The sequence below is a fragment of the Platichthys flesus genome, chromosome 11 (assembly GCF_949316205.1).
Source record: "Platichthys flesus chromosome 11, fPlaFle2.1, whole genome shotgun sequence".
Classification (NCBI taxonomy): domain Eukaryota; kingdom Metazoa; phylum Chordata; class Actinopteri; order Pleuronectiformes; family Pleuronectidae; genus Platichthys; species Platichthys flesus.
The window spans coordinates 9,056,880-9,117,827 of record NC_084955.1 but is presented as its reverse complement, the minus strand read 5'-3'; the positions used below and the strand labels follow the sequence as shown (position 1 = coordinate 9,117,827).

Genomic DNA, 60,948 nt, shown 5'->3' with positions numbered 1-60,948 from the left:
TGGAAATGATTGCACTTTAAAGGGAATGGGACTGAATGTAATTTGCTTCCAAAGTAGCTGTAACAGACATCAGTGGTGGTTGCGATTACAATGAGAGTTTATGTGCACAATCACTTACACAAATCAAACTTTGAATTCAGTGCAGAGCTGGAATCCTCTGGAACCCAAGGGAAACAGAATAATTTGGTGCCTGGGTTTGTTCAGGGCTCTGAATTGCAGTGGAGCGGCTGTGTGGATACAAGGGAAGGATTTATGCTGCCAGTAGCCGTAGATCAGACCACAGCACAGGAAGTGTCTCTGACTCCGTCTATATTTGACACATTTTCCCTCCTCTTCCTGCACGTCTCCAGGACTTAATATCACCCTCTCACTCCGGTTCGTTTATGTCTGTTTGTCTTACCGTCTTAACGCCTTCATCTCAAAATCTCTCTCACCAAACATTCCATTTCTCTTACAGACAAAGAATTTCACACTAGGTTCTTCCCCTCTTGGTGCAACAATACATGTTTCTCGAAGGACTCTACGATTCCTCAAATATAGGATGTGTTTGATGCTAAATAATAATAATAATAATAATAATAATAATAATAATAATAATAATAATAATAATAATAATAATAATAATAATAATAATAATAATAATAATAGATAAATCAAAAAAAGATTCAATTATCAGGTGCACAATTCAGAAAGCACTGCAAAGTAGAGGAGGAGAAGAAAGAACAATATAGAGGTAAGAATCAGCCCGATTGTGGACATCATTAATGTTTATTTTTGTTGACATGACATGATATGCTATCAGTACAGAACTCTTTTTATATTTTTTATTATATATTTTAATTGTTTTTTATAGCTTACAAATTTGTCTGCCTGTGTCTGCATCTGTTTACAGTCCAAAAGTTCTTGGGGATGCATGACAGTTTGCGTGTGTATGTTAGGGGGCGCCAATTTGAAATCTCGCCTGAGCAAAGTCTTTCATTCTCACTTCCCACCTTAAAACTATGATATGAACTGAACTATCAACTAGTTCAGAATTAAAATGGTGAACTGTGAACGTGAACTAGTTCATGAGAGGTGTGTACTTGCACAACATTGGTTACTGGACACTGAGTGAGGTGAAATCATAGGCTGTGGGTCAAACGAGAGAACTGCCGTGTGGCGCCCTCTTGTGGAGAAGTTGAAAAACAACATCCTGCCTTGTCTCCAAAGAGCTCTAGTTTCGAGGGGGACGCATTACCTTGTAACACCGCACCTCCGGTGATCTCCATTCTTATGAAGGTTAGTTCCGGCATAAGTTCCGGCGTATTGTTGACACATGTTTTGTAATCGTTACTTTAGTGATATTTCATGTTTTATGAAGCTCCTTCGTGTTCAGTAAAAGTTAGTTCACGAGATTTCAGGTCCGGAACAACTGGAATTATTCAAACGTTGACGCTACAAACACCTGGAGACATGATGTTGGATGTGTAGGGTTACAGTAAATATCACACTGGGCCTGCACTGTGAAGGAGGATCTGTGGTAAGCGAGAGCACTTCCGGTTTACTTCTCTGCCTTCACCTCACTGGGTCACATAACATATCAGACTGACCTCCTCAGACATGAACGACTGATCACAGCAGCATATTGCAGGGATATTGTACTGTAGGTTAATGTGAATGTAACTGTGAGGTACAATAAATCATTTGTTCAGTGTAGATTGATGTTTTCTCTAATGTGGCAGTCATAGCTGCTCTCACCCACTTTATTTATTTACTGTGGCCTCTCTAAATGTTCTCCTTCATTAGCGGTCAAGCTTCTTATTTATTTGTTCATCATGAGTTGAAGCACCAAACACCCACACTGCTGTTCTTAATAACTGTAACTGATATCGTCAGATCCCTGTCCTACTATGAGTATATCTGTCCCCGGCCCCATGAAGGTCATGTGATTCGTAACCTTGCTCCTTGTTGTCAAACTTCTTTTCCCCTTGTATGCACATATACCCACCGCCCTTTTTTAATGAAGGGATATGTCTGAGGCAATTTCTCTCATGTTTTTCCACATGCTCCCCACGCAGCAGCAGGATGACTCTCTGGGCTCTGAGGCAACAACTTCTGAGAAGCAGCTGTAGCTGTGCAGCCTGGGGCAGGTAAATAAGTTAATGAAGTAATAAATACAGGAACACCAAGTGCACAGAGTGAAAAACTAATGAACAACGTGTTCTTATCGTGCAGTGCTGACACTTTTAACATGTTGATCAATAGAATGAATTACTAGTTTGAATCTGTTTCATAATACAGTTCGGTTGGAATCAGGATTAACTCATTGTAATGTGTTCGTGCAAATGGCTTCTATCACAACAGCTTCAGGCTAATGTGTTTACTTCAGAGGTAATGGAGTTAATAAAAAGCAGCATCCTCTTGTTTGTGAGTGTTAAGGCATATACCATTTCTTTACACCACAGTTATACACAGGCCTTGAAGTCAACGTCTGATCATATAAATAACAACTTTTTCTTATTGAGCAGCAGCGCCCCCTGCAGCCCCACATTGTTATTATGTCTGTTGGGCTCAGTTTCCAAGCCATTAAGTTATTTTTATATTAAGAAAAAAAGAAAATCTGTCAATGTGTTGACCAGGGCTCTGACTGCATCGTCCCCCTCACTCAACTCAAACCCAACTGAATGGTGGATATTCTGATCCCTGGCTTCCTGAACCAGCTGCTGTAACAAATACACCAAACTTCTTGATATGTAACGTTTCCTCGATGAGTATTGTAGAGAAATGCTGGTTATTTAAAGTCTTTAAAAAAAATCTACAACTCAGCAATGCTTTTGAACTTGCTGGCCTGAACCAGGCAGTTACACACTGCTTCCACAAATTTTAAAGCTATTTCTTTAAGATGCTTTCCATGATGATAGACATAACATTCATACGATGTATACACGGTTATTCCTTAAGGTTACTGCAGAGGCAGAGCAGTGGCTTGGTTTACTCCAACATCCATGGCTACGACCAGCAGGAGGTCAGGGAGAAGCTCCAGGCTTTCCCTGGCGGCTCCATCGATCTGCTCAAGCAGGAGTCTGGTGTAGCCGTTCTGACCATCAACCACCCGACCCGCATGAACGCCCTGTCTGGTGAGGAGTTTGAGACTCTGGTAAATTACAGTGCATCCCCGGTTTGTTGCCTTGCTTACACAAAGCTCTGTCTTCCTCCTCTCAGGCAGTATGATGGTGCAGTTGGAGGAACATGTGAGCCAGCTGGAGAACTGGACAGAAGGGAAAGGCCTCATTGTCCAGGGTGCTGCAGGAACTTTCTGCTCTGGATCCGACCTCAGTGCCGTCAGGGCCATTTCTAACCCACAGGTAGGAAAGTGCAAGACATACCTCACAGCATCTCTCTTCCTGCCTGAATTTATACTACAGTTATTCATATATTAAAATCAGATCTTAAATTGATGAGGATCACAGTCTATATTGCATTGTGTATCGTCATGGGACTCTGTTCATTTAAAGCAACTTCTTTTGTGCTTTTAATATCTTTTTTTTTTCAAAAGAAATGTTGTTTCAGTATGCATAGCCTGTGATGTCTCTTCGGGCTGTAGATGTTCCTCAATGATAAAGATATCAGCACACGAACAAAATTACAGGGAAAGAATACACGGACCCACTTTCTGAGAGATAACATGACGTTTCTCTGGTTTTCTTGAACTATGGCAAAGTACAAGTAAGACATAGGTCTTAAATTGTATTCATTATGGCCTTAAAAATGTCAAATTTTACTTTTTATAACCTGCAGAAAGTAACCCTGATATTTAATTTTAGATTCTGTTTCTGCTCATATTTATTTCTACTTCTTCATCTCTGCTTGTGCTCCTTTCTTTTGTGCTGCTGTGTTAAATTGAATTTAAGGTACATCGTATCTTATCTCTTCTCTTCTTTCTCATTTTGTATTATAATTTACTATGGAGGATCATTAATGGTCCATCTTATCTATTCTTATCTCATGTCAGCTCATGTGTCCCTGCCTGAAGTTATCTACAGTACATAACAGTATTCAGTCATAGTACCACCTATTGGCAAAAAGAAGTAGGCCTCATTTCCGGGTCATGCCATTTACTTGAAATGTTCCTGGTCTTGTCTACATGTTATACATGGCAACAAGTCGATGGTTGGTGCATGCTCTTACTCATCTTTGCAGTGTTTGCTGGTAGTTTCAGCTCACAGCTCTGTCAACCTGCATCCAACCTGCTCCCCCAACATGCAGGGGGGTGGCATGGGCCCGTTCTGATCTTATCTTCTGTCTTGTAGGATGGGATGAAGATGTGTATGTTCATGCAGAATGCTCTTACAAGGCTGCTCAGGTAAATGCTCTTGTTTTCTTCTGTTGTGTACTGGTCTAATTAATTCATTCATTCTTCAATTAATTAACAAAAGCAGCAGCTTCCAGTGTGGAGTATGTCTGTTATGTGATCTGCTGCTCAGCCTGGTGACAGAAAAGTTTTCTCAGTGCAGGCTGCCTCTGATGTCTGTTGCTCTGGTGGAGGGGAGAGCTCTGGGAGGAGGCGCAGAGTTCACCACTGCCTGTGATTTCAGGTAATGATCTCCACCTCAAGTGAATACAAAACACTTTTAAATGTGTTTAAATCTTAACTTTCAATCCAAAGATTGCAAATGATTCAAATAAATTTATCTTTAATCACTCAAGATTAATGGCATCTGGAAGCATCATCCAGTTTGTCCATAAACACATGGGACTGGTTCCGGGCTGGGGCGGCGCCGCTCGACTGGTCCACATTGTTGGAAGCCAGAATGCACTAAAGCTGCTTGGTGGAGCCATGAAAGTGGACCCAGAACTTGGACTGCAGATCAGACTGGCAGATGGACTCCTGGAGGACCCCCGGGCCGAGGAGGGGGCAGGGACTCCTCTCCAGCAGGCCGAGAGGTGGCTCAGTAGTTATGTAAAAGGACCTGCTGCTGTGATTCAGGCTGTGAAGAAGGTGGTGCTGTCGGGGAGAGAGCTCCCTCTGTCCGAGGCTCTGAGGGCTGAGAAGGACGTATTTGGGACAGTGTGGGGGGGCCCGGCAAACCTGCAGGCACTGGCCAGCAAATCCAAACACAAATGAATTGGCCAAAGTGTTTCCTCTGTATATTTACAGAATCTCAGAAGAGCAGATCAAACAGAGACATTGTTAAAGAACTGGACCTGCCTCTCTGGAGAGAGACTGCATTGACCTGACTGATCCGAGTGTGCTATGTGAAGGTAGAAACAGATAATAATGATTTGTCTTAGTTGGCCAGTGGAAAAAGAAAATAAACTATTTAAAATTAAATTACATTCATAACTGCCTCTGTTGTCGATGGGACTGCTTATTATGACAAATGACAAGTGCAGGCGCTGAGACACGAGTGTTTGATCAGTGACACTTACTTAGCTCCTCAGAAGATCACATTTCCTGGGTTGTGAAGTCGTTGTTTTTGACTTCAATGTGTTCATGTGTTATAAACATGGAAAAATAATGGACACTGTAAACTAAATGTGTTGTATTTACGTGTGTCGAGCATTCAAACAACACCCTGACACCTCTTTCCACATGAACATGATATGAAGAGCAAAGAAAAGGGATCAGGTGTGGCAGATATATACATCATTTATATATGCCTGTTAATCGTAAAAACATTGGTGTTGGATAAAAAAGTCTGGTGTTCTGTGCTTGTGGGAGAGGCGGTGGTCTAGTAGCAGAAACTTGGACTTTGGGTAGAGAAGGTTTCTGGTTCGTATCTGGTTCGACTCCACGGAGAGACAACAAAAGACAAACCTGGATTGATCTATCCAAAAATCCAAGCGTCTCCCTACCCTGTCTAGTGCCCCTGAGCAAGGCACCTTACTCGCCCAGAGCGGCGTACATGGTCGCTCACTGCTCTGTGTGTCCTGCACCAGATGGGTCAAAAGCAGAGATAAAATTTCCCTACCTGCATGAGTGTGCCTGTGCATGTCTGTGCAAGTGTTTGGGACTAATAAATGCATCTTTATCTTAATCTTAATCTTGTGAGTGATGGAAGAACAGTTTGCAAATGATAAAAGTAACACAGACGCAGACTTCTCCTAATTGTCGTTCCGACTGGAGATGGCATTAATGTGAAAGTCGGAAACAGATTTTTCAGATAATTCCGACACCACCTGAACGCACAATCAAAATGTTCCTTGTTTTATCAAAGTAAGATAAGATAGACTTTATTGTCCCAGTGAAAATGTTGCCTTGGACAACAGTATCAAAATTACTAGTACATTCATCCCTCACACATCTACATGGATCAACTGCATAAAGTGGTATATAAAACCACGGTGTTTAAAACTGTTTACAATACCGCAGGTTTCAATAAATTGTATGTATGAATAAAATCTTGTTTCTTTGATTCTGCATAGACTGATACTATATGAGGACTTATTTTGTTTAGATTTGACCCCTAAATTAACTTATGTCTAACAACAATATGCCGACTCCTCCCATGGCTGTAATCTTCTGTAGAGCGTTGTGATGCATGAAAAGAAGGACCTGCAGTGAAGGACAGTCCCCATCTTCTAAATCCTCTCTGTCCCTGACAGTCGAGCTGTCTCACCTCCAGCCCCACTGAGAAATATGATCCTGGCAATGATTAGATCATGCCAGGCTGAGCCGCACTGAAGCAGACGGAGAGCAGTGGCAGCAGATAGATGCTGTAGATACTGATGAGGCAAAACAAGCATCAGGCAGCAGCTTCGTTCTGCAGGATGAAGAGTAAAACTGCTGCACTTATGTCTACTTTATACTTTCATAAGTTGAAGGTTGGAGCATTACTCAGATGATTGTCCACACGGTGGCTCTCATCTATTCTTTGACAGTTTCTTAAACATAGGGCATAAATAAAACTTTATTCTTTGCAAGGTGTAGCAATTATGGGTGGATTCTTTTCCATTACAGCAAATGAGGCACTGCAGAAGCACTTACGTGTCCAGACAGAGGTGACACGAACAGGACATCTCCGTAGAGAGCAGCAGGCTTTTACATCCTGTTCCCCCTCCAGAGGTCATGTTTCCTGGCAAGATGTCCAGCTGGAGAGCTAATGGCTGCTGTGGTCTGAATACCAGCCCTAACCCCGTCCAAGGTGAGCGAGGGGGAGGTAACAACTGGCACCATTATGATATAAACACTCAGAAAGTCTCAAACGAACAAAGAAAAGGCTGTGAGGGCTTCTTCCTTGTCACGTTATATTCATGTTTTTATCAGTTCTTAGGGAAAACACAAGATCTTCTTGTCCATGTGTCATGTGCTTTTGTATTTGATGTATGATATATGATGTACTTAGTGTTGAGGATTCACATCTTTATAAAACACCTCACTAGCTTCACACTACAAACCCTATGGGGCTGGGGACAGTAGAGCTCAACAGAGCCGTACAGGTTCTTCTCTGATCCATGCAGCTTCCTTCTACCAAGTTGTGTGGTTATTGGTCCAGTAGTTTATTACATAAACCTGTTGACTGACAAATCAGAGATGAAAACATAACCACCTTAGCAGAGGTAATAAAACCTCCACCCATTTATCAAGGAAATGTCACCAACATAAATAATTATTAGATCTAAATACTTGACGGGTAATTTTCTGTTGGTCAACTTATCAATTCATTTATTAAAAGCTAATTTTCCCCTGCTACTTAGTCTATAGGGTTTTTATATTGCGTTTTATTTACATTGTTTATATTTGTTTATTTTTGTCGTGCACTGATTGCTGGTTGTACATCAAATTGCCCTTGAAGGGATTTTCTTTTATGGACAACTTTAGTTAATCACAAGCTGCACAAACCAAGCTAGAGCAGCAGAGGAACCCTTTCCTTAAAGGGGCAGGCCATACCTGCAACACAACAGCCTTTAAGATTCCGACAGTAAAGGCAAGGAATAATGATGAATACGGTTTTCTTTAACAAGTTAAGTCTTTCATTCTCACTTTCCACCTTAAAACTAAGACATGAACTGAACTATGAACTAGTTCAGAATTTAAATGGTGAACTATGAACGTGAACTATTCATGTTTACTTGTATGAACTGAAATTTGAACTAGTTCATGAGAGGTGTGAACTTGCACAACACTGTGTATATTGCATATTACATTCTATCTGTGCAGGAGAATAGTGCCAGTCTAAATTCCACATACTCCCTTCTCTCTCTAAGCAGTACCAAAGGTCAGGTTATAGATAAAGGACCAACTAAGAGTCCATTGTAGTGTCTACGCTCAGGGACTTTCATATCTAACTCAGGTGTACCAGACAGAGACACCAACTCTAACTCTTTGGCGTATTTAACCAGTGGCAAGACGTCAGGACACAATGTGATTTAGGAATGCATAATTTGACTTAACTGTTACACCTACATGTAACGTAGAGAGTGACAGCAATTCTAGCCATTCATGGATGTGCTGTTAGAATGGGTGACTCAAGTAGAGGGGGATACTGAGATGCTGTGGGAGACATCTTTGGACTTAGGGGTGGCAATTGCTCATGTAACTCCGTAATCGTTTAAAAAAAAAAAATTGAAAATATTACCTTTGACAGTCCTGCCAATGTAGCACCTAAAACATATATTCTTAGATAAAACTAAACTGACATGCTGTCTGTCACACAGAACAAAAAACACAGAGACAAAATCACAGCCATATCTTTTAAGGATGATGAAATGACACAATTTATTCTTAAATTACAAACCAGGTAACAAAAAACAAGTTGCCAAGCAAAGAACTGTTACACAAACTTTATTTCTCAGGGTGAAAAGTCTAATAGCTGATGATGTAAGCATGTAAGAAATATAAAAATAACAACTGGAAATTTCTGCCAGCGGGGAAAAGAACCACAACATGTTTTTGTTCTCCTAATTGCCTCAGATGTCAAACGTAAAAGAATTTACAACCGTAACAGATTTTTTTTCAAAAACATTTACTCAAATTGAACTGAACCCCAAAAATATGAATTTTCAACATCCTGCTGACCAGTAGTGTTTAAATAACTCTCTCTCCAAACATGCACAAAACACAAAACTTTAGAGACACCAATTGAGAAGACTTTTCGTCAGGGACCATGAGAATACTAATGAGGTCCAGAGCTTCTTAAAGAAAAACACTGTTACTTCACATTAAAATGTCAATTATTTAAAGCTGGGGTAAGTTATAATTAATTTGATATGTACACCTATTATGCACCTTCAGTTAAAACAGGGTTCATCATCTCTACAGATTTTAGACTTTCACAAAGCTGCCGATGAATTGACATTAAGGAAGAACCAGGGTGCAGCCAGCCATACATTACCTTTGAGTTACATAACTATGTTGTAAAAACATGGTGTGTGAAATTGAAGTACCCAAGTAGCTTAAGAGCATCATTATGCACTGTACTTCTGTTTCCTTTCTTCACCTTTAACCAACAAACCACAATCTGCTCTGAAATGACAAACTTTGTAAATAGTTGAGAACTTAGAGGAAACAAACCTCATAATCAGTTCAATCTGAAGTAAGGAAGTTATTGAGGCAGAGGTTGGGAATGATTAATTAAGGATTAACTTCTTTCGGAGACTAGTCAGATGACCTTGAACTCCAACCAGCCTGCTTCTGCGTGCTATGTTAGCGGAGAGAGTTAAAAGTGTGGATGATTAAGAATGCAGCCGTTCACGACAATGTAAAATGACACAGCTCCATTTCCATGAGTAACATCCCCCATTTATACCTTCTTTCACTGCACGTCACAGATCAGGGTGCGACTCTCACAGGCCTTCTGGGGGATAGACCATATATTTAAACACAACATTACCTAGGTTGTTGCATTACTCTTATCTTTATATCTCCAATTGTCTGGGATGTAAGATGAACACACCTGATATGCCTACATCCAGATGGTTTAAAGTGAGCAACCTGATGGCAGTTGAACACCGCAGTTCAAAACAACATGCTGTATTCATCTGCATGTTTACCAAGCTGTAGCTCATGTCTCAGTCCAATGATCAGTGTTGGAAAGTGAAACTCAACATGTCTTCTACTGGCTGGGTAAACATGAGATGAGATTTACAAACAACTCATACAGATTGAGTCAGATTATTGTGAGCCAAAATATTTGCCTGTGAAAATTGAGTTGTTTACCTAAAAACATTATCTTGTTTGTTTTTGAAGGTGTACATTTCCTACCCACATCAACCCACATCCAATCTGTGACTGAGTGAAGGATGACATAAAGCCAGGAATAAATTAGTGGAATGGAAAAGTTACAGTGAAGACTTCACACTTCAGTCACTGTACACTGGCCATCAGGCATTCTGGACCTGCCATTGCTACTGGACGAGAGAGAGGAAGACTCTGCGCCTGGAGGGTCTCTGTCCTCTGGATTCAGTCTTTGCCTCTGCGGCCTATCCTCCCGGGGCTCTGCAGGCTCTCCATCTCCCCCTTCCTCTTCTTCATCCTCCTCTTCCTCATCATCGCTCCAGTCTCCGGAGCCAGACTCGTCCACAGATGTGAGAGGATCAGAGGACCTGGAGGGTGAGGCCTCCTCCTCCTCATCTTCCTCTTCTCCTTCCCCAGGTTCAGGCCGCTCGTGAGATAGTGTGGGCCTGGGACTGATTTGCAGCTGGGAGAGAGCATCCTCCACAGAAGGGCTAGTGCTGGTGCCAGGCTGACCTCCAAGGGAGGTAGGAGGTCTGGCTGCGGCTGGAAGGGCAGTTAAAGTAGAGGAGATACCAGTAACTGGCTGTTGTGCACCTGCTACTGTGGTATCAGCTCCATCAGCAGAGTTTTCTCGACCTGCTGCCCCAAGGGCTCCTGTAACACCTTCAGTGTCAAAACGCAGTCCAGCCACACCCTTTTTGGGGATATCCAAAACGTCCCTCTTAATCTTCCGTCTACGACCATGCTCGTTGCGCCTGTACTGCACCATGTTCTCCAAGTCAGCTACATACAAAAAACCAGCAATGAGCATTTCAGCTGTTTTCTTGCCCTTGGAGAAAGCGTCCTCCAGCTCGCGGCTGGTTCGCTCGTCATACTGCCACCAACCGTTACGGCCCTCATAATACCAGGCGTGATCGCTCGCTGTGCCACCTCGACCTCCCGCCGATGCTTTCAGCTCCTCAGGAGAGAGCAGTGTAGGCCGCTCCAGGAAGTCATCAGGTACTTCCTGTCTGCAGAGAGCGCAGCGTTTGCTCTGCCAGGATGCTCCCTTCACACACAGGAAACAGAAGACATGATGGCATGGCAGCTGGACTGGGTGGACGCAGCTCTGCAGACAGATGGCACACTCCGGTACAGGCAGGGCTGGGGATGAGGTGCTGGAGCCAGAGCAAGAGGAATCTGCACTGTTACCGCTTCCACCACCACTGTTGCTGCCTTTCTTACTGGATGGAAGCGAGCTCACAGAGTGGTCTACCTCCCCACAGCTAGCCATCCTTAGCAAGTACTGAAGAAAGGGCACAATGTTACATTATGGATATTGTTGTCATGCTTGAACAATTAGTCCAATGAGCATTATTCATGAAATACTTTTCAAGATTATTATTATTGTGGTGTTAGTTTTGTTATGCCCTCCAAAGAAGCTCTGTGTTAATTCAACACTTATCAAGTTTACGTTTCATTGTTATACTTGAACAGGTAAGATCCTAGCGCATAGTAACACATTATACCTCACTCATCAGGAGTGCCAGGATCTAACATTTTATGCCAGATTATTATACATGACTGCGCGGATCATAGTTTGCAGTCCCTGAATGAATTGCTTGATAAAATAAGGCTGCCTGACACTATAGCTTCTTTTAAGTCTCTGCTGGGCATGTTTTTTTCCCAGGCGACATCTTCCTGCTTTGTTTTTTTCATTTGTTCTTTGCTTAGTACTTTGTGTTTAACCATTTATATTCTGGTTGTGCAGCACTCTGTACTTTGTGTTGAAATTAACTCTATACTAAGGCTATTATCATTATATCTTTATTTTGTTGTTGAAACGAAAGTATTCTTCCGGCTGATGTAATGATCACATTTAACTCACGTGTTATCTGTATGCAATTTGAGACAAACAAAGATGTTGCTACTTTATACTTACTGAAAGTCGCCTTAGTGCTGATGTATCATTAGGAGGGCTACTGTTGAAACTTCAAACTCGACACTGTCAAAAGACAAGAGGAAAATACAGTTGTTTACAGTCCGTCCTTGATTATAGAACATCTGTGAAAGCACACATCAACTTCTCCCTTATGTAAACATTAATGACGAACAACCCGTTCACATCATGTGACAGTTAGCACTCTAAGCCCGATGTTAAAACGGATTAGCTTCATGTTAGCAGCAACTGAAACACAAGGTGGTATTCAAGTGTGTGGAACAAAGGGCTGCTCTGTTTACTGACCACAGCTAACTCTAATACTCTAGTAGGAGCTAACCCATCGGGCCTAATGACAGGGCTAGTGATGGACACCGCTAACGGTGCTGAGGTGAAGTCAACAACTAACGACCATTTCCTCACACCACGGGTGACAGTTACTTGTTTGGCTAAGGTTAGCTAGCTGCTTAAATACACAATACAAGCCGTTTGTCGTTACAAATACAAGCCCCGGTCACAGAGCACAGAGGGGGGATTCTCCACCACAACAATGAGACCTGTTGTAGCTGACGCTAGCTAGGCTAGGGGGTAGCGCTCCCTCCAGCAAATAGACGGAGTTCAAATGACGGCGCTGGCGTATTTGAGGATGGCAGCGAGGGGAAAACATCACAAACTGCGGGCACGTACCGTGAGGTTTCACCGGGCTGCGCTGCTCGACAGCCGCACTCCGTAAGACAAGGGGCTAATCTCCGATGCTAATTCTCCCACTTCCACTGATAGCTGGCTTTTGTTTTCCTCCGCGAGAAAAGAGCTGCGATAGAAAAAAAACGGTGACGACGTGACGCTGCGCGCTGACGCAGGCGTGACGTAAAACTCGTACGACCTTTATGTACTACGCATGACAGTTCACGCGTCTTCCTGTTCGCTCGTGGCTAGAGGACGTTGGTGTCACAGAGGAGAGCGGCTCACAGCACTGATTCCCATTTTTCTTCGTAGTTCGTGAAGCAGCAGCAGCAACAACATGTTCTCCCGCGCAGTGAGGCCCGCCGTCGGCTTGGCCCGGAGCTTGTCCACCTCGTCTCAGAACAACGCCAAGGTGGCGGTGCTAGGAGCGTCCGGCGGAATAGGCCAGCCGCTTTCCCTGCTGCTCAAGAACAGCCCCCTGGTGAGTCAGCTCTCCCTGTTCGATATCGCCCACACACCCGGGGTGGCCGCCGACCTCAGCCACATCGAGACCCGGGCCCAAGTTACCGGCCACATGGGGCCCGACCAGCTGGATGCCGCCCTGCAGGGCTGCGACGTCGTGGTGATCCCCGCCGGTGTGCCGAGGAAACCCGGCATGACCCGCGATGACCTTTTCAACACCAACGCCACCATCGTAGCCACCTTGGCCGACGCCTGCGCCCGCAACTGCCCCGAGGCCATAGTGTGCATTATCGCCAACCCCGTCAACTCCACCATCCCCATTACATCAGAGATCATGAAGAAGTATGGAGTCTACAACCCCAACAAAGTGTTTGGTGTCACCACCCTTGACATTGTCAGAGCCAACGCCTTCGTGGCAGAGCTTAAAGGCCTTGACCCAGCCCGTGTCAATGTACCAGTCATTGGAGGTCACGCAGGAGTGACCATCATCCCCCTGATCTCCCAGTGCACACCCAAGGTAGAGTTCCCCGCTGACCAGCTGGCTGCCCTGACAGCCAGGATCCAGGACGCCGGCACAGAGGTGGTGAAGGCCAAGGCTGGAGCTGGATCTGCCACCCTGTCCATGGCCTACGCAGGTGCCCGCTTCACCTTCTCCGTCCTGGATGCCATGAATGGAAAGGAAGGAGTTGTGGAGTGCGCCTATGTCCGATCCGAGGAGACCGAGTGCAAGTACTTCTCCACGCCTCTCCTCCTGGGGAAGAACGGCATTGAGAAGAACCTTGGGCTGGGCAAGCTGACCGCCTTCGAGGAGAAGCTGGTCGCCGACGCCATGGGCGAGCTGAAGGGTTCAATCAAGAAGGGCGAGGAATTCGTGGCTAACATGAAGTGAACAGGGGGCATTTAGTTAGTCAGGTTTTGTTGAAAACAAACAGCAGCTGTGATCCATAATTTCTGTCTTAACTTAAAAAGGCATCTGGGTATATCTCAAGATCTGTCACAGTGTTTCCTCTTTTTGTTTGTGTATGAGCAGTAGGATCGTCACCTTGGTCCGCATTCATTATACTATGTCCCTTACCTTTTCACACATGACTTTGTTTTAGCAACTGAGGTTTGTGTACATACTGTACTGTGGCTTATCTATATTCAACAAAATTCACTATTTTTTCATGTACAGTCTAAAACAGTGGGGATGTCTCTGCTGAATGAACTATAGGAGGAAATACTGTCACCATGCCTGCTGACGTGAGTAGATGTTACTGAGCAAAAATATGTACTCCAATAAAATGGTTTCGCTTTAAAGAAGAATTAATCCTTTATTTCTTTATTATTTTGTTACACAAAAATATTTCTGCTTTACTGTGTATGTCTGAAACCAAATGTTTCTGACCACTTTATGAAACAGAACAGGTTAATCCAGATTAACGTTATGATCCTTCCTGGATCAAAGCACTGAAATACTTTGCATGTTCAAATGTACAAAACTTTATTAAAGACTTTAAGCATACACACAAATTTTATATTTGAAAATATGTCTTGCTGGGAGGTTTTGACACAGTAAAAATTAAGGGAGAGATTTTATGTCCTTGCAAAAAAAGGGTTTGGATTTGATCTGATAATAAGAACAGGTCACTTCGACTTTTTCACAACAGCATTGTTAATGATTCATAATAGTATATGTGCTGATGAACACATTTTAGGTGTGTGAGTGAAGAAAATAGATTTGCCTTTGGTTCCTCTCAGACAACACTACATCTTAACTTTTTTTTTTATCTTTTTAAGTTGGCAAAAATATTCGTTGAGAGTTCAGTGACACAAGTAATATTTCTACAGTATTTAACTTGACAGCATAACAAGCATAAACAAAATAGTTTACCCTAAACAGTTCCTCATCTAGGTCCTAAAATGTCCTTGTATAACTATAAACAGTATCATGAATAAAATATAGCTCTGTAAATGTGAGGACAAATTGACAGATGCACAAACTAAAGTGTTAGTTTTCTCTTCCTCCACCCTGTCTGGATAACACGAATGTAGTGTTTATATACAATATAAATTGGCTGTATTTAGTGCAATACCTTTCTAAAACACTAGTCATGTTGCTTCACTATGTTTAAATCATAAACGTAACGCATACATGTGTAAATAAGTAGCTACTTTTTGCATTTTTATCTATTTTATTTCAGCTGAGGCACATAATTGCATTGGTTCACAACCTATTAATAACATCGCTTCCCCCACTAATACACAGATAAGCCAAGATGGTAAAACCTGTCAGTGGTTGTGTAATAACATGATAAGTGGTATCAGCAGAACTAAGATAAGCCAATACTTGCAGTAATAGATATTATGTCACAGAGGGAGGATTGAGGAAGAAAAAGGTAAGAGAACACAAAACTAACAATCTAGTTTCTGCATCAGTCAATTGGTCACCACCCTCACAGAGCTTTATTTGATTTATAATAATAAACTGTGTCCAATTATACAAAGACAAACATGTCAACCAGTGGCAATACTTCAAAAGTTGCCCAATTCTGTGGACCTGGCAACCCGGGGCATGGTTTCCTTCTAATCAACAACAAGTAGGTGCTGCTTGAACTCAGTTTTACTGCAAAATGGCGTCACGCATATTCATGTGGACTGGAGAATATGTCTGTCGGATGAGAAAATGGATACCAGACGCAGGTACAAACCCATTATAGTTTTATTTGACATACAGGTGCTTTTAGGTTCCAAGTCAAGGAGCTTTACTGAGAGCTCAGATTCCATATACCCAAAAAGAAAAACCAGTGGTAGATTAGATTCATCACTTATCTGGATAAAACTAGCTTTTGTCCAAAACATACAGAACACATGTTAATGGTTTTCAGTTGTTTTTACTCATCTGTTGTTTGCAGTGATTATGAAGATATCACAAGATGGCAAGAGCATACAAATTCAATGCACCAAATAAAATAGAGTTCTAAGGAACAGGAACAACAATAATAAACAATTGTTCTACATAATGTTGCAAAATCTACATTCAAAAACCAAGACGCGCAGAGTTGTACCAGGGCCCCATTAAATAACCATATCAACAAGCACATAGTGTAACGTCTCTGTCTCTGTCCGTCTGTCTGCCAGTCGTCCACACCATCGCAGACGCTTCTCAGTCCCAGCAGCAGTGTCTCCTGCACTTTCCATTAGAGAGTCCCTCGCAGTGGTGGAAGTGAAGGAGCAGAGGCTACATGGTAAAAAAACAAAAATACCTTTTTTCTAAAGTCCAGAGTGGCCCAAGCCTTGTGGCTGAAAGTGCCCCAGCCCGTTTGTGCACGAACAGTATTTTCAAATCATACAGGTAGCAGCAACACCCCTGCAGAGAGGGGGCGATGTGGGCAAACGGTGGGTGAGGGAGGGGGAGCTTTTGCCAGGATGAAGAATGGGGAGGGGAACAGGAGGAAGGTGGGGAGGCATTAGAGCACTACTGTACAAGGCCTTCTTCGGGGGAGACCGGTGCTGTGTCGTGGCCTCTGCGGTGCCGGTGCTCTGTTTTGTTCCTGTTATCAGAGTCTTCACGTTCACCTGGGTGTCTCTCCCTCTCTCGCTCCCTGTCCCTCTTCCTCTCTCGTCGCCCCTCCTGGTTCTCCTTATCTTTGCGATTGTTGCGATTTCTCCGCTCTCTTCGCTCGTTCTTCTTCCGTGCTCCTGGAAGATGGGAAAATGGCATAATGAATTACCATCACCATCACCATCATACTCATCACCATCATCATCATCATCATAATCATCATCAGCAGCAGCATCATCAGCATCATCAGCATCATTATCATCATCATATACTCATTTGTGTAGCACTGCTCACATGACACACACAAATAAATAACGAGAACAAATATGAAAGAAAATAGAAATATCACCAAACCCATGACAGAAATTTAAGCGTGACCCCCCCCCCCCCCCGCCTCCCCCATTTCACAATAAAAGAACACTGAATGCAGTTTAAAGATTTGATTCAGAGGAAGCTATAATTAAGTATCTTTTTTTAAACATAGGACAAGATGGAGAATATCTCGGCCTGTTTTAAGGTCTTCCACACATATTAAGTTACCAACTATCAGTAGTAAAATAGGGAGGCAGATTAAGCTCTTAATAATTGTCCACTCTTATTTGATATGACAACTGTGAAAGGAAGGTTGTATACATTTTAACCCTTTCTTTTATCCATCTGGCATAACCTTTAGTTTGTCACCGTCTCAATACTGTTTATAAATAATTTCAAAAAAGAATGTGGGAAAACAAGAAATATCTTACTTATAAAGAATATAACAACAGAAAATGTGTATATGTCAAAAACACCAGGAAAAGATTACAGGCTGCAGTACTCCCCTGAAAATGTGACATTGAAAATTGCAATGCTCTGAATTCACCACTAGATGTCAGTCTGTCGTCGCATACAAGTGCCACATTGTCAGACTGTCAGCTGTTGCAGCCCTCTCCCCGTGATGAGCAGACCTTTGTCCAAAATAGCAAACCTTTAAATAAACCCCCTGCTTTATCTGTTCTTGCTACACCATCTCATAAACAAAACCAAGAGTTTTGGAATGCTGAAGTTTTATCTCGAGCTACAGCTATTAATGATAATAACGAGACCCCCCCCCCCCCCAACCCTCTCGCCTAGGGAGGCTGGAGACAGGACCTGCAAGTGAAAGCAGAGGAGGCCCTTTCCTGTTGTTGTACTGCTGCTGTTCATGTGTGAGTGGAGCACGGCCTGCTCGGCTGCTTGGCTGGCCAGTCGGGGATTGTGAAACTGCTGAAGTAGGCAGTAGGCACAGACACAGGGAGAGAGAGAACGAGATATCTCTCTCCCTCTCTCTCTGACTCTGTCTCCCTCTCTCCTGTCGGCTTCATGGTCGGCCCCTATAATCTCATCATCTCCCTCTCTGTGTTCATTAATCAAGTCCAGCCTGTTTGGACCAGGGACCAAGTGTGATCCACACATTCTGAGCTAGCAATATTAAGCTCTAACTGCCCAAGTTTTCATCAGGAAAAAAAGAACTGAAACGATAGTGAAGGCAGCATGGGCTCATGGATGGATGAATGGATTGAAGGAGTAATCTGGTGCACTGACTCATTCAGGGTCTGCCCCGCGTCCTCTATAAACACAGGAAGTCCACTTCGCTCTCATTGTTTTCACTATCCTGACACCATAACTATTTACAAGTTCAGTGGATTAGTCATACTGTAGCCCCCGTGCTTTGTCGAGCCAGAGGAGAAACCTAATCCATGCCAGTGTTGAGATGATTAGCAGAGTGTTTATCTAACCAACCTGCAATTGGTTTATTGGAACAGTTTCTGATGGGCATCTTTTTAAACTGTGCGTTGAATAATGTCATCAAGACTTTGAGACCATGAAGTGATGGAGTAGCTGGCTTTGGGAACAGAACTTGAAAATTCTGTCTAACATTGTGAAATGGAGCTTATGTTCATGGTGTGATGGCTTCGTTTGTAGGTAAAAGTTCGAGAAAGGTTTTCTCTTTTTTCCTAATGAAAAAAATGGAACCGTATTCTCTAAACAACAGCGAGGAAATCATCACTTATTCCTGTTTTGGCAGAGACCAGGATGCAAAAGCTGAATACATTTTTCTTACAATGTTCCAGCTGGTAATTCTGTTGTGAGTGTTTCTGGGAATCTGTCTTTCTAGAACTCACTGTGTCATTTACACATATGTAATGTACTGGCATAATTTAGTAAATACTCATTACAGGACCCTACATTTGTCTAGTTTGCACCAGAGACTGTATACATAGATATACGAGACGTCGGCTCCCCATTAGTAAAGCCAAAGTCTCTTAGTCACCACCTGGTGGCTGGTTGAAGTATAGGTCATAAACGCCACCTCCTCCACGCTAGTAGATGGGACATGAAGCAAACCAAAAAATTCAAAGTAGACGTTAAATAAGTTACTGTCAATTATATTTTCTGTAATTTAAGGTTGTTCCTTACAAACTTTATATTCAAATGTAGATTTTTTAACTAAGTTTGGTTTTAACTAGTTATTTGATGATGATGATGATGATGATTCACCAGGTAAAAAGTCATGATTGAGAGCAGAGGCTGACTCGTGATTGGTCAAACAACTGTATTGACGAAACCTCGCTTCTACAGCTCCATAGCCTGACCACTACTTTGTAGACTATGGCTCCAAATGTACAACAATGCTGCAATCATATCCAGGATAACCAGGATAAAGCCGGGAGGCCCTTAGCTTAAGCTAGCCTGGCTCTACTACTATTAACATAGAGTTAGAGGTTGTTTTTTCAAATGTGTTGTCAAGCAATAGCTCATAATAAATGTGACACAATAACGATGATATAATGTGAGAGAGCAGTTATAAATCTCTAAGGTCCCTTTTTAACCTGTCACTCTGATTATATGATGTACATCCATCTTTTTCCATTGCATGCTTGTATTACATGCTCCATTTGAGGTATTGTTATTTTTACAAAGACGCGGTGAAAGATTTTTTATGAACAATTCAGTACAAATAATGAGAAAGCAGGAACTGTTACTTTTCTCGAGTTATGCAAACACTTTGTGCCCCATTCAGCACGCCAGTTAGTATTTATCCTCGGTACAAGTTAAAAGCATTTCCTATAATCTGTAGTTAATGAGCAGGAATGTATGCAGAAATCGGTTATCCTCTTCATCTTGTGTTATTCCCCATAAATCCTGCCTGCAAACTGTAAACACAGCCACTATAGGGGACTCCCGCTGCATTGCCGCCTGCTGTAATAATGTAACTTCTAGAAATGTGTTACAGCACATTCACAAAGGGCAGGACTCAGTAAACTGTACACACACACACACACACATACACACACACACACACACACACACACACACACACACACAGAGGGGCTTTACTGAATGGGACACTAACATGCAGTCAGTGAAAGAGACGGCGAGACAAAGAGACTAGCAGAGGAGAGAGAGAGAGTGTAAAATGAACACGGTAAGAGGAGGAAACAGAGAGGGATCAAATTAGGGAGCAAAGGGGCACTGAGTGTAAGTGGAGGTGTGTGTGAGTGTGTGTGTGTGTGTGTGTGTGTGTGTGTGTGTGTGTGTGTGTGTGTGTGTGTGTGTGTGTGTGTGTGTGTGTGTGTCTGTGTGTCTGTGTGTCTGTGTGTCTGTGTGTGTGGTTGGTGCCTCACTGGATGTTTTATAGTGGCACATCCTCCATGACAGGCGTTCTGTCGTCCGGGGAGCTTTTGGCGGGAGCCAGGCCGGGATTAAAGGCTATGGGCTGTCCCACAAGTGGAATGCTTGCTGCATGGCCGCCAGGATGTCAAGAGTGGGGTTGTGTATGTAACAATCCCCCATCAATCACTGGTTGGTGCTATAGGATGCTAACTGTAGGCATTTCTCTATGTGCAATCAACTGTGCATGTGTGTGTGTGTGTGTGTGTGTGTGTGTGTGTGTGTGTGTGTGTGTGTGTGTGTGTGTGTTTATGTGTGTGTGGAGGAGTTGAGGGGGCTAAGGTTTGCAGAGGGCACATGCAGAGATAGAGAGGTGAACAGCAGGTCGATCAAAGGACAAATTAGCCAGTGTTAACATTAGAGTGATGGAGGTGGATGAGGATGTGTGTGTAAACACTCACTATCTCTGGCCATTGATAACAGAGGTACAGAGCCAAGTTGTTTTCTGACTCTAAGCCTTAATATGTGAGCACGTGTCCAACTGTATTACCACTTTTCTGACATGATACCTGTAATTCAAAACTAGGCCAGGGCGATATTTCCAAAAATGTTGTCAAAATGAAATGATTCAGTTGTTACTGATACATGTAAAATTATCATTTCTTTTCATTTTAAAGACAGATTTTTTGCTTCAGAGTGAGGGTTGTGATTTTAAGCTTTAATTTAAGAGCACTTGATAAACAGCAAAACATTGTAGAAATCGGAGCTAGAACATTAAAACCAATTAGGTGTTACACCATCAAGTTGTGATTATGCAATTGTTCTGCATAACCGGAGCCTATGAGAGCTGGAGGCTTGAGTCTCCTCTTAAAGGCAGGGTTGGTCATTTGTTTGTGAGACACTTTTTTTAAACCTTAATTGGTGAAATCCCCTTCAATAAAGTTGACTGTAAAAAAAGAAGATAAAAAGCCAGCCAGTCAGAACTTTTGATGCAATGCCTCGCATTCCTGCGTACAATGAGATGAGTTATTAAGATATGTTAATAAGTGAGGTTAAAAGGAGCTGGTGAGTATCTTAACTTGCTGACATGTTAGTGTCAATGCTAAGCTAAGGTCATCATCCAATCTGGCATTAGGTTTAGTGTTCAGACATGACAGTGGAACCAGTCATCTTATTAAACTGTCTGCAAGAAAGGAAAAATCCCCAAAAAAGAGTTCTTCTTAAAGGAGAAGGGGCTGGTGCACACTGAACATCATATGGAGGTACTTAATGAGAAAAAACAAAACATATATAGCTGTCTGAGATTGATTTTTTGATTTTTTTATGCATGCACATAAAATGAATTACTAACATATGGGATGCACTTAATGATTTGTACTTGAAAGTTGCCTTTAAACCTCTTCACACTGACCCTTTTTGCCAGACCCGAGACTTTATGGTGTAATTCTGAAAAGTCAAATCAAAACATGTGTGGAAGAGGGACCCCAAAAAAGCGTCCCCATGTATATTCAAAGGTAGAAAAAGGCTTGTTTAAGATGGAGGCAGAAGGAGAAAGAGAAAAAAAGGATTTTACAGAATTTTGGAGGTAGTTTGGGTTAAAGATGAGGAATTTTAAAACTATTGAATATATCTGAATGAGCGGAGCAGAAACAGGAGACGAATGAGCAGAGACTCTGTAGTGCTCGTGTGGAGGAGTGAAGCGATGTAGCAAGGAGAAGGATGGGGCGAGGGAGAGGCTGCACAGAGGGGGGGAAGAAGCCAGAGGGAGAAAGTGCAAAGGAGGAGGGAAAAGAAGAGGAGCAGGAGGATGTATCAGTGTCTGAAGGCTGCTGGAGGATTACCGGGGGCTCTCTGAGGTCGGACCACTGACCTCGTAGCGTGTGCGTAACGTAAACAGTAAGGAGAGGACGCACCGAGGCAGATCATTAGCTTCTCATTCACCACGGATGCTGCTGGAGTGGGGGGCAACTTGGTTATCACATGTGGGAGGGGGGGGGGGGGGGGGGGGGCAAAGTCAAAAGGCGAGGTCTGTAGAGTATGAGACTGCACCCAACCTTTCTTTCTTTCCCTATTTATCTCTCTCTTTCTTTCTTTCTTTAGCTCTCTTGCTTTTTCATTATCTTTTTCTTCATCTCTTTTTCTTTCTCTCTTTCTTTCCATATCTGTGTAACCCCCCTCTCTTCACCACATTCTGGCTAGATCAACAGAGCCGTCGACTCTGCGCTAAAGTCTCACCCTCGGCCCAACAGACAGACTGGGAGCGCCAACAGGGAGCTTATATGGGGTCTGTGTTTTCTTTGGTTTGGTAGGAAGTGTGTGTGTGTGTGTGTCTGTGTGTGTTTGTGTGTATGTGTATGTGCGTATAAGGAATGATTCAGTAAAAGATACAGATAGAAAGTAAGAGACAAGGGGACAGCCAGCATTTCACAGTCTGCCTTACAAATCAGGTCAACCCAGTTGACTCGTTTCACAAATTACCACCAACACCAACAGTTGTGTAGTTATTTTAGTGAAAGAAAGAGTGTGCGTGTATGTATGTGTGTGTGTTTGTCCTAGTCAGCCCGTGTGTGTGCTTAATTTTGTGTGTGCAAGTGAGTGTGCAAGTGTGAAATTGTGCATTTGTATAACTTTGAAATGGAGCGAGTGTATCTGTATGTGGATTTGTTGCATGTGTTGGTTAGCATTTGTGTGTTTGTGTGTGTGTGTGTGTGTGTGAGTGTGCAAGTTAGTGTGTGTGTTGGCAGCTGTGGGGATAAACCAATACTGATCCCCTGGTCGCCGCGTGCCTCCCAGGGGGAGGATGTTGATGTTGAGCTGGCTGTTTCTGCTGCATCACACACACACACACAGACACACACACACACACACACACACACACACACACACACACACACACACACACACATACACACCGTGTTTGTTCTGTAAGTGTGAGGCCCCAGGGGGCTGGATCTCAGCCTCCTACCCTGTCTGCGATCTGTCATTTAACACTACAGAACCCAGGCTAAAAACAACCAGCCGTACCCGCCAACCATCTCAGTAACCACACACATGCACTGCACACATAACACAAAGTGATCATAAATGCTCCGCAACACTGGCTTCTACAAAGTGACGTCTGAAAGCAGTTTTCAGTTTATTCATTAGAAATGATCACGCTATTCTCTGTTTACTAAGAGCAGAGAAAGTGGTTTGACTGTTTAAAAATCCGAAGAGGTCTCATGGGAGAACACACAACAGACCCATTGCAACATCCCACATGTGTGTTCCCCCCACTGTCCTCACTCTCACCACAATGACAATCCTCTGAGTAAACAGTCATAGTCCTGAGCGGAAGAACGACCAGCTCTGATTGTACAAGCTGAAGCGGCAAGGTCTGGAATTCATAGAGAGTAGATTGTGGCATGTGTCACAAATACAAAGTTGGCAGTGAGCATGATGGGTCAGCAGCAACTAGTGTAAGCAACAGAGAGTGGATGGTATGCTCCCATTTAGAAAATTCTGTTGTGTTTTTTTGACATTTTATCTCGGGGTCTGACACATACTGAAGCACAGAAGCATTACAACTCGGCCACAGTGGCGCTAATGTTTTATTTACCTGGACACTTCCTCCTCTTGACCAGACACTCTTTGATTTCCGAGATCTCAGGGCAGGGTTTACCCAAGGGTGATGGGTACTGGAGGACGTGCCGTGTGCGGGTCTCCTCGCCCCGCTTGAAGCCACAGGTTCTGCCGGACTTAGAGCAGGGGCTCCACTCGCTCCACTCACCAACTTCGCAGTGCACTGCCCGGGAGGAAGGAAAGACAGAGAAGTGAGGGTGGGAAGTTTGAAATCAGGTTGCTCTTTTTGCCACCTGAAGATACAAAAGCTTTAATGGCTACATATTCTTGACTGACCTTGTGGCGTGCACTCCATGAGCTTGCCATTGGGCTCGTAGTCCTCTGGACAGACATGGTGGCACCTCCCACTGAGCTGGTACAGGCCTGGACGGCACTGTGTACATGTGTCGCTGTTCACACATGACTCACACTCAGCAGGGCACTCTGCAAAAACAAAAGCACAGTTATGTATCTGTGAATATAGCAGTCATATTCAACACAACAACATTTGTGGTGCACCAAGAAATGCTTCAATCCAAGGGGTAGAAATATTCTGTACAGAGAGTTAGAAGGCAAACGCCATGTTTTAAATATGAACTCGGGGCACTCACTGAGAACACACTCCCTCTGCGTGTCACTGCGGACCAGCCCCTCGGGGCAGTTCTCCTGGCACTTGCCCAGGTGAAGGTAGAATCCTGCTCGGCAGCGTGTGCAGAAGTTCTTGTTGAAGCAGGAGTCGCACTCCAACCTGCACTCTGACAGAGAAACACAGAGCCACCACCGGGGTTTATTTTAACCCAACAAGTTACCGTGCATGTGTTGTGCATGTTAATTATAAAGGGTGTCCGTGTAGGTGTGTCAAATGAGTTTTATGTAAAGCAACTCTTGATTTGATTTAATGTCACTGAAAAGAATCACACCTAACAAGCTAACTACTCTCAGGTTTTCCAGTTATTTGAGGACATGCATGTGTATACATAATGCCATATTCTTTTCGGTGTTTGCTTGTTATGAGAGAGGATTACTATGAATTTATTGCTCATCCATTCTGAGGACAAGTGATTACACATGAGTCTGGCAGCTAATACCAGCCCTACAGACTCCTGCACATTTAAAACATAGGTGTACAGGCAACTCGAGCTTACTTGTGCAGGTGTTTCTCTCTGGGGAGCGTGTGCCGTAAAAGCCCGGAGGACAGGAAGTCATGCACACCCCGATCTGCTTCATCCCAATCCTCTCAAGGTGCATGAAGAAGCGCGGCCTGCAGGACAGGCAGCCATTGTAGTCAGAGCAGGTCAGACACCCACCCTGCTGGCACCCTGAGCTCACACCAGAGATCTCTGTGGACAGGAGCAGGAATTAATGAATACATGAAAACTAAAATGTCGAGGCAAAGATGACTTTTTTAGGTATTTTAACCATGAAAGTAGAAATAGTTTAAATGCATAACTTGTTTAGATAATACATAATATTGGAGCGATCACAATATTTTGCCAACCCACAATTCCCCAGTTCCATGCTAACCACTTTGGAAGTGCTTGTAGTTTATGCTTTTAATACCAGCCTCCCACTTATTAAAAAGCTCATAGCAGGAATTCATCTTTCTGTTTGTGCCAAGGCTGAACTCAGTAAACTCCTGGAAGCTTCTCTATCAAACATAAATCATTTAGCACTTAAAAGATTTAAGAAAGGAAATATGTATTCAGTGTCATTTAAGTCAGCCTAGGAAAAACAAATGTAGAACCATTAGACCAATTTACATCCTACACAATAAGTTAAATTCTTATTGGGTTAAACCAAGTTACTGCTAGCTTTGCATCTAATTCACACCAGCCTTGTATTGAGCCTCCAAAACTAATGTGTGTGTACTCGCAGCTTGAAAAACACAACCATGCACTTTTAAAATAAAGTTCCAAAAACCAACCACCAACCAAATCTTTGGTCAACAATGTATTCTTTCATATTCATAAAATATAATATTATAGTTTTGTTAATGGCTTAATGAATTTTTTGTTTTGTCGCTATGATGCCTTATATAAAACAGCTTCAGGCTGAAAAACAGGCTTATTTAAGGAACTGATATCTATGAAGGTGTGAAATGTTGACTTTGCTGCAGTTTGATTACAATCAGGCTCCGTAAATAAATCACTAAAATCGAGATTGCTCACTTTATAAAAAAGTTTTAGTTTCATATTTTCCAGTCATGAGAGCAAAGGATAAAAAGGGAAGGTGCCTGTATCGGAACGGGTTATTCATTTACATTTATAAGTATTTTATTACAGTATTGGACTGATCACTTGCTATCCCAGCGAAGTGACTGAGAGCTCAGTGCTAATGACAGTCGTTTATACTATGTTTACAACTCTGTTTATGTACATAAGTACTTTAGAGTATAGATTCGGATGATACATATCACAGTTGGTTTCTCATCCTTGACTCCTCAGTACTTTGTGAGATGATTCAGCTGATTGTCTCTCTGCAGCATGAAGACCCTGGTCGTTACAGCTGTAACTTATTTTCAATCTTAATGTATTTCAACCTATCTATATATATATACAATCTATGATTTCAACATGATATTGTGGGTATAGGCTCATGTGCCGAAGGTTATAAAGCTCAGGACTGAATGATTTTAAGACCCAATTGCATTAAAGAGGAAGAAATAAATTCAGTATAATCTCACGCAATCACTCCCATGGAAAAGCTCGTATATCAGGTCATTTTAGTATCTGATTCCACTGGTGGACAAAACATTAACAAAGAGGGTTGGATGTGTATATTATCTCAAGACAGCAGGAGACACATGACAGTTTCCATACTCTGTTGCTCGGAGGGGACGTTTTTAGCTCTTGGTCCTGATGTTACGTTTACTCTTTCACTGTCTTTATCAGGGAATGTGTTTAATTCTCTCCTCTGATAGAACTTCCATGCTGTGGTTAAATCCAGGCAGTGGCTATTGACATTGAGACACTGTTTGTAAGTTTCACTAGCTGCATATGGTCGACAAATCAGGAGCCACCCCCCTAAGTGCCTGAGGAATTGGTTTTCCTCACCAGCCTTGGATTTTTATGCCAGCGGGTTTGGCCGGCCCCCTTTTTCTTTTTCTCCAAGTTCGGAGTTTAGCTGCCAGTTTACCATAGATCATGGGTACTTTGTTTAAAATATCTCGACAATCTTTACAACTGCTGTCCATTTGCCCACATGTGTTTCTGCCAAGCTGCCCTGATTCACATAAGTCTTGCGGCGCAGGAATTTGGCCTTGCCCTCGCACTTGCACCGACAAAACCTCAGTTGGACAGTGGTGTCTTGCATAACATACCAACAAAGTCACATAAGAATAAACACAATCACATGCCAGCACTTACAACACAAACACACACACACACACACAAACACATACACACACATAGACGGATAAACTAGAATCAGGCAACTAAACGTAGGGTAAAAAAAAAAGGCCTAAAGTGTTAAATGCCTGCTTCATTAGGGTTCCATCATGTGCCGCGTTTGATTTCCCTGCCTTTACAATAGACTTCTTCTATATTCAATCAAGAGTTAAATCCATCCATCTTCATTATAGAGTGTGTACATCATTGCCAATGTTAGCATCCACTTTTTGGATGCATCATAACAGACAGGAAGCTCAGAGCTCGGGTTCTGTCTCCGCATGGTAATTTTGGCCTGTTAACCGAATGGTCATTGACTCCCACCCCCCGTTCCCTCTGAAGTCTGTACTCATTTACCCCTTCACCAACTAATCCCTCCATCCTCCCTGACGTCTCGGGAAGTGTTAGATATCTAACCCTAACCTTAACCTTCAGAGGAAGTTTGGATTTTTTAGAAGCACTTGTCAATTAATGGGAACTGAGTCGGTCGACATGGCAGATCACTCCTCCTCCCAGTAAGATGTGAACCAAACCTTCAACTTCCTTGAAAGGCAATGAATTAAGCTTTAGTGCCGCCACTTCATCTGTGGAGCTGGATCCCACCGTGACTCAGTGAAGTGCATATATATACGCTTTAGTGAGAATATTATCGTTTTGAGTCCTGAACAGGGGTAAATTCATTTTAAGTAAAAGGAGCTTGGACATTTCTCAACAAGCACAATCTAAAGTAAATTAGGAGAACAAGTTCACAGAGAAGACCCTTGTTTCCCCCCTCACATTATGTTGAGAGGCTCTTTAATAGTAGGGGAATTGAGAATCTTTGTGCCTCGAAGCAGACTAGGGTATAAAGCAGATTCTACAACATCTATATATCACACTAGTGCAGAACAAACCCATTTAAGTCACAATAATCCACATATTATAGATACATTTCCCTCTGTTTTATGAGCAGGATTCTTGTCTGACGTGTTTATGTTTCAGTCTGCTGCAGTATAATTATGTTCCACCATCCTTAACAGCAAAACCCGGATCCACTGAGCAGCAATGCCAAGAGCAAAGGTAACCCCAGACCCATTTAAGAGTGCACAATAAACACACTGTTAACCCCAGATGCTGTAGCGCTCTGTTTTTTTTTTTTTTAAAGTCCACTTTGGTGGTCATGAGGGAAAAAATGACGAGAAAAGGGTCAGACTTCAGATCCCGAGTGATCAGACGTCAAGAGGCAGAAGAGTAAAGAGAGGTTTCAGGCCCATGTGGCAGGGTTCACAGCATCACTCTGAAGGTCTATCATTGTAGACCACTGACGGCTTTCAGCCACGCAGGCAGCAATTGATACATGGAATAAAACAGCTATCACTGCTCGTCTCTAATATACTCAGTCCCAGGGCACATCTGGAGGCCCCCGGTGATAAAGTGTGCGTGGGATGAGGAGAAAAATACTCCTCATTATTGATACTTATTTTATTAGTGTCGTTTAAAAAAAAAAAGATCTGGACATAGATCAAGACCTCAGACATAACGTTGGAGCAGAGGGAGATTGATGAAATACATGCACATTGTTTTTCAGTGAGGAGCAGCTCTGGTGTTCAGATTAAACTGTCAAATCCACGTTCACCCACATTTTGTAAAGAGTTGTGAAGATGGGGCATGCTGTCAATTTATAACGGATAAACTTTGCCCCCTTTAAATTCCAAAATGTTGCAGTGCTAAGACATAAAGCCCCAGCCTTGGAAGCAGCGGCACCAAATATGGGAACTGAGGCTGCAAAATCCGAGCAGTGATCGAGCCAGAGCTACCCGGGCACCACATGTGTGCGTGCCTGAAGTCTGCTGCTCTGACCGCTAGAGAGCGACGGGAACCAGGAGACTGAGGCGCAGCGAGCAGGGGATGCATGTGGCGGAGGCTTCAGGTGACACGGCTCAACAACCAATTCATCCAATTAGGCTTAAGAGGAAACCTAGTTGGACTAATAGAGGAGTAACGATGGGGATATTGCTGAAGGTGCGGTGGATGTGCCAAAGTTATGAGGCCGGTGCGCGCTGGAACTGGCCAAGAATTACTTAAAACCTTGTAACAAAATAAAAGTCAGTGAGTGAGACTGAATAAAACCCGTGATGATCATATAGTAAAGGCTCTGTACAAAATACTTTTACTTCATTTAGATTGTATAGATCACGTAGAAAAGCAGGGTCGAGAGGGTTGAAGTTGGTGTGAATGTCTCTAAGTGAATCACTATATAGTGACTCGTGTAACCTGCTGCGTTAGTTTAGTTTTATATTTATATTAAATATTGGCATGTCATATTCAGAGGATTGTTTTTAACATCAACTGCAATTTCTTTAGTTTTATGGAACATTTGCGAGAGGTGTTCCCAGTCGCCCCTGTGCAGAGTTATGTGGAGACTCCACCAAACGATGTGCCTCTCGTTATAATTTAGAAGTTTAGAACACGCTGGATATTAGATAGTTAGTTTTGCCCAGATACGAATGAACTGAATGAAAACGTTTAAAGAAGGGAAAATGAAGATAAAGACAGCAGACACCTGCAGCCTGACTTTATCCCACAGTACTCACGCTTGTGTTGCCGGTTCCTGGAGCTGCTGTGCTGCTGACAACCAGTGTAATCCATGCAGTGCAAGATGATCAAAACAAAGGAGATCAGTTGTAATTGCATAGTAGCCCAGAGGTGAGACTCGTAAAGCCAATGTCAATGTTCACCGAAACACTTTATTGGATAAGATTCCGAGGCAGGCTTGATATTTCCTAGACAGAGCACGACCCCCAGCTATGTGGTGACATGTGATGGTATATAGTGGCCCAATGATGCCTGGGCCGCTGACTCTGGATCATCTTGGAGGGAGTCTTCATATGTACCAAGAGAGCCCGACCGAGTCAGAGATCCGTTATCCGTGCGGTGATAAAGAGCATCCCCTCCAGAAAACAGCATGCGCATCAGAAAGCTCGATTTTCACCCGTTGCGCGCAGGAGGAGATCACAAAAAAACATCAGAAAATAGTCAGAAGGAAATGGAAAAATAATTAATGGCTACAACTGACTGGACTCTCAACAAGTTTGAGATATATATCCATTTGTAGAACTCCAAATGTATCCTCCTCTCTCCGTGGTTCTCTGTGGATGCGTGCGCCGGGACGGTGCGTGGACACCTTAATGCGCAAGGCGCGCGGAGGCAATCTGCTTCATCTCAGCATCAGCCGAAGAAAAGTTGAGGAATAAGAAAAGGAAAAGCCACCACGGAACCAACACAGAAAAGAAAAATCAATTTCGATTTAAATGTTTCGTAGTTCTTTTAGCTGTCAGTCACACACCTCCTGTCTGGCTCGCAGGCAAACGAGACCTCCGCAGTTTGAGCGCCGTTGACTTCACCCTCTCTCTCTCTCTCTCTCTCTCTCTCTCTCTCTCTCTCTCGCTCCCCCTCTCTCATATATGAGCTCTAAAGTTTATTTTGAGGGCAAGCCCCCCTCGTCAGAGAGAGAGAGAGAGAGAGATTTCAGTGGGGCTGTCATTGTGTGTTGTATTCTTTCCAAAGTGTCCCATTAGATGATTTCTCCTTTACCTCATTTCTTTCAACGGTTGAGTGAGACCCTCACATTCAGTCTTTGTTCTTATCCATACAGAAATTCACACACGCCTCTATTTAATACATAGGCTATTGACTCTATTGTACTGTGAGTTTTCTCTCCAAATATATATGCAGTCAGGCAAGTTGCCTGCATATGTATTTTTCATTATTACATCTGAGCTTGATCTGCAAAAATACACCTAAAATTTTAAAGATGTTCAGTAATCGTGTCATGTGGTATTTTATAAGGTAGATGAGATTATAGGTGAAGGGGTGTCTGATCATTCAATCGTCATTATTCATAATGCAAATGCTTTTATTCTGCAAGAACGTATTTCCTACTGAAGGGGATGATTTGGTGCGGAGAGAGAAAGAGTCCACATTGGCATATGCTGAAGCATCAGCATCTCATCTTCTTACCTCTAGAGGGAGTTAGTTCCATAAAAGCTTAGCGCATGTTGTCATGACAGAGAGTTATGGGCAACAGTAAGTTATAATAAATATAAAGAACCATTTCCTGTTGACTTCACATGTGATTTAATTTATGAATAGAGGACAGACCAAGGACAACATATAGCCATTACAAATGAAAAACAATCGTTAAAACTTTAAAAACAAATTGTACATGGAATATTTAAATCATATTTATTATAATACATTACCATCATCAGTCATTGAACCACCTGCAGGTTTAGGACTCTGGTGGTAAATACTCTCAAACGTAGAGACTTATCCCTGGCTTCGTGAACTGCGGCCCCTGGAGATCAGAGCAGAGCGCTGTAAAGCAAAGTCGAGGCCTCATTTGTTTAACTGCTGTGTTGATGTTTAGGGGGGAGAGTTTGCACGAGGCCTGTGCTTCTCCTCTCTATGGCTTCTGGTCTGAAACATCCGTCACAACGCTAGCGAAAGCAACGCACACACAGTGTGGGTTCTCTCCTCATGGCAACACTTCCCTGTTTGTCCTGTGCTAACTCACGACCCAGTCAGTGACATAACACAGACTGATGCATTGTTTTAAACCCGTTCACCTTCATCCAGGCTGACCGATGAATCCAAACTTTACCCAGGATGTTTAGTGACACATTCTGTATGTGCCTCTGATTTGAATAGATATAGAAGTGAACACTCTATTATACCGCAAGAAAAAGCTAACGAGTGTCAAATTAATGCTGTTGTTAAACAAAAGGACTAACTGCAAAAAAGTTTTGAGGAATAATAATGAACTTTCTCCCTCCCTCTCCCAGCGGTTTGGTGTAAGGGATGGAGAAGAATAATGCTTGTCTTTGTGTCCCAGTCTGTCCCAGCGTGTGTGTGTGTGTGTGTGTGCGCGTGGCACTGGGGTGCGGAAGGTTAAGGTCACTTGGTCAGTCCCTGTGACCGTCCAGTGAGAGATTCAGTCGACACCTGTAAATGAAGTCAGGCAGGTGCATAAACCCTCCCGACCAAGGGTGGATGCACACTTTATGTTTTTTTCCCCCTAAAACCACAAGTCCGATTTTAGCCTTAATCTCACTCAGGCCTTATTTTCAGGGGCCATAATAAATGTGTGCCATCACAAATTCTTTATGTTTTTTGTTATGTGTTTTGGACACTTTCAAGAGTGGAGAATTTTAACATTGGCTAAAGATTTTAAATTCACTTCATGGCTTCTTTAGCAAAGATACAAGAAAACGATGGAAACCTGTAACACTGAAACACTACTTTGCAGACATTGTACATCATTCCTCACTGATTATTTTTTTCCAAACTTCGCAGTAGTTCAATGTGAGGTAAGGGCGGAAACTTTGTTGGGAGTGGCCATTAATTCCATTCCTGGAGCATACATGCATGAACACTCACACATCGGGCAAATGATTGGCACATAAAGAGGGTTGGCAAATAAACCAAGAAGTCTGGTAAGAACTTGGTCCGACTAATTTGGTGGCTCATGGGATTTGTCCCGGTATGTCTGATGGTTAGTGTGATTATGGCACAAGGTACGAGTGTGTCTTTAAACAATAATAATAACCCAAGGGAGCTCCTTTTGGGATTTAAAGGAAGACTCTTTTCACTTTTAAACTTGCCATTTTCAGTATGTAGGTCATTAGGTTGGGTTTAGGGAACAAAAGCACTTTGATGAAGGTTAGAGAGAGATCGTAGTTTTAGTTAAATGAAATAAACATGTTGTGTGTGAAACCAGAACCTTTTCTTTACCTTGACCACTTGTGATCACAGTGTTTTAGCTGCTGTACCTAAATTATGCTGATGAGAGTGGTATTGTAAACCAAAACATTTAAAGATAAAGGGGCCAAAATGAGAGAATTGTTTATGAAAGGTCGCTGTGGATCAGGAGAAAGAGAGGGTCGGCTACCAGCCGTAAGGTCGGTGGTTCGATCACCAGCTTGCATTTGGAAGTGTCCTTGGGCAAAATACTGAACCTGTAAATGTTTGTCGCTAAAGCAACCCACATGCTAATTTCCTTCATTGCTGAACATGTTGATTAGAGCAGCCATAATGAGACTCTCAGAGTAGATACTGCAATTCAAAGCTAATCAGAAGCCAATCACACTTATCATTCCCCTGCATAGGCCAGGAATATCGTTCAGTTGATGCCCAGCTTTGTACTGACATGACATTGAACAAATCCATTTACCTCGACCTCATCATAAAAATCATGCTCATAATCCTCCGCTGCATCAGAGAAGCAAACATACCCCTATGCCACAAGGCTCATGCCTATGAAGTCCAAATATTCATACCCCAGCCCATGACTCATAAAATTCCCCAATGACAGTGACAATGTTGATCCACTGTCCTGTCGTCAGCTTATGAATTAGGTCGGGCTCCATGTGGACAGCAATTGATAGCACATGCCTCACCGGGGTCTGTGAAAACACAGTGGCTCAGTCCGTGGCCTTATATGAAGTTTTTCTGACATTGCATCTATTAAAGCTGCAAATATCCCGGTGGCAATCCTGTGCATTCTCTCAGCATGAAGCAAGCAGAGAGAAAGAGATCGTGACATGGGGCAGCCGAGTTAGGAAAATAGACCTGAACACATACATAAATACACAGCGTAAAAGTTCTGATAAATAATTATTGATTCTTGAAATTCTATTATCCTCTCAGACGGGGGGGGGGGGGGGGGGGGATTAGATTGATATAAACAAGGCCAAGACAGGTGCTTGTGTCGGAAGGTAGGGCAAAGTTGTCTTAAATGTGTGTGCCTGGCTTCGTGTATGTGTGAGTGTGCTGCGGTGATTGGGGGGGGATCATTTCATAGCAAGAGGGATTGAGAAGGTAGTCAAGGACAAATAATCACTCTGAGCAAGAGCCGTCAGCTGTACACACAGAGGGAAATCAGGTCAGAAGTTTGTATAGCCAAGGTCAAAATAGAACTGTAGTATGTGTGTGCTCATGTGTGTGTGTCTGCTCGTTTTTGTGACTTTCCAGTCAAAACACTGACCTTGTGCAGACCAGTAGACCTCATGGGGACCAAAGCCCGGACCCTATTGAGGCAAAACATAATTTCTGAGGTGCCAGTTAAGGTTGGGAGGTAAGATAGTTAAGTTACTGGTCATGGTGGAGGTTATAGGTTTTGTGTAGCCTGTCCTCACTGGATGGAAGTTGATGCAAAGTCCTAATGAGGATAGCTCTTAGCAAAGACCCATAAACAGACTGAGCTTTTTATTGGTGAACAAAAGAACAGTTGACATTTCGTGGACTGTCGCTGTTTCCCCATAAAATCACATTGTAGCCACAGCCACCATGTTGCAGAGGTTATATACTATATTGATTCCAGTACCATTCATTTAAACAACAATAATTCTAAATATAGCACGCACAGGTTGAAAAATACAAGAATTCCCCTTTAACCTACCTCGGCCTCAGACTCTTCTCATACACGTTATACTATAGCATAATGTTAATCTGAATGCATGTGTTGTGCGTGCTTCAAGTGCGTGTGAATGTGCTCGGATATACGTGTCTTTTACCATGGAAGTGACCCCAAGAGGAATCCCCTAAACAGGCCTGACTAATTTGGCCATGAGCGTGGCATTAACTACACATTCCTTCCGAAGTGGCGTCTCCACTTCCCTCTCCCCCCCCGACAGCAACACTTTAAATAAACTGAGCGCAGGACTGTTAGGAAAGGCCACCACTTTCTGCGTCTGACCCTTGCTCTGACCTCAATTGATGTATTTCCGCCTCTTTTGGTTTCTCTTTGAAAAAACGTGGCTGCCCAGTGAATTGTCAGAGGGCCTGGTATGACAGGAGGGGGAAAGGAAAAGAGAGCCCTGATTTGAGATTAGAGGAAAAGTCAGTGAGCAAAGCCAGCCACCTCTTGACAGGAGTGAGAAAGTTTTTATATTCTTTCCCCTCTCTCGCTACTTTCTTATGAAGCCGTGGAGAGACAATGACGGCCTACTGGGGATCAAACACTGCTACCTAGGACATTTTAATCATTGGGGCAAAACCATCTTTTTGTGTCATCTGTTGTTGCCGGGCAACAGGTGAGGCCTACCCCAGGTATTCCCTATGTGTGTGCGTGTGGGAGGGGAGTGCAGATCAGGGTGTGTATAGAAGAACCTCAGGGTTATTTTATTAATCTGCATGGGGAGTCTTTTCTTTTTCTCCCTGATAAAACCCTCTGTGCCCTTTCTTTATTGCAGGCGGCCCGCTTTGCCCTGGACTTTTGTCCTGTGATCATTCAGAGCTGCAGGGAACCGTGTCGGGCATCCCCCACTCAAAGGGAGCCTGCGTGGGCTTAGGTGTGGGTGTGTGCTCGAGAGGCAGAACACTGTAATCATCAGGAAAGTTTGCAAAGGTGCATCCCTCAGGAAGAATTTAGTTTATCATGCAAATATCGTTAATCATTTTTGTTGACTTTTTGCAGAACACACATGGTCCCCGGGAACAGTCCTCGAGAAACTTCGGAATTACTCACTATAGAAAGTTGAAAGAAGGCAGATGGCCTGAGCTTTATTTTTCTAGTGAACAATTTCCTCTCACTCTAAGGGGTCCTAATGGAAAGACTCTGAATTAAAACATGTGTGAAAGTACAATTCGGTCCTTCGCTTCTCACCCAGGCAGAACAACCCGGGCGAACCACACTGAAAAGAGAATTTGTCTTTTGATGAAGCAAATTAATGCAGACGTTTTTCCATCCAGTGAAAAAAATTAGGACTCTTTCCCCCTCTTCCAGCGAAGTTCATTGTTGGCCACATCTGTTCTGCTGGATACCAGTGGCTAATGTGGGGTTATTGATTTCAGGAACTGTTGAGTGGTTTTTACAGTCAACAAAGAGCTTCTCAGATGTTCCAAACATAAAGACATTGGAGTGCATGATGCCTCGCTTTTTCTCAAACGCACCACATTATATCACACTGGAGCTCTTGGAACACGTCTGACAATTTAGTCCTGTGAGTTTTCTATTTCCAGAATGTTTTCAGGTGATTTAAGGATCTTCTTGCAACGGACAAACATTTTCAGAATGAACGGAAATTGTTGAAACTGCATGTTTTATAAGCCGTTTTCAGACTTGACCCCCACTTGCTCGTGCTGTGTTCTCAAATTGACTTCTTCTGGATTTCTACGGACATGACTAGGAGGCCAGGCGCAGAAACTACGAAAAAGTCCAGTGCATGTTTGAAAGCAGCTATACTGAGCCAAGAACACTTAAACAGACACCTCCCGATTAATACAAACAAAACTTGGGCTTTTCAACAAGACCACAGACGCTGTTTTAAAGTCTAAGTGCATGGTCAAAAGCACATGGAGCACATTCAGAGCGTGTCCACATCTACTTTTGCTAGTTTAATGCTGGAAAGTGAAGTTGCTAAGCCAGGTGCACGGTCAACAAGGTCATACTTTGTCCCTTTATTAATCATGAGAGGGTTTGGGCAAAACATGCAAAAATAATATCGGAGTGCCATCTACCATTTCCTCTGAAAGCCAGGTGCACTTGGATCGCGCTTATAAGGGCAGCATTGCCAGGTAGTTAGAGGGAACTTCCTTCCAGAGGAAACCGATCTGCCCATGCACAAAGTAAAAGTGCTTGAGCAGAACATCTGTGCGTGTAACAAGCCCAGTGTACAATGTTTGTTCACCCGAGTATGTAGGTCCACATAACCACCTTCATAATTTGCCCTAAAAAATACAGCATTGACTTTTATTGGTCAAATGCGCAATCGCTTACTTCCACCACATTAATGATCCACATGACCACACCTCGTTTTAAGAGCAACACGTCCATAAGAGGTTGATGGGGACAAGTTCATTTGCTGTTCGAATAACACAGGTGCTGGATGGGAAAATGACAACAATGTCAGTGTGAAACTAGCAGAAACACTTGCACTCTGCGCTGGGTGTAGCCTCCTTACAGACTAGTACCAAGCTAGCAGCTCTGTAAGGTTGAACTTTTTGCAGGTACAATGATTACTTACATCTTAGTTATTGAGATAGCATATCAACATTGGTTATTAGCCCTAAATACCAAGTGAAGCTGATGCTGATGTGAATGCTAACAGTTTTGCGCTTGTTTGGTCTTATCGGACAAATTGAAGTTGACCTGATAATGCGGAGAGGTGGTGGACTAGTGGCAGAAACTTGGACTATGGGCAGAGAAGGTCTCTGGTTCGTCTCTGGTTCGACTCCACGGAGAAACAACAAAAAGACGAACCTGGATTGATCTGTCCAAAAATCCAAGAGGATTCTCCCTACCCTGTCTAGTGCCCCTGAGCAAGGCACCTTACTCCCCCAACATCTGCTCCCCAGGCGCCGTACATGGTCGCTCACTGCTCTGTGTGTCCTGCACCAGATGGGACAAAAGCAGAGGTTCAATTTCCCTACCTGCATGAGTGTGCCTGTGTATGTCTGTGCATGTGTTTGGGACTAATAAATGCATCTTAATCTTGATCATAATCTTAATAATGGAGTCAGAGGAAAGATGTGGCGTTAATCAAAGGGATCACGGATTATCCAGAGGGGAACGTGACTGTGCAAAAGACATTACATGGAAGTCCCTCCAGAAGCTGTCAGGATATTTCACGAAACACAGAGAAAAAATCTACTTTATGTCGATGTTAGAGAGAAAGTCATGGGATTCATCTTCTGAGAACCATGAATGTCAAAACACACCTTAGTGTCAATTCATCCAACTGTTGCAACCAACACCGCCCATCCTAGAGCACAGCACCGACACGTCTAAAAGACACAGCATCCAATGTTCTGTTCATTCTGTTCATTATGAATGAATAAACAGATTTATGACTGCTTTTCATCTTGTCGTAGCCGATTTGGGAGATTATACAACAGATATTGCAGATTATAATATACATTTACAAAACTCTGTAACATAAACAGGAGAAGGCCGTGATGTTTATGATAAAACTAACATCAATTATCAGTCGCAGCTCTGTTTAATGTTGGTCTCATATTGTTGAAGTAACCAGGAAGAGAGAACGACTCCCTCCTCCAAAAGGCCGGAGGCTCTAAAAATTAACAAGTGTTGATTAATCTCACACGAGCAATCCATTTCATGTTTGAAAACCAGTCACATAAAAACACCCACAAGCCATAAAACAGCGGGATTCAAGAGCGGGTGTTTTCGTAATTAAAGCCAAAGCTTATTCCTGCTAATGACCAGGGTGGGAGTATTCAGCAGGGACAGTAAATGTGTGCTGCACACAGAGTAAATCCAAACGATCTATAGCGGTGGTAGAAAATAAAATGAAGTGAGATGGAATCATAAAAACAACTGGGAGGTTAGAATATGAGCATGAGGAAGGAAGCACTGAATGTACTTATGCCAAGCCTCTAAGTGTTGTGACCATGGACCAAGTCAAGCAAGTTTTATAAGTCCAGCAGCGGGAAGTTTCCAAGTGAATTTACAACCAACAAACAAGTGTTGCCATACCATGACATGTTTCACTTCCAGGGATACAGGATGTTATGATATGCTGTAAAATCTATAATATTTTAAGTGCTTAGATTTTATTTGCACATGAATGTGAACAGTATTGGTTAAATGAAAACATTCGTATTAGCAAGAACATAAGAATAATAAACCTTTTTAAAACTGTAATAAAATGACAAACTGGAAAATCGTTTATTGCCAAAAGGGGAGCAACATCAGCAATATGAATCACAACTTTTATGGTTAAGTCAAAACTTGTTATCTCTGACTTTTTCTCATAATTTAATTATTTTTCTAATATGTAGCATCTGCACAAGACATTGTAGCTTCATCTCTTTAGTCAATGTGAAACACACAATGTTCCCCCACTTCGATTGGCTAAGAGTAGCTGGACAGCACACATGCTCAACGTATGTGAAGCACATGAGGCCAGTAAAATATGACTGATCCTGCATCCGACCAGAGGAGAGGGGCGACCGACCACAGCGGCTGTTTATAGCCAGTGATAATGGCCTCCATATAAAAGCAACAGTTGGCTAATTGTGCGAGTAGGTTTGTGACATCAGGTGGTTATTTCGTAAAACTAGGTGCACGATGCAAAGTGCAGCTAAGAGCACCATTTTTCCCAGATTATAACAACTGCCAAAAGATTTCCGCACTTTAAGTGAAAAAAGTTATAATACGAGAATAAAGAATAGAAAATTTTTAACAAATAAGTCAGACACAGGAAGAACAGTTTGGCCTCTTCTGGATCCAAAATGTTAAACCAATCTCACTTTTCTTCTTTGAGAAACTAAAGTTCTGCAGTTGACCACTACCAAACATTTGTTTCTATCACAATAGAAACAACTTTATCTTTAAGTCTGTGTGGTTCTTTCATTTTAGTTTGTTGCACTATCTTGTCAAGTCCCATGATGGTCTGGGCTGATGAACAAAAACATTCAAATATTTCTTCATTTAAGAAAACTTATTAAAGTTTACTCATTTTATTGAAGTCAAGATGCTGATCTCTTGACATTCATTCCCCTGCTGACACATAACTGAAAATTACAACTTCATTGTCATATTTTAACGACCCTCTCGTAAATGTGCATAATTTTTGCGCAATATTACAACTTTAAACTCTAAATCTCAGAAGTTTTTCTCCTTTGAGTGGCCCTAGTACTCTATTTTATATATTGCAGGCTTGCTTTGGGCTAATTTGCAGCATTTGCGTCCCCAGGATCCTCAGTTTGTGTAATTGAAGGAGGGCAAGAACGAAAAACCTGCAGTTTAAAATCTCTTCTCTTCTCTGTAATCCCAGATCTACAGTCTTGTGAATTAACTGTTATTTAGCCATTCTGCCTTTGTCCTTCTTCACCAGTTCTAAGCAGTTGGACTCTGTCTTCAAGTGAGATGAACTTTACTACCCAGAAAATAAACTCATCCTCTTGTACTTCCCACTGTTTTTATTGCTGCGTTGACATGACAGAGGACAGAGCAGAGACTCGCTATGAGGTCCAAATGGCAAAGAGAGAGAGAGGCGTTTTATTTTGTTTGACTTTTAGATGAAATGAGTATATTCTCCCCCGACGGTGAATCATTAGCTTACTGATTGCTATTACAATCATCACAGGGGGTTCAAAATAGGGGGTTCAAAAGTCCTGTGCTATGATCGCGTTATTTTGAATGGGTGTCTTCCACTTTCGGACAGCGCCTGAGATTGTTTCTGCACGGTCCCCAAATGACAAGAGTCCTAATGAACCTGACGCACAGGATGAGCCTGGACTTACTTTGATTGGACCATGAGTTGATTGTTTATGAGTCCTTGGCATTCGCCGTGCTTTCAATCAGTGGACATTTTTTTCAAATTACAGGCCCTGTCCTGAGAAGAACCCTCATGTGGGGTCAAAGGCCGAACTTCTCTGGACGTAGACATGCGACGAAGGATTGGCTGTTGGGAAGGGCTAATGCAGCACAGATTTGAGGGCGCTGAGGGACCGTGGTTGGATGCGAGCGATATGAGCAGGTTTGTTGTACTTGGATGATTTGTTTGGCAGTCGATATTCCCATCCTTGATCACGAATGAAATTAGTTGGCTCCGATGGTTCAAAACCAGGAAATACCACTTACCCTACATTTAGTACGCTGTGCTAAACAGGCGCATACTTTTTGGGGAAATCTAAACGAAAAGGCAAAGTGGTAAGGCGCCCATGGCTGGGGGATTTGGTCATTTTTGGTCACACACACACACACACACACACACACACACACACACACACACACACATACATGCTTAATATCTGAGCGAGAAATAGATTATATAAAATTCAGTCCATACAGTAATGGAAACCATGTGATCAATATTTTATAGCATTTCTTGCCTTTTCATCTATAGCTTTATATCTGGGATATAAATCACAGGATATTGATGAGTCATTATCATTCCAATGTGGAACTTTTCACTGAAACATCTGAACTAAATATATTCATATATGTAAATGTAGTTACAGACATATGGACAAGCCTCAGCATCACATAAACCTATCATCATATAAGTATTACAATGCCCATATACATATATAATATTATATGTCTTATGTAATAAAACAATACATACATCCTCAGTTAAAATCAAACAAACATATTAACTATTGACAGATGGTTGACAATGTTCCTTTGCACAACAGTAGACGTGGTCAACAACACATTCTTCAGTGTCAGAGAGATCAAAGCGACTTTATTTTAAACACAAAAAAAACTTCTTGTATAGGAGTCTATTATAATATTCCTACAATGTTGGGGATTTCTTTTTAAATATCAATAAACATTAGGGCAAAGACAAGGCTTTGCAATAAAAGCCAGAGTTAGGTTTTAAAATTGTGTTTGTCTTTTGTTTCTGCTCCAGAAGCACGTTGAAGTTTAAGTCTGCATTTTCTACAACAACACATCTGACCTTAAAGCAAACACACACATTCACTCTCATACAGCATCTAGTCTTAATGGGTTGAACACAGCATGGTAGTCAGTGGCATTGAGTATAATTTAACAAAATTAACTTGCTTGTGGCTGAGTCTGCATTTGTTGATTCATGTGTTTGTTATAAGGTGTTAAATCAAAGTTATTAGTTTATAACCATTTTTTTTTATGCTGAGACTCAGACTCATTTCCCTGCTGATGCGTGTTGTGTGCTTTTGGTTCTGGGAGACAGAAACATTTCCTCCATCTGTGCTCTGTACTCAGAAGAATTTATGATCCATGTGATGGTTCGTCTTCAGTGTGGCTTCACAAAAGCTTTCACACTATATGTGGGGAATTATGCAAAGCGAACCAAACTGGCTGCTGAGAAAACATGGAATACTCTGGAAATTCAGGATGCAGTATGTTATTGTAGTTGTGAAATATTCGCTCATTGGACAGTTGGAATTGTTTTTAAACAGTAAACCATTAGGAATATTTAGATGTCATAACAAATATTTTCCCTGTGTTAATGTCCATGCTGTTTACATTTCTCCACAAATTGTGAATCATTTTCAATCCCATGACCACAACTTAACAATATTTAATCAAACACACAAGCAGAGGGGGAGAGCGGAAGCGACTGAGATGGAATAGAGAGCTGAGAAAGAGAAGAGGAATGCGAGAAGAGAGAGAGAGGTTACAGGAAAGATAAAACAACATATATGTGTGAATAAATCAAACACCCACAACGTATGTGCCAACTTGTGTGATGACAACAGTGCAAGTCACACAGCAACTGACTCGAGTTGCTATTACACAGCAGACGTATCTGAAAGTATTCCACTGTGGACCAGATTCCACTGAGCCCAACCCCACTGGATACAAATCTGAGAGTCGCCTCGCCATAAAGACAGATACCCTCTCTCTCTCTCTCTCTGTCTGCAGTATATGGAGTTGTCTTCCAGCTATTTAATCAGACATGTTGTTTTTTATTGCTGGTAGTTAAGTAGTGCAGATTTATGGGTGTGTGGAGAGGTGTTGCATGAGAACGGAAAAACATAGCCTTGCTGAACCCACCGCAAAGCAGAGCAGCGCGGCTGAGACTGGCAGGGTTAGGTCGAGCTTTACGCTTTTCTCAGGGTCTTCATCATACTGGTCCCTGCCACCTGCATCCTCCATTCCTCATCTGTCCTGTCAGTTACAGCTGTATCATAACCACTCTTAACAGGAATATTAGCCCATAAATTTGATCCCCCAGCACCTTATGGCGATGCAGACGTGTCTATGTGTGTGCAGGGAAACCCACTTGTAGAACGTAAATACCCTTGGAGGAATATACATAAATATGTCTGGAGTGGTAGCGCAGCAACACATCCCTGTAGTGTTTTCAACAGCAACTGAGTAAACACACTCAACACTGTCATAGTGAAGACACATGCATACGTGCACACTCAGACACACGTTGAATGGTTCTTGTGTATTTAAGCCCTTCCAGGATGCCACATGAATAATTCACGATCAGTGTATTTACCTTTTTTGTTTGTTTTAAACAAATGGTTAAAGTCTTTTAGTTTTTAGTCATTAAACGAGAAGTACCGCCCTGTGGATGTAGGCCTTTTTAAGTTTTAGACTCACTAGACCTTTGACTATTGACTAGTGAAATCTAATCTTTGAGTCCAAGGGACAACTGGTCAACATTTTTGTTTCGTCAATAACGTTTCCTAAATGCAGACATGAAATAGCATGTTCAGGTGGCCAAAAAACATGTGACCACGGTGACCTTTGACCTCCCACAATCGAATCAGTTAATTCATGTGTCTAAGTGAACATATGAGGCAAATTGAAAGGATCCTCTTGAGGTGTTGAAAAGAGTAGACTAGGCAAGAAAAGGGTTTATTAAGGTTACAGTGACCTTGACCTTCGACCGCAAAAATTATAATCAGGTCAAACTTGAATCCATGTGAATGTTCATGCTAAATGTAATTAAATTCCCTGTCGGATGTTAGTGATATATCACATTCACAAGAACAAGTGGTGACCTTGACATTGACTTTTCGACCTTTAATCCCCTTATCATGTCATCTTTGAGTCCAAGTGAACATTTGTAAGAAATTCCCTCATGGTGTTTGGGAGATATCTTCTTCACAGCTCACAGTGATGTTGACCTTTGACCTCCAATTTATATTTAATTCTTGTGTCCAAGTGAATGTTTGCGCTCGATGTAATGAATGTGTACCAGATTAAAAAAGATCCCCCCAGAATCCTTGAGATAAGGTGTTTATAAATTAGAATTCACAGACTAAATGTGATCTTAGGTGAAGAACTAGGACATTGCAGGATTTTAAAGCGCATTTCAATATTGCTGTTACAGGCTCCTAGATTGACCTCATACACCTCATTTCCTGTACTTAATCACTGCTGCTTCCAAACAAATGTTTCAAGTTAAAACCAGATCAATTTAAGAGCAGTTGGGGAAAATAGCACCTCCCAAGATTTATGACGACGCTGTCTGTTTTGTCCTACTTAATCATAGTCATTGTAATTTGTGTAATGGTAAATACATTAGCAATGATGTGTGATATTCATCAAACTGTGCATTACTTTACCTCAGGCGAAACCTGCGCACAGAGACTAGCTGTGGTTGCGTTCATCTTGCAGTCTGGCTGCTGCAGCTCATAAAAAGTATTACGTAACATATATAACCTCTGGGGAGTCAAACGAGAACTGCCAGAGTACAAATGGGGTTATGCTCAACATTATCTTTATGGCACCAACATATTTTGAAAGGGCTCATGACTGAGATGTGCACGGGGAGAGGGTCTGTGCAGGCACTGTCTTCCCCTCTGGAGACCATCACTGCTCCTGAGTGGCAGGTTGGCAGCACTGGTGAGAACAGTGACACAGGGGCAGGGGTTAGTGTGTGTGTGTGTGTGTGTGTGTGTCTGTGTCGGCGGGGGGGTTGAAGACTGCATATAAAAAAATCTATTCTCCTATTTGCTTGTCTATTCTTGCCGAGCAGCCCATGAAATTTCTTCTAATCTTTCGCTGAGATACTTTTAAGAGATACTGACATTTTATCAATTTAATTCAGTATCGATGTCATTGTTTCCAAACATCTCCATTTCTGCTTGTCCAGACTAAAACGCAGCCCTGGAGTTTTCTATATGAAATGGGGCCAGCTCCATTTCCAAACTTCTCAGTTTTAATAACTCTAAAACTACAGATTGTGTCAGGAGCAGAGCTGATGCATTTTCAAAAGAAAACATTTGTCTCAATCTAATGTGACTGCTGAATCAAAAATATGATTCATTATCACCTCTGCCAAAGAAGTTATGTTTTCATCTACAGATTGTTTTTTAAGTTGGGAGGATTAAGCAAAACTATCTCAACTGCATTCTACTCAATTTTATGGAGGGCCGGGGCATGACCCAAGAGAGAACCATTCATATTTCAGTGCAGATCAGATTAGTGGTGGATCCAGGATGTTTCTTTGCGCATTCCGTGAAATTGCGGGATGTCTGGATATTTTCTGTGTCCATGATTTCTCAGAGATTAATTCATATATCTTGATGAAATGAGTGTGAACAATGTGCTGCAGATCCAAATAAAGAAAATCTGGATCTAGTGAGTTTGAATGTGGTTTCACAGTTGGGCCTTAGTGGAGGTATGTGCTCAGCTGATTTTATAATGTGATGTTCCACTCTATTTAAACATCACAGATTTTTGTCAGGTTTTCCTTTAACTTATTACACTAACTTATATGAGTTGTTGATGTTGATTTGTTGAAGTGCCTTTCTAAAGTGAGCCTGTAAGTGTGTGCGTGTGTGTGTGTGTGTGTGTGTGCGTGCGTGCGTGTGTTTGTGCGTGTTTGTAAAGAGTGTTTCTGTGGGTGGGTATAGGATTAATTGGCTTGGAATGAGACTGCCCTCGGGGTGCAGAGGGAATCTCTCCTCTCAGGGCTTGTAAACAGCTCAGCACGGGGCAGCGTGTGTGTGTTTCAGCACGCCGTGCTTTGTTTACACACCTACAGGGACACACTCCCTTTGCCCTGTACATGCCCTAGGATAAGCATGCACACCGCACACTCACACACATTAGCAGACGCACACCTACACATGAGCTTCACTAGCCAACTAGAAAGAGAAATAAACAACAAGTCTGCATAATCCCACCAAGCACCGGCACACACACTTCAAAACAGGGATGCACTTTATTTCCCGCTGTTATTTTATCTCTTTTTCTATTGCTCACCAAGAACTTACACGCAGACATGCATGACTGATTAAAGAAAACATTTTTCTGTACTGACAAGTAAGAAAACTGTAATTAAATTTGGAAAACAGAGTTTCTATAGTTATTACATAATGGATAATAGTCAGATACACAGAAACTCAAGTGATGCCTTTCACCCCCCCCCCTCGCCTCGTCAGTGTAGGATGCTGTGGCATTCTCCGTTAATCTCGCTCCCTTCATGTCTTCTCACCCTCCTCTCCTCTCTCATCCCACTCTCCCCTCCTCTTTCTCTCAGAGTCACGGCTCATTGGAAGACAAACATCCTGACCCTCCGCACACCCCCACCACTCCCCCAGGCCCATCTATAAACTATCCCTCCCTCTGTTCCTCCCTCTTATCCGTTCATCCCTTCCTCCCTCCCTCCCTCCCAGCTTAGCTTGTAACCGTATCCTACCTGCAGCGTATCCTTTACACGCATTCATCAACGTCAGCCATTTAGACCAGCTCTTAGAAGGCATGAAAAAACAACACAACATTAAATTAGCGAGAGAGCGAGAGAGAGAGAGACAGGGGCCGAGAGAGAATTAGGGAGAGAGAGAGAGAGGGAAAGGGAGAGAGTGACTGTGTGGCTGCTGATGTGATGTGAAAAGGAGGTGTCCTGCAGTGAAGGCATGCGTGGAATCAGTGGTATGGCCCCTTGCTGAGCTTGGGAATCCCTGATTCAGGACATCTCATGATCAGGTGGGACTGTTCCTATGACTGTTGCAGGATTCAGAAGTGAAACATAGAATAATTGAATGTCTCTTAATCAGTTTTGGTTTATAGTGTAGGTTGCCAATGGATTGTATTGCAAAGCACACACAGGTTAGGGAAACAGCTAAAGAAATTTGAGTTAATATTCTGTAGAGGATTCAGTTAATGTGAATAACTAATCCCTTCTTATTTGCACTAAAACCATTGCAATATGTGTTGACTCTGTCTTGAGGATGTGGGAAAGAAACCATATATGGGAGTTCCATCCAAATGCAAGGCAAAGGTTTCATGTTTTTATATCTTCGTTTATATAGAGTTGAGAATAAGCATTCTTTTACACCAGCTTACCCAATGCTAATTTTGTTAGGGGGCTTTCACACTCACCTTGTTTGGTCTGGACCTTCTGACTTTTCAGTTTAATCCAAACCAAAGTTATAGATGTGAAAGTTCCCTCGGACCTTGTTCAGGACCAATGCACCAAAAGTTAGTCTGATCAAAAGGTGGAATGGATGAAATGATTTTGGTTTGTTTACAGTGTGAAACCACTTTTTGGATGGGTTTGGATCCTTTCAGACCACTTGCAGGAAGTTAAGACATCAACTGTGTAAATACAAAAAGAAAAATTTGACATCGGATGCATTCCCATCTACAAACCAATCTATGTCAAGTACTGATGCAGCTCATGAAGGGGATGTCGTACACAAGTCTTTTCCGTGGGCTTCCAGAATCACAATGTGAAACCAAAAGTACCTCAAACAATGTATCAAAGACATGAACCTTCAGGTGTGACAATGCCCTTAGTTTGTGTGAAGTAAAGACTTACTGCTACTCTGAGTGACTTCATCTCCCACAGAAGTTATTAACCACATAAGTAATTAAACGTCACTAATTGTCTATTAGCTTTCAATTCTGCGTCACACGATAAGCTGAAGTCGACATCTGAACCTTCTGTTGTGGGCATGTGCATTTGTGCCACTGGTGAATCCGAATTGTCATGCTCTTTGAGAGACAAGTCAGGAGGAGGAAAACAGGTTACATCGTTTTTTCTATTTCAGTGCAGATGAAAAGCTTTTTTAGTAAGAAAAATATATCTTTTAATTATCAGCATTAGTTTTGGATTGGGTATCGGGTTGATTCAGGTAACTGTTGGCAGACATAAGACCGGTGGGCTCTGTCACAAGTGTGAAACCGCCACCAGCCAACCCAACCACCATGTCTCTCCACTTCCTGAATCAGTTCCACATTGATGCTCAGCACAGCAGCAGGCGTGATCCTCCATGCTGGCTGATCCTCGCCTAGTCGAGAAGTGACAATCAAACCGAGGGAGATAACACTGGAAGTGCTCACCTGAACTCTGTGTTTGGGTGCAACCTAAAACTGTTCCAAGGCTTGTTTTCCAGTGCTGTGGGTTTGCTTTAGTGATTAGCTGAAATTGAAGCGGCACAGCGGAAAATATGATTCCAGATAAGCAGAGCGGCCAGGGAATGGTAGGAATCAGAGGGACTTTGGTGAACAGGCAGACAGGCTAAATGCTCTTGTTTGGAGGGAGGTTTTGTCTGAGAGTAAGTAATCCTGTCTCAATTGTTTTTCTCCTCTGTGATGAAACACAGTAATTTCCTCACCAAGAGGATAATTGCATTGGAATAAAATCAGACAACATCTCCATTCATTCATTCTGGATTTTGACTAAAGCAGGCTTAATAATGCTATCTGTGCCGTGGGGAGTGCGAGCAGTGTTTGTATTAAAAGGAAGTGTTTTGTTTGACAGTCTGCTTTTGGGCCCTGAGAAAGCTTTAAAAAATGTTGGTTCCTTAAAGCAACATTTTTTCCAGCCGCCGTTGGATGAATCAGAGAACGACAGGATCTAGAGTCGGTGAGTGCTGCTTTGTTTTCCTGCGTCTGTCTCTAGTTGGACTGTGACTGTTTGAAGTTGAAGTCCTTCATTGATGAGCAGGGTGCGTTGCAGAGCAAAGAGAAGCTCTTCGGAGTGACGTGTCACACTTTCATCTTTCCTTTCCTTCTGTCCATCATTCGCACACGGGTTCCTCATGACAGCAGGACTTTAGAAGGTGTGAGTCACCGAATGAGGTCAGTGTGAAAGTTGTGAGAAAGTCTTTCATTTCACGGGGGAACAATGAGTGTTCGACAGGAGAAGAGGCTGTTAGGAGAAGAAGGTTTGAACCATAGAATGTAAATAAAGATGGATGAAGCGTCTCTTCTTCCTTCACACGGCCACGAAAATGGAGCCAAAATATCCCAGGTACAGGTGCTGCCATCTTGACCTGGTGACATCATTTGCCAGGTTCTGCACTTTACTGTTTGTGGAGTGGAGCCTTGGCAGCAGGGTCCAACTGATACAACTGCCCGACCAATCACAAGTCAGCCTCTGCTGTCAATCATGTAGTTTCATTCTGCATTTAAAGCATTGTATGTGTGTGTTTGTGTGTGTGTGTGTGTGTGTGTGTGTGTGTGTGTGTGTTTTGTGTGGGGCCAGCAGTGTAATAGGAAGTATGATTGTTATCTTTTTATCAAATCCTGACTCTAACACAAGTTTAACAAGTTTGTTGGGCGAGTCAATTGCACTCTTGCACCCGCAATATACTTGTTTTTTGACTTTGTCTGATAGTGTGTCTTTTTACCGTTGCAGCTGCGAGTTTTAGGGGGAAATTAACAGGCAATAAAAAGCCATTCCAATCAAAACTCAGATTCTGTGCATTCGTGTCAATAACAAACTTTTGTAATGGTGTGGCTCCTCATTACCCGGCAACAGCAAACATGGGATCAACAGCAATACAAGCGAAACACTTTCCTCCACCATGTGCAATCTATCAGATGTGAAAACTCTGTTGGGGGGAAGCCAGTGTTGGATCATGGCTTCGCAAGGGATTAAGACTCTAGTGAATCCTACTGTTTGGGTGGGGCTCCTGCATTAGGTGGGGCTGAGGTGTCCAAGTGGGTATTTTGAGTCTTTGCTTCCAGGTGATGAGAAGAGCAGCCGTTTGATATAACCATTAACACCTCTTCCAAGCCAACAGAGGATCGAATAATGAAATCAAGTTGTTTTTGTTTCCATCTTGATGAGTAATTGAAGTGAGTAAGAATGGGAGAATGTGTTACGGGATATATTCTGCATCAGCTTCTGTTTGCGGCCAAGATTTCTGGAAAATGGAGATTCTATCTGCGGCCGTGTTCTGCAATCACATTCCAGGAAAATCCCAGAAATGTTTTGGAACTTTTTGTTGCATGGGTGAAAATACTGAACCCCAAGACGTATATATGTGTGCCTATGCATCTAAACTCTTGCCCTCTGTTTCATCTCAAATAAAGGCCACAGGAAGCATCAGCATCATTTTGTATAAACACAGTGCTTCAGTTTTCCTTAAAAAAAAGATAGTTTTTTTCTCAAAAGCCACATGAGCAGCATGATCAAAAAAAGAGGAGTTTAATGGGAACTCGGTGCTCAGCTAATTCAGGAGATCTTGTGCATCCAGGTAACTTGAGATGATTGAAACAACGCTCCGGGCCGCTTTCGAGCAACTGCTAACATCACTGCATCGAGCCTGTGCACGCTTCACTGATGATTTGGAGGACTCCTCTATGACTGATGGAAAAAGAGATCACGTAGGAGAGGAGAGGAGAAGAGGGAGAAGTGGAAAGAGGACGGCGAAAAGGGGGGGAGAGCAAGAGGTATGCTTGGGCACTTCAGCCTGTTTGCTTCCGTTCAATGTTGAGAGAAATATCCTTTCATCTCCGATCGTATACTGGTATCTGTCGTCGCATGAGGGAAACTTCAGCAGAGTTTCACCTTGCAGGGGTTCACAGAAAACTATGGAGGAGACCGAGTTTTCATGGTCTCAAGTGTTGGTTAAGTGGCCGCACTGATAACGCCTTCAGAGATCTCTGTCTGCGGCGAGGTGTGTGGGGACCCGTGTTCAGCGACTCAGGTCAGAGACGAGATTGTAGCAGAAGCTTCACGTCGTGCAGCAAGTCGGACTCAGCATGAAATTTGGCCGTTGCCCCTGTGATTTAAACAAATTTAATGATGGACACAAGTGCATTTCAAACTAAACACATACTTGTACGATAATGACAAAGTTTACTATTCAAGGGCTCAATGTATGATTTAAAAATAATTATAAATGAATAAACATTCATGACATCTATAAAAAGAGTTTTCATGCACAACAGTTATTATTTTATCTTGGAAGTTGCTGTCTTCATCAATCTATGGATTTTTCATTCCGCTACGTATGTCTTTTATTCACAGAGCGAATCCACTGTTTGTGTGGACATGAATAACTTTGCTTGTATTATATATATAACACATATATGAATAAATTAGCTTTTAGTGTAATTACCTATTCGCTGTCCAGGGTGCTGAATTATGTTTACACTGTATGTACCTGATGTTAAAGAAAATGAGACATATTGCTGACATGTGCTTTACTTCTTAAATAACATCCCAGCAAAGTGTGTGATAAAACACACCTTTGGCCGGTTTTGAAACACCAGTTCCACTCAGAGAGACACTTCAACTGTTCAAAAATGATGGCCTTGATAAACCAAAGAAAGACGAATTGTTGTTTTCATTGTTCCTTAAGACTGGATCTGTGCATATCTGTGCGGCTCCTCAGTCACCCCTCAGACCATTGCGTACACAATTGGATTCGTTGTTTTGTGAGCTTCTTCTTATCAGTTGGAGATGGGCTAAACTGCAGAGCGGTGGCAGGCAGCGGCCCTGCTGCAGGTCACGCTACGGCTCCACAGAAATGTACACTAAGTGTAGTCACCATGAAAGCTTTGCAGATAGTTCACCACGTTGCTGATGGAGGATCCGCTTCCAGGTGGAGATGAGATCTCTGTGTGTATTTGTGTCTGACAGCAATACTGGTGTGTTTGTGCGCATGCAAATGTGAATTTAAGTGTTGGTGTGCCAGTGGTGTGGGACAAAGGTGAGGGCTGTGGGGTCATGAGGTTTGGATTAAGACACTAAGGTGTCAGCATCTGCGTCATTGAGTGCAATGCCTCCGTCAGTGTGTTCACACTCATTCATCTTTTCCAGTGAAGCTTAACATTAGGAGCATTTAGTATTTTGTCTGACTATCTCAACGATCTGTAAATGTCCACTATGAAGTTATACATTATGTTCACTATCTCACACTCATAGTGGAGTTCATTGCACTTCGGAAATTCATATTTCTGCCTGGGAGGCAATTACATATTTTGGTCCTTCACACATCAAAACAACATTGCTTTCCACAAATCTGTTAAGAGAAATCTTAACTTGTATTGAAGAGACATGAAGAGCAGAAAAGTACAAGGGAGGAAGAGTTAAAAGAACCAGATGGCTGTTCTTTGATATCGTCTCTCTTGAAGAAGACACATCACTGCGGTAAGGGATGCACACATTTTCCAATCCTCACCAGGCTCTAAAAAAACTGATGCATGCACACACACAGGACAGTGCTGCACCCAAGAGCATGACAATAAATCCACACAAAGAAAGACTCATGCAGACACACAAGTGGAGGCAGCTTCGGACATTATTGAAGAACCGTTTTTTAGGTTTTACTATAAGGGAAAGATTGTAATTGAATGTGAGAATGTCATGGCTGCCTTCACAGTTTCAGCGGTTAAATACTCAGTGTGACTCTTCTTTGGATGTGTCAACTATGATTCATTCACATAATCTAAATCATCTTGTAAAGATCTGGACTGATCCAGAACATAAAACTGCCATTGTCAGAATTTATCTACGTGATTCACACCATGAGACAATGAGCTCTAATAATAGTAATAATGATAATAATATAATTGTCTACGTTGGGATCCTCTGGCTACTGCAGCTTCCTCCCACAGTCCAAAGACATGGAGATTGAGGTTAGGTTGGCTGGAAACTCTAACCAAAGGTGTGTATTAAGATTATGTTGTGGAAGTAAGGTGCCTTGCTCAGGGGCACTAGACCGGGTAGGGAGAATTCTCTTTGATTTTTGGACAGACCAATCCAGGTTCGTCTTTTGTTGTCTCTCCGTGGAGTCGAACCAGAGGCGAACCAGAGACCTTCTCTGCCCATAGTCCAAGTTTCTGCCACTAGACCACCGCCTCTCCTATGTATGTGTGTAATACTACTACTAATAATACTTATCAGGCGCTTGATGATTATGAAAAATGGTGATAGGAAACTAACCCTAACCCTAAATAATGTGAAACTCACCCTGAATCGTTTGTTCAGCAGTAGTGAGTGACATGTTATGATTAAATTCATTATAAACTGGTAGTTACAGATTAAAAGCAGATGATTTTTTTCTCTGTGCTTTGGACAGACTGGTGCATCTTGGATGTGTTTGGGGGAGAGAATCTTCTATGGCTTCCTGTCTGGTAGATACTTGACTTTATGTAGTGTCCCAGTGGGATTCTTAAAACACTCTGGGGAGCCACCAAAACAAGCCAAGCCACCTCGCCCAGTATGAACCCCATCACACACCTCAGCAGCTGAACTGTGGCAGACACGACTTGTCTTCTTTTGAAATTTCATGACACCGTGCTTTGCCTGGAAAATATAGGATAAAGTGAGCTGGATCTCTAGAAGTGTGAAAGTTGTAAAAGACATTTATCACATTTCTTTCCTTAACAGAAGACTTACCTACCAGGGCCTCTGGCCATGTGACAAATATGTCAACACTTGGCCCGCTCTCCAGAGAAGCTGGCGTTTATGTAGGCTTAATATCGGATTGATCTGAAAAACGATGCCGTGCTCCTATGCCAGGCAGCCACCCGAGCCCAGAATGAAGAATTTTCTTCTCTCTCTCTTCAGTAAAATTGCAAGCAGGTGTTCGTCCTGGCTTTTCTCTCCTCCTGCTACCCCCATAACCTCCCTCCCCAGGCCCCCCACCTCATGCGTGTAAAGAGTAACATTAGTTCACAATGTACTAGAACCTCCCTGGTTTAGACTAATCTTCAGAACCAAAGGTATCGTTAGGATGTTGACCTGAGCATGTACAGGCAGGAAATTAGATTAGGATTTATGTCAATACCTCACCACTTACATGCAATAGTCACATTTAAATCATCACACTATTATTTCTTAGCTAAGCAAAGTGTGTGTGTGTGTGTGTGGGGGGGGGGGGGGGGGGCTCTGAGTGCAACAGTGTATAGGTTATTTATGCTGCTTTTTTAGGATAAATTGCTTGGAAATATCCCTTCATCATGAGGGGATCACAAGTAAAGACCTATTGAGTATATTTTCAAATGTATTTCCTCATTGAAAGTTTTTGGGGATTTATATTTAGTTTTAGATGAGTGTCATCCTTTGCTTTATGCTGCGTTCAAACCAAACGTGAAGCTAATATTTGCATCATGTTACTCTCAGGAGTTTGGTAGCAGGATCATTGGATTTATTTGAGGTATTTGCGCAATCGACGCAAGGTCACAGCAACAAATATGCCAATGCAAAGAGAACTTATAAATAGTCCCTGGTTTTCCACTGGAAAAGAGGAGAGGGAGACGAATGGCTGAATTGAATACAAAGGCTGTGTTGTACCTGTTGAGAAGCCAGCGCCGTCTTGTGTGTGTCCACGAGATCACCCGGAGGTGCACAGAGCTCAAATATTCACTCGGCCCAGGGGACTTGGCTTTGATTTTGCATCTCATCTCAAATGGTGACATTTATTTTGGGCGTTTGATGTAAACAGACCAATTAGTGGCAAATACTGGGTTGAAGTAAAGTTTAGATTATGTTGTAAAAGGGTAGCACAGCAGGCAATACAACCTGCGGGCCGCAATAGAAAAAAAAGGGTTTGTTTTAATTTAGCATCTTGTATTTCTAAACAACATGCTGTGAATAACCAAAACATGTGTTTATGCTCAAGTGTAACCTGAAAACACTTATTTGGGTGACGCTGCAAAATGAAACCAAGTGCATCCACCGGGCTGCACCGAGCTGCTGCTGTGTTTCTACTTGAGTTTTCTCATGCACTTCTCAAAATGCATTACTATCTGCATCACTCTACCTGTGTAAGTCAATCAAACTTGGAATACATGTTTAAATTATTAATATTCCACAGTTGAGGAACCTTTTTGTCCAAATTTTCCTGTAAAATATTCCATCATGCTACAAAATCTGTGGATTGGATTCGCGTGAGTGTTGAACCATGACAGAAGGAAAACATCTCCTCTTTCATGCAGCGCTGTTAAAAAAAAACACAGTGTTTTCTTTGTGCCGTAAATAAAAGACAGCAGGTGCCGGGACTCTGTGTTCTCTCTGGTTTTGCGTCTGCAATGTTGCACCACTTGTTTCAGATTGGACATGAGATAACACTGAAAATAGTAACCCTAGTGGTTAGTATTGAAATATCTGTCTTCTCTCTTCCTCCATCACCCTTTCTGCTCTTGTCTCCTTTGTGTCTGTCCCTGATTTCCCCTTTTCCCTGGGACTACTCCAGCGAGGTCAAGGTAGCACATTAAGGACACAGTATGAATGCAATGCTTATTTTCAAATCCACTCCTCTGGAGAAACGCTCACCTTCTTGATTCCACATCTTTTCGTCTTCGTCTTCTCACCCCTCCGCTTTCTCGTTCCTCGAACTGCCATCCCCACCATTTCTCCTCCCTCCCTCTAATTCTCACTCTTTGTCCTTTTATGTCTCGGTGTTAACCAGCCCCCCCCCAAAAAATGCATAAAAACACTCCATTTGTCTTAATGCATCAGAGAAAGTCTCCCTGAAAGGTGCAGCCAAATCCCTGGGATAGGGAGAAGTCTCTTGTTTTTTTTCGCCCCCTAGAAGGCTGAGATTGATGGGCTTGGTAAGTTGTTCTCTCCAGCTATTAAACGCATCCATCAACCTTCTTCTCAATTATTAAGATGAGATAAACAGCGAAGGGGAGTTTAAGTGCTGGATCGCATGGTTACTGCTGCTGCCTCAAGTGATTAAATAACATTTACAGTTTTTCACAATTGCTAATACACGTTTTTCAAAACTGCACACAGAAAACTGAAAACCTCACACACAAGATGCTAAACCTGACACTCCCTTTGCAAGATGACTCTTTGCCGTCAAATCTCTTAACTGTTCACAAACTCTGAACTTGTGTTTTTTCATTGGGTACACAAGTGTTTTGACAACAAGGTGATGTGTAATTGACATCAGAGTGTAAAGAATGAAAGTCAGAGTCTAATGCAGATAAGGGAGTGTGAAGTAGTGCCAAATTGGGTCGAGCGATGTGTACATGAAGCCGAATTTTAGCTTTTTGTGTGTTAACAACTGAGAAAATCTGTAACTGCTGGTTCACAGAAATGAAAAGATGGTTGTGGTGGTGGTGGGGGTAGTTACCATGCAAATCGACAGGGGGAGCTAGGTTTAAACTTGAGACTTAAAATGCCTCCGATGAACAGCTGAGAACATCAACGTGAAGTATGACCGCAGACAAGACAATGAGACGACACGTGTGACATGCTGCACACGGCAAAACTCATACAGACGACCCAACAGCAGCAGCCATGTAAGCGTGGTTCTTTTGTTTGTTTGTTTTTATATCTAAATGACCGACCGAGAAGCACATCTGATGTCATTCCACGCACAGTACATGTGGACACGGGTTCGGTGTGAGGACAGAACGTGATGGAGGATGGTTGGGTTGGATTCAGCCAGTGTTCATGAGTTTCCTGCGCAGCACTTGGACACCCAGCGAGTACATGAGTCAGAGTGACACCTCCTGCAGCAGCTGGTTTCTGTAGGGTTCAAATTTTACACAGACAATTGATGCTTCCCGTGTTTATGAGGCGACTGGATGGGTGAACAAAAAACTACCAGGAAAAGGTGAGAATGACCTATACTTCACTCAAATTAACTCAAATCATTTATACAATGGTCTCAAACCCCAAAAACTTTTGATAGTTTGGGTGCAAAGTGACGACAAATTAAGGATTGTTCATCGCTGCTTATGACATGTAGTCTTATCTGGCACAAGGTAACGTTTCCATGAAGCATGTTTAAAAAAAAAAAACGACAGTATTATTATCAGTTCTTGTTTTATTGTGATACCTAGCAGGATATTTGACATGGATTAAATGGCTCTAGTGCACACAGTTCAATCTCCCAAAGCAATCAACCAAGTAATACATATTTTACTTTAAATTCCAAAAATAGCGAGGCAAAGACTGTCTTTGACAAAAGTTTACTAATTTAATTCAAGTTTCCCTTTTTTCCTGTGAACCAAAACAGGCCAAGTGCTGATACAAAAAAAAAGCAATTGCAGTAGAGTTCATTGCAGATCACAGCATGCAGATAGTGTCAGGCGTGTTGGTTTATCCTAAATAAGAGATGAGCCGGACTGGTCCAATTCAAGTATTTATTGAGACGCAATGAAAGTTGAACAACCTAGCTCTGGACAATTATCACAGCCTAGGCTAAATCAATTTGGTTCTCCCTTATTGGTCCACAGCTGTAGTCCCCCGCCTCTTGTCCACATATCCAGGAAGTGACAAGAAGCCGTCACGCTGCTACTCTACGCTGCCAGTAAACAGGATATTGTATGTCACCAATTCACAGTCTTCAAAACAGGCAGCAGCTCTTAGCAGACCTTTTATCAAGACAGGTGACTTACACCTGCCACACACCTTCTAATGTCAAGATTAAACATTAGAAGTTAAAAGGTTATTATTAAATCATTTGTGTGAGGCCCTTTATCTGGCTCAATCGGCTCCAGCCCCCACCCTCTTTTCATTTGGATTAGAGTTTCTGTTTCCATAATCACCTACTGGCCACCAGAGAAGCTACGATTTTACATTCTCACTATAGTGGAAAGAAATAGTGCTCTTTCAATGGCCTTCTTTTCTCTCATCTCCTGCTCTCTTTTCTCGTTCTCTATCTTCTCTTGCGTCTTCTTTTCTCTCAGCTCCTGCTCTCTTTTCTCGTTCTCGATCTTCTCTTGCTTCTTCTTTTCTTTCAGCTCCTGCTCTCTTTTCTCGCTCTCTATCTTCTCCTGCTTCTTCTTTTCTTTTAACTCCTTCTCTCTTTTCTCTTTCTCTATTTTCTCCTGCTTCTTCTTATCTTTCAGGTCCTTCTCTCTTTTGTATTTCTCTATCTTCTCCTGCTTCTTGCTCCCTCTCAGCTCCATCTCTCTTTCCTCTTCCGCTAATCTCTCCTCTATCATCTTGTCTTTCAGCTCCTCCACTCTTTGGTATATTATTATCGTCTTCTGCTTCTCCCTCTCTTTCAGATCCTTCTCTCTTTTGTATTTGACTATCTTCTCCTGCCTTTCCCTCTCTTTCTGCTCCATCTCTCTTTGTTCTTTCTCTGTCTTCTCCTGCTTCTTCTGAGCTTTTCTTTCATCCTCCCTTATTCTGGCTTTGTCGCTGTCTGACATGAGGGCCAGCTCCTGAAAAGACAGAGATGACATGTGTTTCATTATTTCACTCCAAATGTCTAAATCTGAAACAAACTCACAATCCAAAAAAAAGTTATTGTTCAAATAAAACTGAGCTGATGTCACTTACCTGAAGCTTAATAGACTTCACGATGAGGAGCTTAATATCCTCCTCCATCCTCTGGACTTTGTGTTGTGAGTCTTCCTGCACGTCGAGCAACTTCTTCTCCGTTGCTTCAACAAGACTCTTCAGCTCTTTGATTTTTTGATGGCAGGTCTCTTTCTCCACCTGCTCACTCCTGAGCTGATCCTCTAGACTGTTGACTTGAAGGTCAGAGTTTTCGACAAGGCTCTCCAGCTCCTTGATTCTTTCAGAGCAGACGACATCCTCAGAATTCCTGCTCCATAGCTTAGACAGATCCGTGATAGTGAAATTGCCTATAAAATTATTGTGGATCTGATCCTTTGCGATCTTCAGTTTTTCTGTGAGCTCAACATTCTCCTGCAAGTCCTCCTGCACGTTGAGCAACTTTTTCTCCGTGGCTTCAACCAGACTGTTCAGCTCTTTGATTTTTTGAAGGCCGGTCTCTTTCTCCACCTGCTCACTCCTGAGCTGATCCTCCAGACTCTTGACTTTAAGGTCCGAGATTTCTACAAGGCTCTCCAGCTCCTTGATTCTTTTAGAGCAGACGACATTCTCAGAATTCCCGCTCCAAGGCTTATTCAGATCCGTGACAGTGAGATTGCCTATAAAATTATTGTGGATCTGAGCCTCTGCGATCTTCAGTTTGGCCATGAGTTGATGATTCTTGTTGACCAGCTCGGTCTTTTGCCTCTTGAGAGTAGCGATGATCAATGTCCTGTCCATTTTCTTCAGCTCAGACTTGTGTTTTTCTGAAGAAAAGATAGAGTAAATCATTTGACATTAGCAATTGAGATCATTGGCATTCCTTTACTGAATCCAGACTATACCCCATCCTATGATGAGTCATCTAAAGGTATGTGATATTCATCTATTATCATAACCTCGGTATTCCTTTGCTTAAACCTTTCCTTCAAAGGCTGGGGTATAGTGTGTATACTGAAGGTGTGATCATAGACCATCCAGCAACTCAAGGATACCAAAGTCAAACACAGAAATACCTCTTATGTTACATAATTGACAGACATTGTATTATTATGTCAATATTCATGTATAATCATAACTTTGTTGAGTGAAATTATGAATAAATATCATATATTCAATATTTTGTTACAGTTTTTCACAATTGTTAACACACATTTTTTTCAAAACAATAACGGTTTTCTCAAAACTGCACACAGACAACTGAAAACCTCACACACAAAATGCTAAACCTGACACTCCCTTTGCAAGATGACTCTTTGCCATCAAATCTCTTAACTGTTCCCAAACTCTGAACTCGTGTTTTTTCATTGGGTACACACAGACATTTTTTCTAATGACACACACATACCATTCATTGAGTACACACAACTAAGCATTTGCTTGTACACTACCAAGCATTTACAGCACACTGAAGTGCAAAATTGAAAACACAATCATCGAAATGGAACACACCATATGAATGACAGTGACTCTGGAGAATGAGCCATTTCTCTTTTTTTTAAATGCCTCAGTGTAGTCCTACTTTTTTCATAGTCAAACAGAAACAGCACACAAATATGCATAAAAAAAAGGTTTATTTCGGTACACACAGAGAACAGTACAGTACTGTTAACCCCCCCTTCACAAAAATGATTTAGGCATCAGGCCTCCGGTTTCTGTCCAGCCAGAGGGCCTCGTCCACATCACAGGCAATGTTCTCCCTGTCCAGGCAGCGTTGGAAGAAACACCTTGAGTGGCGCATGAAGCCCTGACAGGCCTCGACACTCACGTCGCCACAAGCCTCCTCCATGGCCTGGAGCAGTGGGACCCGGTCCTGTGGGTTCCGTTCATACACCTTCCACCTCCAAGCTGAAACTAATTCCTCAATGGGATTCAGGAAAGGAGAATAAGGTGGAAGGTATAGAACGGAAAAATGTGGGTGGTCCTGAAACCACTCACGCACTTGAGCAGCCCGGTGGAAGCTCACATTGTCCCAGATGACAACGTGATGGATCCGCTGTGGGTCATCTATCTGGCCAGGTGGTACCAGCCGGTCATGCAGGCCATCCAGGAAGACGAGGAGATGGGCAGCGTTATAGGACCCTAGGTGGGCATGGCGGTGCAAGATCCCATGGTGATCCATTGCAGCACACTGTGTGATGTTCCCACCATGCTGGCCGGGGATCTCCACAATGGCCCACTGGCCAATGACGTTTATGCCCCGTCGCCTCCTCTTCACCAGGTTGAGTTCCACCTCATCAATAAAGATGTACTGGTAAAACTCATCAGCTGTGTCATGCTCCTGGATACGTCCTGGGTTTTTTCCCTTGGGGTTGAATGAACTTATTGTAAGTCGCTTTGGATAAAAGCGTCAGCTAAATGAAATGTAATGTAATGAAATGTAAATCCGCTGACACAGACAGCATGAGAATGCAAGTTACAGTATGGACACAGAGAGGTCAACACAGTGGGCTACAGTGAGACACTGTAGAAAAGGAACAATATTGGATTACAGGTACAATACATGCATGTGTCAGTGCTGAATGTTGGTACTTACAAGCACAAACTCTCACCGTAACTCCTTCATGTCTGTGTTACGTTCAAATGGTACCCTGAACACTTGTTTCATCCGCATGGCAGTCCTATGAAGAATACGGTCCAATGTAGAGAAGCTGACGGTCTGGAGGTTTCTAAAT

The 60,948-nt window shown here is 42.5% G+C and overlaps 4 protein-coding genes across 5 annotated transcripts; 2 read left to right on the top strand and 2 right to left on the bottom strand.

Moving 5' to 3' along the window:
* Positions 1-1,252: 1,252 nt before the first annotated feature.
* echdc1 (enoyl CoA hydratase domain containing 1) lies at positions 1,253-5,323 on the top strand. Its single transcript, XM_062399867.1, has 8 exons — positions 1,253-1,278; positions 1,401-1,519; positions 2,058-2,129; positions 2,941-3,116; positions 3,202-3,344; positions 4,290-4,342; positions 4,494-4,574; positions 4,687-5,323. The coding sequence occupies exons 3-8, from the start codon at positions 2,065-2,067 to the stop codon at positions 5,102-5,104; spliced, it is 936 nt and encodes a 311-aa protein (XP_062255851.1). The 5' UTR covers positions 1,253-1,278; positions 1,401-1,519; positions 2,058-2,064; the 3' UTR covers positions 5,105-5,323.
* A 3,336-nt stretch (positions 5,324-8,659) lies between these two features.
* LOC133964451 (E3 ubiquitin-protein ligase rnf146-like) lies at positions 8,660-12,986 on the bottom strand. 2 transcript variants are annotated; one of them, XM_062398534.1, is made up of 3 exons: positions 12,762-12,986; positions 12,078-12,140; positions 8,660-11,441 (listed from the first exon to the last, which is right to left on the bottom strand). In XM_062398534.1, exon 3 carries the CDS (start codon positions 11,427-11,429, stop codon positions 10,275-10,277), a length of 1,155 nt encoding a protein of 384 aa, XP_062254518.1. In that variant the 5' UTR covers positions 11,430-11,441; positions 12,078-12,140; positions 12,762-12,986; the 3' UTR covers positions 8,660-10,274. The 2 variants fall into 2 exon arrangements, with proteins under 2 accessions (XP_062254518.1, XP_062254519.1); XM_062398535.1 differs by lacking the exon at positions 12,078-12,140.
* Positions 12,977-14,525, top strand: mdh2 (malate dehydrogenase 2, NAD (mitochondrial)). Its single transcript, XM_062398536.1, has one exon. It carries the CDS (start codon positions 13,096-13,098, stop codon positions 14,107-14,109), a length of 1,014 nt encoding a protein of 337 aa, XP_062254520.1. The 5' UTR covers positions 12,977-13,095; the 3' UTR covers positions 14,110-14,525.
* A 1,378-nt stretch (positions 14,526-15,903) lies between these two features.
* rspo3 (R-spondin 3) lies at positions 15,904-30,710 on the bottom strand. Its single transcript, XM_062398537.1, has 6 exons — positions 29,954-30,710; positions 25,140-25,334; positions 24,606-24,749; positions 24,292-24,438; positions 23,993-24,178; positions 15,904-16,901 (listed from the first exon to the last, which is right to left on the bottom strand). Exons 1-6 carry the CDS (start codon positions 30,051-30,053, stop codon positions 16,678-16,680), a joined length of 996 nt encoding a protein of 331 aa, XP_062254521.1. The 5' UTR covers positions 30,054-30,710; the 3' UTR covers positions 15,904-16,677.
* Positions 30,711-60,948: the final 30,238 nt, after the last annotated feature.

What these genes read in the sequence shown, in the direction of transcription:
- echdc1 (XM_062399867.1), top strand. Translation starts at nt 2,065, where the DNA reads ATGACTCTCTGGGCTCTGAGGCAACAACTTCTGAGAAGCAGCTGTAGC. An exon ending in AGCTGTGCAGCCTGGGGCAG is followed by an intron (nt 2,130 to 2,940) that starts GTAAATAAGTTA and finishes TTATTCCTTAAG; the next exon opens with GTTACTGCAGAGGCAGAGCA. An exon ending in GCTCTTACAAGGCTGCTCAG is followed by an intron (nt 4,343 to 4,493) that starts GTAAATGCTCTT and finishes TTCTCAGTGCAG; the next exon opens with GCTGCCTCTGATGTCTGTTG.
- LOC133964451 (XM_062398534.1), bottom strand. Translation starts at nt 11,429, where the DNA reads ATGGCTAGCTGTGGGGAGGTAGACCACTCTGTGAGCTCGCTTCCATCC.
- mdh2 (XM_062398536.1), top strand. Translation starts at nt 13,096, where the DNA reads ATGTTCTCCCGCGCAGTGAGGCCCGCCGTCGGCTTGGCCCGGAGCTTG.
- rspo3 (XM_062398537.1), bottom strand. Translation starts at nt 30,053, where the DNA reads ATGCAATTACAACTGATCTCCTTTGTTTTGATCATCTTGCACTGCATG. An exon ending in AGAGAGAAACACCTGCACAA is followed by an intron (nt 24,750 to 25,139) that starts GTAAGCTCGAGT and finishes TTTCTCTGTCAG; the next exon opens with AGTGCAGGTTGGAGTGCGAC. An exon ending in CATGGAGTGCACGCCACAAG is followed by an intron (nt 24,179 to 24,291) that starts GTCAGTCAAGAA and finishes CCTCCCGGGCAG; the next exon opens with TGCACTGCGAAGTTGGTGAG.